This window comes from Bos taurus, chromosome 15 (assembly GCF_002263795.3).
Source record: "Bos taurus isolate L1 Dominette 01449 registration number 42190680 breed Hereford chromosome 15, ARS-UCD2.0, whole genome shotgun sequence".
In the NCBI taxonomy this organism is placed as follows: domain Eukaryota; kingdom Metazoa; phylum Chordata; class Mammalia; order Artiodactyla; family Bovidae; genus Bos; species Bos taurus.
Window position 1 is genome coordinate 61,021,880 of NC_037342.1, and position 72,089 is coordinate 61,093,968.

The 72,089-nt window shown below is 41.5% G+C and overlaps 1 protein-coding gene across 3 annotated transcripts; it reads left to right on the plus strand.

The window, feature by feature from the left end:
* The first annotated feature begins 25,766 nt into the window (after positions 1–25,766).
* ARL14EP (ADP ribosylation factor like GTPase 14 effector protein) lies at positions 25,767–39,624 on the plus strand. Of its 3 annotated transcripts, none has more exons than XM_005216280.5 (4): positions 25,767–25,863; positions 35,706–36,193; positions 37,438–37,565; positions 39,086–39,624. In XM_005216280.5, exons 2-4 carry the CDS (start codon positions 35,768–35,770, stop codon positions 39,312–39,314), a joined length of 783 nt encoding a protein of 260 aa, XP_005216337.1. In that variant the 5' UTR covers positions 25,767–25,863; positions 35,706–35,767; the 3' UTR covers positions 39,315–39,624.
* The last annotated feature ends 32,465 nt before the right edge of the window (positions 39,625–72,089 follow it).

Here is a 72,089-nt window from a genome sequence, read left to right on the forward strand (position 1 = left end):
AGGGATTGGGGGCAGGAGGAGAAGGGGACGACAGAGGATGAGATAGCTGGATGGCATCACTGACTCGATGGACGTGAGTCTGAGTAAACTCCGGGAGTTGGTGATGGACAGGGAGGCCTGGCGTGCTGCGATTCATGGGGTCGCAAAGAGTCGGACATGACTGAGTGACTGATCTGATCTGATTTGATCTGATCAGATCTGATCAGTTGTATCTATTGAGGACTTTGAAATTAAGAAATAAACTTTTCAAAATCACTGAAGTATTTATGAATACTCAACAATGAAATCAACATTTAATTTATTAATGTGGATTTTCTTCATTTTTAAACTTTGGATTTTTTTATTAATTTAAATTTATGAATTCAGATTTTCAGTTTTATTTTCACATTTTGGAACTTTTAGAGACATGATCTAATACCAATATCTAGCCTTCCTTGCCTCCAGGCAAATAGAAAGCTGTATTTCTTAATGACTATAGTTGTGCAAAGCCATGTGATTAGACCTGCCCAATGAAAGGAGAACGATGGACAAAGAAGAGCCTCAGTTCTTTAGACTCACCTTTTCTCTACCTTGGCAATCCGGAAGCCTGGGTTTTCTAGGTAGTGCAGCTAAGGGACTGTGGAGGTTGTATCAGTATGGGTTTTTGAGTGACTGTGTAGAGCCCAGCATGCCCGTTCCCTTACCATTAACCTGTAATGAACATGTAACATAAGCTAGAAATAAAGCTTTTGTATTAAGCTGCTAAAGACCTGGGAAATATCAGTTGTTGCAGTATAGCCTAACCAATGCTGACTAATACAAAGCCCCATTTTTATTTTTTTGGTATTTTTTTTCCAGGTCTCTTACATTTTCAGAGACCCTGCCTAGAGGCCTAAGACACCATGCAAGCTGCTGCTGCTGCTGCTGCTAAGTCGCTTCAGTCATGTCCGACTCTGTGCGACCCCAGAGACGGCAGCCCACCAGGCTCCCCAGTCCCTGGGATTCTCCAGGCAAGAACAATGGAGTGGGTTGCCATTTCCTTCTCCAATGCATGAAAGTGAAAAGTGAAAGTGAAGTCGCTCAGTCGTGTCCGACTCTAGCAACCCCATGGACTGCAGCCCACCAGGCTCCTCCGTCCACGGGATTTTCCAGGCAAAAGTACTGGAGTGGGGTGCCATCGCCTTCTCCGACCATGCCAACACTACCTAGTAAATAACACAGTCTTAAGTCTACTAGGGGAAACAGATGATCAAATGAGAAGTTAAAGTTTAATCAATGCAATTCACTCAACAGAGATTTACTGAGCTCATGCTACATGGAAAGAGGATAAGATCAACTTCCCCTGAGTCACATGGCTGCAGGAAGAGTGTGGTGGATACTGGAACAGATTCAGAGTTCTAAGCAGGAGAAAGAGAGATGAATGCTCTGTAGACAACTATTAGTATCTGCCACTGGGCAACAATTCCAAAATTATAATGGCTTCTCTCACCAATGGCCCCAAATGAAATAACAATAAGATACTCTGGTACTAAAGAAAAGATGATTTCTATGAGAGATAAACAGAGACACTGTTCTGTGTTGTTTTAGTCTACAGGCTATTAAGGGAGGCTAAGGAGGATGGACTCTTATAAGGAAAAAGAGGCCATTCCATTAAACAGAGTGAAAAGCACTTTCTCTTCAAGTGGGGTATGATAGAGAAAGAACCTGGATACCTGAGAGATGGCAGTGGCCAGGAAAATATAAGGGAAAGAACACAAGAAAAAAAATCTGTCAAGAATTCTGACCTAAGAAGATTCTCTATTTTTGGCTGTCAGTAATACTATAGTTAAAATATTATCTTGTACAATGCTCCCCGTAAGGTTGAGAGACTGGGGTTCAGACTTCTTTTTCTGTTGATATTGTACTTTTTAAAATATAGCTTTCTGTATATCACAACAAAATCAACCAATAATCATTCTTAAATTGATTTTATAGAGGCTAATTTAACTACAGTAAAATTCACTAATTTTAGGTTTACAGTTTGATGAGTTTTAAGCTATGTAATAAGCATTACTACCAAAATATAAAACATTTAATTTGTCCAAAAAAGTTCTCTCTTATTCCTTTGATATATATCCTCATTTTGAAATGCGTCCTTAAGAAAGTTTGCCAACCTCATTTCCATGAATGGACTCTCATTCAGTTCAGTCACTCAGTCGTGTCTGACTCTTTGTGACCCCATGGACTGCAGCACACCAGGCTTCCCTGTCCCTCACAACTCCTGAAGCTTGCTCAAACACATGTCTTTTGAGTCAGTGATGCCATCCAACCATCTCATCCTCTGCCATCCCCTTCTACTCCTGCCTTCAATCTTTCCCTGCATCAGGGTCTTTTCCAATGAGTCAGTTCTTCATATCAGGTGGCCAAAGTACTGGAACTTCAGTTTCAGCATCAGTCCTTCCAATGAATATTCAGGACTGATTTCCTCTACGATGGACTGGTTTGAACTCCTTGCAGTCCAAGGGACTCCCAAGAGTCTTCTCCAACACCACAGTTCAAAAGCATCGATTCTTCAGTGTTCAGCTTTCTTTATGGTCCAGTTGTCACATCCATACATGACCACTGGAAAAACCATAGCTTTGACCCTACAGACCTTTGTTGGCAAAGTAATATCTCTGCTTTTTAATATGCTGTCTAGGTTTGTCATAGCTTTTCTTCAAAGGAGCAAGCATCTTTCAGTAGATTCTCAATAGATTGCATCAAAGATGATAATCATAGAACTTCTCTGGTGGCCCAGTGGTTAAGAAATCTACCTGCCCATGCAGGGTATACGAGTTTGATCCCTGGTCCAGGAAGATACCACACGGCCATGGAGCAACTAATCCTGTGTGCCACAACCACTGAGCCTGAGCTTGAGAGCCTGCACTCCACAACAAGAGAAGCCACTTCAATGAGAAGCCCATGCACTGTAACTAGAGAGTAGCCCCTGCTCAGTGTGACTCGAGAAAGCCCACACACTACAGGGAAGACCCAGCACAGCCAAAAATAAAAATAAACAATAAAATTGGTTTTAAAAAGATGATAACCACAAACCCTTGGCTAGTAATTATTTCAGGAATGAATGCGTGCATGCTAAGTTGCTTCAGTGGTGTCCGACTCTTCGCGACCCCACGGACTACAGCCCACCAGGCACCTCTGTCCATGGGATCCTCCAGGCAAGAATACTGGAGCCATTTCCTCCTCCAGGGGATCTTCCCATCCCAGGGATTGAACCTGAGTATGAAAATCTAATCCTGGGCTAGGACTGGATTGCTATAAACTTCCGGGAAAGCATGGTTATCTTCTGCTCCTAACTGATGCTAGACATTTTCGCCATAAACAGAAAACTGGACCAACTTTGTGAAAGAACTGTGTTCAGACGTTATACAACAGGTAGTGAAGGATTCTGACCCCCTTATGTTTACTCCCAATTTCTGCCCAAAAGAAGTGTCCAGCCTGCAAAGAAGGAAGGTATAAGTAGGGCAGAAAAAGGTTCATTTACAAAGCCAGGGAGACAGAGATCAGAATTTAGGAGGCTGAGCAGCAGAAATTTCTATAGCAGAACACCAGAGAGAAGGGAACTAAGCAGAGAAAGAATGCCAGAAACCTGCATCAGGGTCACAAGTACTCACTAAATTCTAAGATGCCACGCAGTTGGTCAAAGAGCAAATATAATGAAAAAGAATAGCAAGTGGTAAAAGCTGAGTATCTTAGAACTTCTCTCATTAGTCATGCCATCCTACTCCCTTTATTCATAATCCCGCAGCACAGGGGCCTCTGTCTCCTCTATGTCATCACTGTCTACTCTCATCTCTGATGCACAGAGGACCTATTCCATAAAAATGCAGTTATGTAAGTGCTCTAAGATTGACTTGTGATTCTAAAGAAGAACTTGCTTGCCTTATGGGTGATCCTTTTAGGAAAATAAGGGTCCACCACTTCCATCCAGAGATAGAGCCTAAGGTTTTCCGGAGCAGCAAAATTTATCAGAACCCAGCAGGGAGTTGGGGAAAGGGAGGAAACCAAGGCAGCACAAGGACAGAGGGCAACAGACTGAAAAACAGGGTACTTATTGGTACCCATTGGATGATTACTCTGTTTGTTCAGCCATAGCACGTGGTTTGTGGGATCTTAGTTTCCTAACTAGGGGTTGAACTTGAACCCTTGGCAGTAGGGTAAACTGGAAACAGTGACAGACTTTATTTTCTTGGGCTCCAAAATCCCTGCAGATAGTGACTGCAATCATGAAATTAAAAGACACTTGCTCCTTGGAAGAAAAGCTATGACAAACCTAGACAGCATATTAAAAAGCAGAGACATCCCATTGCTGACAAAGATCTGGACTGTCAAAGCTATGGTTTTTCCAGTAGTGATGTATGGATGTGAGAATTGCACCATAAAGAAGGCTGAGCACTGAAGAACTGATGCTTTTAAACTGTGATGCTGGAGAAGACTCTTGTGAGTACCTTGGAGCAAGGAGATCCAACCAGTCCATCCTAAAGGAAATCAGTCCTGAATATTCATTGAAAGGACTGATGCTGAAACTGAAGCTCCAATACTTTGGCCATCTGATGTGAAGAACCAATTCATTGGCAAAGACCCTGATGCTAGGAAAGATTGAGGGCAGGAGGAAAAGAGATGACAGAGGATAAGATGGTTGGATGGCATCATTGACTCAAAGGAGATGAGTTAGAGCAAATTCCTGGAGATAGTGAGGGACAGGGAAGCCTGGCATCCTGCAGTCCATGGAGTCACAGACAGGACTTAGCAATCAAACAACAACAACAACCTTGGTAGTAAAAGCACAGAGCCCGAACCACTGGGCTGCTAGGGAATTCCCTGATTACTCTGTTTGGCCCAAAAGGTAATTCAACAGCAATAGGAAAACATGTTAGGTCATTCTCTAAACTATGAATGTGTTTGAAATAAGCCATTCATAAGGTCAGTTTCTTTCTTGTAATACCTGGACTCACCCGTTTCCAAATGTTTTTAGACAGAGTCTCTCAGTCGTGTCAGATTCTTTGTGACCCCGTAGACTGTAGCCCACCAGGCTCCTCCATCCATGGGATTCTCCAGGCAAGAATACTGGAGTGGGTTGCCATTTCCTTCTCCAGAGGATCTTCCCAACCCAGGGATCAAACCCAGGTCTCCTGCATTGCAGGAAGACGCTTTAACCTCTGAGCCACCAGGGAAGCCCACATAGACTAAAACAAACACTCTGGTTCTCAATGACAAAGAATGGCCTCTCAACTATCATTTTGGTAACATGGGAAACTTAGAAGCTACAGAGTATCCACAACCAGGATTTAATTTCCAACATTTTATTTCAGATTAAACATCACAAAGAACGGGATTACCTTGCAGAACACTGAAGAAGTAGGCTGGGAAGTAAGAATCAAACAATGGGAAATTTGAATCTGCTGATAAGCAAGGAAGTGGGAAGAAAAGTTTTCAGGTCACATCTGCTTCTCAAGGGTTGGGGTCATGGAAATTTCTTCCAAGTCAGTAGGTAAAACAAAAGTATTAAGTAACACTAAAAAGAACAAGGATTAAAAAAAAAAAAAAAAAAATCTCTATTTGAAAGCACTAAGAGCTGCTGAGGCAACCAGGACTGAAAGGGCCAAGATCCTAAAGAAAAGTGAAGACAGAAAGGTAAGCCAGTAAATTTCCCCTTGGGGAATTACTTTCCTAATTCTTGAAAGTGAAAGTCACTCAGTCATGTCAGACTCTGTGACCCCATGGAATGTGGGATTCTCCAGGTCAGAATACTGGAGTGGGTAGCCTTTCCCTTCTCCAGGGGATCCTCCCAACCCAGGGATTGAACCCAGGTCTCCCACATTGCAGGTGGATTCTTTACCAGCTGAGCCACCAGGGAAGCCCAAGAATGCTGGAGTAGGTAGCCTGTCCCTTCTCCAGTGGATCTTCCCAACCCAGGAATCAAACAGGGGTCTCCTGCATTGCAGGTGGGTTCTTTATCAACTACACTGCTAGGGAAGCCCTAATAAAAGGCTAAAAGGCTAATTTGTGTTAGTCACTCAGTCAAGTCGGACTCTGCGACCCCATGGACTGTAGCCCACCAGGCTCCTCTGTCCATGGGATTCTCCAGGCAAGAATACTGAAGTGGGTTGCCATTTCCTTCTCCAAAAGCCTAATTTAGCCAGCTAAAAGGCTAATTTGGGTGAAGTGTAGTTCCTAACGGGCTTCCCAGGTAGCGCTAGTGGTAAAGAACTCACCAGCCAATGCAGGAGACCCAAGAGAAAGAGACGTGGGTTCCATCCGGGTGGGGAAGATCTCCTGAAGGAGGGCATGGCAACCCAGTCCAGTATTCATGCCTGGAGAATCCCATGGACACAGGAACCTGGCTAGCTACAGTTCAGAGGGTCTCAGAGAGTCAGACACACCTGAAGTGACTTAGCATGCATGCAGGCAGGTAGTTCCTAATAGGCAAAGCAGCAGGAGTTTCTGGTAATCATACAGGACTGTGCTGTCTCTAAGTTGTGTCCAATTCTTTTGCAACCCTATGGACTGTAGCCCGCCAGGCTCCTCTGTCCAGGGGATTCTTCAGGCAAGAATACTGGAGTGGGTTGCCATTTCCTTCTCCAGGGGATCTTCCTGACCCAGGGATCAAACCCACATATCTTAAGTCTCCTGCATTGGCAGGTGGGTTCTTTACCACTAGCGCCAGGACAGAAAAGACCAAAGTGGATTCCAGAATCACAAAGACAGAAAGGATGGGAAGAGACAAGCCTGACACACAGTTGAATTTTTAAGGTATACAAAGCAAGAGGGTAAGAATCTAAGGAAAATGCCAATGAAAGCACCAGAGTTTACAATGGTCTGACAGTGCCAAGGAAATAACAATATATGACCCAGCAAAAAGAAGAGGCCCTTATAAACACCCACAGCCTCTCAGTTAAGACATCTGGATGGATATGTCCACAAGATGGGGCAAAGAGTTGTATATTTGTCTTAGTAAAAATTGAAACACAGATGATTCACAACTCAGTTGTTGATCAAAGTAAAATGATCTGACTCCCACCCTAGCATTGTGACAGAGAACAAGGTGTATCCTTTCTGAGGGAAGATAAAAGCATGTGGAACCAAGGCAGTTTTTCCATATACAATATCCATTGTTTAATGAAAGGTGACAAGGTCTACCAAGAAATAAGAAAAAGAGAAAATTTAGATGATATACACAGACCTTCAGATTGTCTGGATCACCGCTGTCCAAGAGAAGTTTCTGCAACGATGGAAATGCTTCATGTGTGCCATCCAATGCAGTAGTGACTGCACACACATGGCTACTGAGTACTGATGGGAAGAACTGAATTTATTTTATTTTAAATAATTTACATTCCTGTTTGAATTTAAAGAGCCACATGGACCTGACAACACTTGCATAATTTTCATGCTGATAAAGGGAAATATAATTTAAAAAATTTTTGATTAATCGAACAAAGAAGGGAAGAAAGAACATGAAACAAATGAGACAAAAAGAAAAGAGATAGTATAACGGTCAATATACATCCAATTATGTTAGTAAATGTGTCAAATACAGAAAGGATATATGCTGCAGTAGAAAGACAAAGACTGTCAGGCTACAAAAAGACACGCTGCTTACAACTGTCACACACTCAATTATGGAAATTTCTTTATATACTACCTCTCCTTTCCTCTCTTCTCCTCTAGAACTCTCATCATATTAGACATACGGTCACCAGATGGTCCTCTACGTCTTGCCCTTTTTTCCTATTTTTCATTTCTTTACTTATCTTTGTAGCATTTTGGTTAATTTTCTCAACTCTTCTTTCCACTTCAGGAATTCTCCTTTTCCCTGTGACCTCTCCTCCCTTCTATTGAGTTCTTTTATTTCAATGATTTTATTTTTGATAGTTCTTTTCAACTATTTTTTGAATTCATGTATCCTATTCTAATATTATAATATCTTACTCTTTCCTTTTGGGTTTTACTCCTTTTATCACTTTAATAATATTAAGCACAGTTACTCTATCGTATCTATCAGATTGTTGTACTTTTCCAAGTTCTTAAAGTTCTAATATTCCTCTTTATCATGTCTAATTATTCTCTCTCCTGAATTATTTTCTTCTATGATTCATACATTTTAATCACTAACTCTTCATGGATACTTTTTATTGCCCTGGACTCCTAGAAGTGCTGCTACAAAGAGTTCTGCTTTGGCTAGACACCCAGAGATCCCACTGGTGTGAGAGATTAATGTTCATATTAAAATCCTAGGAAGATTGTCAAATGAGACTTTACATTTGCATATGGCAAAAACTTAAGAGTGTTTATTTCTCAGAAGAATTTTATTTAATTTTTGGTTTTAACATTTAGCTTTTCTAATTACCCTTTTATTGAAAGGCAGCAATCTGAAGGTCCTGCTTTTATTCAGGGACCTGAGTTAAAACTTTCTGCCTGCCTCACACAAGTCAAAGCCAGTCTTTTGTACCCAGGAGAGCTTTGAAACTACAGCTGCCAGCTTCTAGGGGCTATAAGCAGTCAACAGAGCATCTCTGATTCATTTGTACAACTATCCTTCATGTACATCTGATCCAGTGAAAACCAACCTTTGGATTAATGTGATGGTTTTGAGTTCACTGCTCAGTCAACTAGAAAGCTGAAAACTAAGAAGAACATCTCAAAATCATACTAATTGTTAACCTTATCAAATTTAATGTCTCACCTTGGCTGTACCCTCGAGTTTCAAGGTGATCTTTGATCAGTTTGCTCTCCCAAACCACATGATGACAATCTTATAGTAGGGCCTCCGTATCTGAGGGTTCCATATCCTCACTTGGCTGAATCTGAGGATGTGAAACCCACAATAGGAAGGGCTGACTGAACTACACCATTTTATAGAAGGGACTTGTGCATCTGCAGATTTTAGTATCTGTGAAGGTCTTGGGACCAATCTCCCAGATACTGAGGAAGTACTGGTGTCCTGTTACTTCGAGTCAGACCCATCACCAGGATGTCTCTCAGCATTCTGCTTCCATGCAGACATTCACATATGGCTCCACCTACTTTCCTTTAGCTCAGAAGTTTGGTGTCCCAACTGCAAATCAAGGTGCAGTCCTCCACTCCAAGCTTCATCTCATTTCCTCTCTCCTCTGTGAGGCCTTCTCTCCAATATCTTTTCTCAACCAGCTTCTTTCTCACACCTGATAAACATACTTAATTGCCTCTCCCTTTCTAAAAGGCTAAAATTAAAATATATAAAAATAGTGTCTTTTCTCCCAGACTCCTTATTTAACTAATGTTTTGCCTCTTTCTTCTTCTCATTGAAAACACTTGAAAGATTATTTATTCTTCTTGGCTCTACTTTCCAATCATTTTTCTACCACGAGTAGTCTGGCTTCCGTCCAACTACTTTATTGATATTGTCCTTACTTAGGTTGTCAATAAACTTCTGGTTGACAAACCTAATGAACAGTTTTCAATATATGTCCACTGATAAGTCCTCTCCACTGCATATAGCACCATGGATCATTCCCTCCTCCCTATTTCTTCCTTCCCAAATTCTCTATTTCCTTTGCTCCCATGGCACTGTATTCTCTGTCAATCACTTCTGTAATACATAATATTTCCTGAGGCGTTCTCTTTACACAACATACTTTCCTCACGTAATATCTTCATTTTATTGACAACTTAATAGTGGTGACTCAGACAGTAAAGTATCTGCAATGCGGGAGACCTGGGTTCGATCCCTGGGTTGGAAAGATCCCCTGAAGGAGGGCATGGCAACCCATTCCAGTATTCTTGCCTGGAGAATCCCCATGGACAGAGGAGCCTGGCGGGCTACAGTCCATGTGGTCACAAAGAGTGTGACACGACAGAGTGACTAAGCACAACAACCAATGAATCCAATTCTCTAGCAAAGGTGTTTTCAAGCCCATAAATATTAACTTGTATACATCGTCTTATGGTCATCCCACAGGCCTTATCCTCTATATTTGCAGTCCTGAACCTTTTTGGAACCAGAAACTGGTTTCATAGAAGACAATTTTTCCACAAACTGGGGTGGGGGAGATAGTTTCAGCATGATTCAAGTGCCTTACACTTATTGTGCACTTTATTTATATTATTCTCATATCAGCTGTACCTCAGATCATCAGGTATTAGATCCCAGAGGTTGGGGACCCTGCTGTACATGTCCCAAATCGAATTCATCATCTCCATTGGTGGAACATCTCCTGTGTTCTCTTCTTTGGTTGGAGACACCATCATTTACCTATGATAGAAAGCTGAGAGTCATTCTTGACTCCCCCTTTCCCTTACTCTTCACATCTCTTTGCAGTAGTATAGTATGGTGACCCAGAGATTAGCACTGGACAGGCCCCTGCTCCAGATTTATTAACTATAGTTGGATGTTATTAGATGGAATTTCATAAATTCAACCTAGTACTCAGTCTCTTTCAGCTTATTCTTCTCCCACTTGAAAAGCTGGAAAAGGTATGCTACACATCATACAGAAGATTGTTGTGAAGATCAAAGGAGTTAATGTGTACAAAATACTCAGTCTCCTGCTTCATACCTAACAAATCCTCGTCAAACTCATCAAGCCTTGACTGCCAACTTCCAAAATATATCTTGGTGTTATCTCCTCTACCTCATCAGTATTTATTTACCCACTCACTAGCAAATTTTTATTGAATAGTCACATGTTCCAGATACTAAGCTTGGCCTTGGGAATTCATAATAAACAAAGTAAACATTGCCCCTGCTCTAGTGGTACTTTGAGAATGGATAGAAGAACAAACTGTTAAATAACTATTACATGAAGTCATAAAAAGTCATGACCCTAGGGTTTGCTCTGGTTAGTGAGAGTATATTTGCTGGGTCTCATCCCCACCCACTAGGGTCCTGGGCGAGGAAACAGGCAACAGGAGAGAACTGTTGAAGAAACTCCTGCCAGAGTGACCTGTTGTTTAGTCCCTAAGTCATGTCCAACTCTTTGTGATCCTATGGTCTGTAGCCCTCCAGGTTCCTCTGTCCATGGGATTTCCCAAGCAAAGAATTTGGTGGGGGCGGGATGCCATTTCTTTCTCCAAAGGGTCTTCCTGACCCAGGGATTGAACCCATGTTTCCTGCATTGGCAGGTGGATTCTTTACTGCTGAGCCACTAGAGAAGCTGAAGTGATCTGCCTAGACCACAAATCTGACTACGTCACCCATTGTGTAAATCATGCTATGGTTTTTTACTGCCTTCAGAGTAAAATTAGACCCCATAAAATGACAGATAACCCACTTTATCTCTTAAAATGAGAGACAAAGTGCCAAGCTATGTTTCACTAATACTGAACTATTTCTATTTCTGTATACATGCCATTCTTTTTTATGTTTTTATACCTTTATTCCCAAAGCCCCTGAACCATCCTTCACCATCTCTCTGCACTGGTAACTCTTTATACAAGCTGGGATTCTTATGGCTGCAAAGGAAAGTAAACCAACTCAAACTAGCTTGAGAAAAAAGAGAACTGTATCATAAGGAGACTGGGATATCTCATGAAACAGAAGGACAGGGAAGTGACGACATAGCTACTATAAGTAACAACAGAACCAGAGGCATGAATGCTGAGAACATGCATTCTCTTCACAGCTTCTTCTGCGTCTCCCTGTGCATTGTCAGCATTTTAACTCAGATTGTCATTGTTTTTCCTCCACCAAAAGGCAGAAAACAGAGCAGCTGACAGTTCTCAAGCTTCACTCAGACCTATGTTGAAAACTCCTAGGGAGGGACACTGATTAGCCCAGCACATTTCAACTGTGGCCTCATGGACAAAAACTTGTGGCCTTGGGACACAGCATAACAGTGAGTTGAGAGGCTGTTCTTGCCATAAGCACGTGGATGTGGGAGGAAAGCACCTAGAAAAACAGGAAAAAGAACAGGGCAGACTAAGGAATACATTGAATAAAGTACATTCCTACTCATCCATTTTGACAGCTTAGGTGGTCCTCCTCCAGGAAGCACTCCAGATCCCCCTTATCGGGTTGAATGTCTGTATTCTATGCACCCTTACTGCCCTACATATACATTAGACATATGTCTAATTGTCTAATATTGCCATTTCAATGATCTATTTCTGTGTCAGTCTCTCATGAACTCCTTAAAGACAAGTGTGTTTCATATTCAGTTTGATTCCTCAAACTCTGAGGATACAAAAAAAAGCAATAATGAATGTGTAAATTTATGAAATGTTTCTGGAAAAATGAGTAGTTGATTACTTGAACTGACATATGAATTCTATTTCTAAAACTCTAGCAACAAAAAGTCATAATTTCAAACTTTCTTTGAAATCAGTACACATGTATCCTCTGTATAGCAAACTCCAGTGACATAATTCCAAACCTTATTAATTGTTATTTTTCTGAAGTAATTATTAGAAGTCAGAGAATCTATATAATTCATTTGGTTATATACATTTAAAGTCACTTAATTAACCCACTATTCTGAAGGAAAGCCGACACATACACCAAAAAAATATCCTCTCGATATGCTTAAGAACTTTCCAAACCCAGCTCACATGATAGCCAATAAATTAAATAAAAACTCCAGTTTGCTAACAAAGGCATTCTCTGCTCTTCCTAAAAGTACAGGGAAGAGTAGTATTTTGCTCACCACTGTGAAGGAATTTATCAAATATGTGCAAAAAAGAACAAAAGGTAAAACAGTGAGAAGAAACTTGATGAAAATGTCAAAACAATGTTCTGCTCTCCCTCTGCTGGCTCCCAGGTAGTACTGCCCTTCAAAGATCTGCCCAAAAGTCCGAAGGAGGGCTCTCTCATGGAATCCACAAAACATTCAGAATTGTTCCTATTGTTCATCTAAATAAGCCCCTCTCAAGCCAAAGCATCCCCCCCATGCCATCAGTATCTTCTCTCCCTATCATTAATAATGGCTAATTATCTGAAAAAGAATAGATATGTATCTGTATATAACTGAATTACTTTGCTGTACACCTGAAACTAACATTGTAAATCAACTGCACTTCAATGAAAAATTAAATTTAAAACAAAAATAATGCTAATATAGAAGAGAGATGCTAATGGCTTGACTCCTAATTTTTCAAGAGAGTACTTCAAAAGAAGAGAGGTATATGTAATATTTTATTTTCTGGTTTTCTTAGAATATGATCCTCACTAATAGATCAAGACGCAACCTGACAGAATGGGGAGAACACTGCATTTGGAGTTATAAGACCTAAGTATGCTTCTTGGCTTTCCCTATTTCTGCTGGCTGTGTAACCTTAACTAATTGTCACTTTTACAGTGGTTTTTTAACATCACCATTTCTGGAACTCAGTTTCATCAACTTCTAAATGAAGAAGCTGTGCTACAGAACGGTTGGATCTTTGTTTTTCTGAGTTCTGTTGGATTTTTCTTGTTCTAATATCTTATGATTTTAAGTGCTGTTGAATTACAAAATTTTAATGATTTCTGCTTTTTCTTTACACCATTTGAGTCATTCTCAGACATAAGCAAAATGGTTGAAACCTTTCCTGTCACCATCAGCTTCTTTTCTTGATGTAGTGCCAAACACACTGTGGATATCCAAATGAATCTAAATTGATATATTAATGATTATGATGGCAATGAAAAGCCCTAGGGTTTTAATTTGAGGCAAATTCTCTCCTGGTTATATGGCTAGAATTTTGAGTAGCAGCTGTGAACAGATCTGTATTTCCTTCCCCACGCCACCCCCACAACAGTCTGAAATCTTTGCTTGAAATGAGAAAAATCAGAAGCAGCTAAAAATGCACTTTCAATCTGTTCTACTGTCCAGTCATTAGTTGAATTCCCTAAGTCACATTTCTTTATATCAGTTAACTCAAATATTGTTTCAAGGAAGAAGAGTACAAAGTGGTGAGAGGGAAGTCAGGAGACATAATATCAAATAACACCTCTATTTCTCAGTTTAACATTCCATCTTTTAAGACTAAAACATAGCATGTCATGAATGAGAGACATGTGTGGACTGATCACTCCAGTGCTTCCATATACAGCATAATTGGCAGTTCAGAAATAGTAGCAAACATAATTATCCAGTTCAGTTGCTCAGTTGTGTCCAACTCTTCACAATCCCATGGACTGCAGCATGCCAGGTCTCCCTGTCCATCACTAACTCCCAGAGTTTACTCAAACTCATGTCCATTGAGTCAGTGATGCCATCCAACCAACTCATCCTCTGTTGTCCCCTTCTCCTTCTGCCTTCATCTTTCCCTGCATAAGGATCTTTTCAAATGAGTCAGCTCTTTGCATCAGGTAGTCCAAGTATTGGAGTTTTCAGCTTCAGCATTGGTCCTTTCAATGAATATTCAGGACTGATTTCCTTTAGGATGGACTGGTTGGATCTCCCTGCAGTCCAAGGGACTCTCAAGAGTCTTCCCCAACACCACAGTTCAAAAGCATCAATTCTTCGGTGCTCAGCTTCCTTTATGGTCAAACTCTTATATCCATATGTGACTATTGCAAAACCATAGCTTGGACTAGACAGACATTTGTCAGCAAAGTAATGTCTCTGCTTTTTAATATGCTCTCTAGGTTGGTCATAGCTTTTCTTCCAAGTAGCAAGCATCTTTTAATTTCATGGCTGCAGTTACCATCTGCAGTGATTTTGGAGCCCCCAAAAAATAAAGTTTCTCACTGTTTCCATTGTTTTCCCATTTACTTGCCATGAAGTAATGGGACTGAATGCCATGATCTTTGTTTTTTGAATGTTGTGTTAAGCCAGCTTTTTCACTCTCTTCTTCACTTTCATCAAGAGGCTCTTCAGTTCCTCTTCACTTTCTGCCATAAGGGTGGTGTCATCTGCATATCTGAACTTATTGATATTTCTCCCAGGAATCTTGATTCTCTGGCTTGTGCTTCATCCAGCCCAGCTTTCTCATGATGAACAAGCAAACACTCATGGAAACAATGGAATAGTATTTATTAAATAGAAATTAAGTACAAAGCTCTCAAAGGACACGAGTTTGGGTGAACTCAGGGAGTTGGTGATGGACAGGGAGGCTTGGTGTGCTGCGATTCATAGGGTTGCAAAGAGTCGTACACGACTGAGCGACAGAACTGAACTGAACAAAGCTCTCAGCACAGACACTGAGAGGGGGTAAAGAGTCCTCAAAAAGGCAGGGATTGCAGCAGTTCTATATCTTTACCAGTATTCATCTGTACGTTTTTGGTTGGCTCCTGTCCTTAAAAAAAAAGTCACTTTTAATCAATCAGTTTAAAGGTCAAGATGCTTAACCATATCTTTATGGTTAAGCCATATCTTTATGGCTTCAGTTCAGTCGCTAAGTCATGTCCAACTCTTTGCGACCCCATGAATTGAAGCACACCAGGCCTCCCTGTTCATCAACAACTCCCGGAGTTCACTCAAATTCACGTCCATCGAGTCGGTGATGCCATCCAACCATCTCATCCTCTGTCATCCCCTTCTACTCCTGCACCCAATCCCTCCCAGCATCAGAGTCTTTTCCAATGAGTCAACTCTTCGCATGAGGTGGCCAAAGAATTGGAGTTTCTGCTTCAGCATCAGTCCTTCCAATGAACACCCAGGACTGATCTCCTTTAGGATGGACTGGTTGGATCTCCTTGCAGTCCAAGGGACTCTCAAGAGTCTTCTCCAACACCACAGTTCAAAAGCATCAATTCTTCGGCACTCAGCTTTCTTCACAGTCCAACTCTCACATCCATACATGACTATTGGAAAAACCATAGCCTTGACTAGACAGACCTTTGTTGGCAAAGTAATATCTCTGCTTTTCAATATGCTATGTACGTTGGTCATAACTTTCCTTCCAAGGAGTAAGAGTCTTTAAGTTTCCTGGCTGCAATCACAATCTGCAGTGATTTTGGAGCCCAAAAAAATAAAGTCTGACACTGTTTCCACTGTTTCCTCATCGATTTGCATTGAAGTGATGGGACCGAATGCCATAATCTTAGTTTTCTGAATGTTGAGCTTTAAGCCAGCATTAATCGCTGAGGAAGGCTTTCTTATCTCTCTTTGCTATTCTTTGGAACTCTGCATTCAGATGCTTATATCTTTCCTTTTCTCCTTTGCTTTTCGCTTCTCTTCTTTTCACAGCTATTTGAAGCCCTCCTCAGACAGTCATTTTGCTTTTTTGCATTTCTTTTCCATGGGGATGGTCTTGGTCCCTGTCTCCTGTACAGTGTCACGAACCTCCGTCCATAGTTCATCAGGCACTCTATCTATCAGATCTAGTCCCTTAAATCTATTTCTCACTTCCACTGTATAATCATAAGGAATTTGATTTAGGTCATACCTGAATGGTCTAGTGGTTTTCCCCATTTTCTTCAATTTAAGTATGAATTTGGCAATAAGGAGTTCATGATCTGAGCCACAGTCAGCTCCTGGTCTTGTTTTTGCTGACTGTATAGAGCTTCTCCACCTTTGGCTGCAAAGAATATAATCAATCTGATTTTGGTGTTAACGTCCGGTGGTGATGTCCATGTGCAGAGTCTTCTCTTGTGTTGTTGGAAGAGGGTGTTTGCTATGACCAGTGCGTTCTCTTGGCAAAAGTCTATTAGCCTTTGCCCTGCTTTATTCCATACTCCAAGGCCAAATTTGCCTGTTACTCCAGGTGTTTCTTGACTTCCTACTTTTGCATTCCAGTCCCCTATAATGAAAAGGACATCTTTTTTGGGTGTTAGTTCTAAAAGGTCTTGTAGGTCTTCACAGAACTGTTCAACTTCAGCTTCTTCAGCATTACAGGTTGGGGCATAGGCTTGGATTACCGTGATATTGAATGGTTTGCCTTGGAGACAAACAGAGATCATTGTGTCATTTTTGAGATTGCATCCAAGTACTGCATTTTGGACTCTTTTGTTGACCATGATGGCTACTTCATTTCTTCTAAGGGATTCCTGCCCACAGTAGTAGATATAATGGTCATCTGAGTTAAATTCACCCATTCCAGTCCATTTTAGTTCCCTGATTCCTAGAATGCTGACGTTCACTCTTGCCATCTTGTTTGACCACTTCCAATTTGCCTTGATTCATGGACCTGACATTCCAGGTTCCTATGCAATATTGCTCTTTATAGCATCCGACCTTGCTTCTATCACCAGTCACATCCACAACTGGGTATTGTTTTTACTTTGGCTCCATCCCTTCATTCTTTATGGAGTTATTTCTCCACTGATCTCCAGTAGCATATTGGGCACCTACTGACCCAGGGAGTTCCCCTTTCAGTATCCTATCATTTTGCCTTTTCATACTGTTCATGGAGTTCTCAAGGCAAGAATACTGAAGTGGTTTGCCATTCCTTTCTCCAGTGGACCACATTCTGTCAAACTTCTCCACCATGACCTGCCCGTCTTGGGTGGCCCCACACGGCATGGCTTAGTTTCATTGAGTTAGACAAGGCTGTGGTCCGTGTGATTAGATTGACTAGTTTTCTGTGATTATGGTTTCAGTGTGTCTGCCCTCTGATGCCCTCTCGCAACACCTACCGTCTTACTTGGGTTTCTCTTACCTTGGACGTGGGGTATCTCTTCATGGCTGCTCCAGCAAAGAGCAGCCGCTGCTCCTTATCTTGGATGAGGGGTATCTCCTCATGGCCGCCCCTCCTGACCAGCAAGAATACTGGATTGGGTTGCCATTCCCTTCTCCAGATCTTCCCCACCCAGGGATTGAACCCAGGTGTCCCACATTGTAGGCAGACACTTTACCGTCTGAGCCATGAGGGAAGTTATATATATATATTTATTTATTTATTTCCCACAACCATATAAGGCAGATATTATTATCCCTATTTTACAGATGAGAAGTTGAAGCTTAAGTTACTATAGTGACTTCCATAGGTTATCCCACTAATAAGTGGCTGATCTAGGATTTAAACCAGGCATCTAATTCTAGGGTCCATCGAGAGTTGTTTTGACGTACCCAACTGGTACACTGAAACAACTTAGTGTCCCCCACCCCCACACCAGTGCTTGTGCTCAGTCGTGTCTGACTCTTTTCGACCCCATGGACTATAGCCTGCCATGTTCCTCTGTCCATGGGATTTTCCAGGCAAGAATACTGGAATGGATTGCCATTTCCTCCTTCAGGGGATCTCCTGATCCAGGGATTGAACCCACATCCTCTGCATTTCAGGTGGATTCTTTACCCACTGAGCCATCAGGGAAGCACCAACTTAGTATTAAAAAAAAAGTACTTATGCAGCTTCCAGAATAACTAAAATGAAAAACCACAATAACAACTGATAATCCCAAGTGATAGGAACATGTTTATGAGTGTAATATGGAGCTGAAAGGAGTATAAATTGATGCAACCACTTTGGAAACTGAGAGAGTCATTTCCTAGGCAGGTTGATAAGAAGTCTAGGGGTCCCCAAGGAGAGAGGGGTCTGGAATTCTCAAGGAGGAAGAAAGGACAAACTTTTTTCCCTCTACATTCCTTAGGATCATTTAACAATAATGTATCCTGCCTGAGAACAGCCTCTGGATTAAACCTTCTGGCTAATCCTGTTATCTTAAAATGTAAACTATGGGAGTAGGTCTGGCCTTTACATGGATTATATAACAAGAATGTATCTTGCCTGAGGACAGTCTCTGGATTAAATTTTCTGGCTAATCCTGTTATCTTAAAATGTAAATTATGGGAGAAGGTCTGGTGAGGTCTTTACAACGTCCAGACATTCTTTGGATTCATTGGAGAGTATATAACTCCATTGCTAATACTAGCAAGGGGGTACTCTTTCTGCCCCCTTCTGATGCCTATCTCAGAAGCTTTCTCTATCTCCTTTATACTTTAATAAAACTTTATTACACAAAAGCTCTGAGTTATCAAGCCTCGTCTCTGGCCCCAGATTGAATTCTTCTCCTCCGGAGGCCAAGAATCCCAGAGTCTTTGTGTGGTTCAGCAACAACCTTTTAAAACTCTTGGGCAGTATCCACTCAGACTGAACATACACACTGCCTATGATCCAACAATTCCACTTTTCACTATATGTCCACTACACATGTTCATGCAAAGTGCAGAATATGTGCATAACAAAAGACAGAAAGTGCACGGCAGCATCATTTGTAAAAGCCACAGATAAGATCAATCCAATGCACATCCACCATGAAATGGATAAAATAAAAGTTTCTCACCTTCATGTAACAGAAATATGATTCAACAATGACAAACAACTACTGCTACAACAATAGAGATGGATATAATGTTGTATCATGGAAGACAGACACAAAAGCATACATTCAGTACAATTCCAAAAACAGGTAAAACTAGTCTGTGGTAAAAGTTTTGGAATGCTCATTTCCTTTGGCAACATATGACAACAACTAGGGGTGGGGGCTTAAAAAATCTTCTGAGATAGTGGAATTTCCTGACCTGGGTAGTGGTTGTTCAGATATAAAAATTCATCAAGCTATGACTTGTGTATTCCTGTCTGACATGTCAAAATTCAATATGAAAGCTTACAAAAGGAAAAGAGGAGGAGGAGGAAAATAATGACTAAGAATCCATCCTTGTTCATATTCCATAATCTCTTTTGGGGTGCTAGGTCATCTCACCCCAAATTTGGGACCCATTTCATATTAATGCTTCATGTTTTCCCTAATGTGTGGTTCTTTTTGCATACTACCTTCCTCCTCACATATACATACATATCTGTTACAAAACCCAACCAAATCTGCTTGCTTAACTTCTATCCTTTCTACACTTTCTTAATTCCCTTAGTTCAAGGTTTCTCAATCTTGGCAACACTGCAATTTTGAGCCAGATTCTTTGCTGTGATGGGTTTTCTTGTGCACTGTAGGGTGTTTATCAGTTTCCATGTCCTCATCCCACTAGATTATCAATAGCACCCTCTAGTTGGAATAACCAAAAATGTCTCCAGACATTACTAAATGTCTTGAAGGCAAAGGAATCACCTCTCACTCCACAGAGCCATTGCCTTAGTTAAACAATGTCCTTACTATTAATCACCTGTATTAGGGCAAGAGATCCCACCTGAACCTCCCACCCAGGATGGTGAAGTGAAGAAGTGAACGTATTAGTTATTCAGTTGTGCCTGATTCTTTGTGACCCCATGGACTGTAGCCCTCCTCTGTCCATGGAATTCTTTAGGCAAGAAAACTGGAGTGGATAGCAATTTCCTTCTATAGGGAATCTTCCCAACCCAGGGACTGAACCCAGGTCTCCACTGGAGGCAGATTCCTTACTGTCTGAGTCACCAAGGAAGCCCCACCCAGGACAATACCTCTTCCCTATTCTTCACAGTCCTTACAGTTTTAGTTTTCTCCAGTATAAAATCTAGTTATCTCTGCTGCTGCTGCTGCTGCTGCTAAGTCCCTCCAGTCGTGTCCGACTCTGTGTGACCCCAGAGACAGCAGCCCACCAGGCTCCCCTGTCCCTGGGATTCTCCAGGCAAGAACACTGGAGTGGGTTGCCATTTCCTTCTCCAATGCATGAAAGTAAAGAGTGAAAGTGAAGTCGCTCAGTCGTGTCTGACTCTTAGTGACCCCATGGACTGCAGCCACCAGGCTCCTCTGTCCATGGGATTTTCCAGGCAGAAGTACTGGAGTGGGGTGCCACTAGTTATCTCTAATGTAGCTTAAAAATGGTATTATCTTTCCTCTACTTACCTCGCCAGCTTCCTACCCCCAGCTATACTGAATTCCTTGCAGTTGTCTGAAAGATGGATGAAAGTTAGAAAAAGTGTTAGTCAGAAGTGTTAAGTACACTAGCATTTTAAAAGATAAAAGCAAAACTCCTAGAATGTTTTATATATAGAATATGAGTAAGCATGTACTTTGTGAAACATAGACAGAATTGTGTTAAATATACATAGTAAGTTAGTAAACTATAAGGCATACCAAAGTTAAAATAAATAAAAAATATGGAACAGAGCATCACTTACAGTCAAATAGGAATGGAAAAACAAAGATATGAATAATTATGCCATCTCTAGGATGACAGCTATGTCACCCCTAAATCAGTCATCCACAGGCAATACTTAGTATGGTCTCATACATGTGCTATCCAAGAAATGCAAATAAAACACATGTCTGCTCCTCAGGCTAATTAGTAAGCTCTGGTTGTGACCAAGCATGTTTCCCTTTATCTATCCAACAGAGCACACATGGTGGAAGTGGGTTAACCCCAGAGTTACCTGGATGTGATCCACTATGAACCTGAAGCCTAGAGAATGCAAAGCACATGGCAAACCATATGCACAGATAATCTAGCAGCTTAGTTTCTTCCCACTAGTTCTTTTCAGAATTGATAGTAATTAGCAAAATGAACCAACTTAGGTTCTATTTCCATTAATGAAAGTGTCATTAGAGTGGCAGTTTTTTACCATGGTGCACACTGCTATGAATTTTACATTCATGATCTTATGTCATGTTTAGTCACAGCATCCACTGCTACTGGGCTTCCCTGGTCGCTCAGTAGTAAAGATCTGCCTGCCAATGCAGCAGACGCGGGTTTGATCCCTGGGTCAAGAAGCCCCCTGCAGAAAGAAATAACAACCCACAGCAGTATTTTTGCCTGGGAAATCCCATGGACAGAGAGAGGAACCTGGCATGCTACAGTCCATAGGGTTGCAAAGAGTCAGACATGACTAAGCAACTAAACAACAAACAGAGCAGGTGTGTGCCATTACCCCAAAGGACTTTCCACCTGTGGGCCTCCCTGCTGTGACCTTAACCCCAGCCCTCATAAGCATATCATCAGTGGCAAAGGCTGATGTGGCAAACACATGAACACTGTATAACTCATAACTCAGCTGACGCCGCCCTTCCACTTGCCTGCACCATAGTCTAAGCGTGTCAATTTATCCCAAATCTTTCCCCTTGCTTTTTGCTGGATACTTAATTCAGGCTTTAATCTCCTTCCAGAATACTCTTGCTTTAGAACCTCTCATTTTATCCTCTTGATATCCTTTTGTTTCTACAGTTGTGGTTTTAGCTATTTATCCTTCTGTCTCATTAGTGTATGAGCTCTTTGAGAACAGGAATAAAATTTCATCCTTTTTTTCTCATTATAACTTAGCAAAGTGCTAAGTTACTTAGCAAAGTAACTACTAAAAGAACTACTGACCTACAGACACAGTTGAGGAGGTTACCCATTGTTCTTGCCTTTCTCCCATTCTTAGTTTCCAAGATTGGTGTAAATCAGGGAGTGGCAAAATCCTGCTTAGCTTCAAAGCAGTAAGGAGGTGTTCAGTTCAGTTCAGTTCAGTTGCTCAGTCATGTCCAACTCTTTGCAGCCCCATGAATTGTAGCACGCTAGGCCTCCCTGTCCATCACCAACTCCCGGAGCTTACTCAAACTCATGTCCACTGAGTCGGTGATGCCATCTAGCCATCTCATCCTCTGTCGTCCCCTTCTCCTCCTGCCCCCAATCCCTCCCAGCATCAGGGTCTTTTCAAATGAGTCAACTCTTCACATGAGGTGGCCAAAGTATTGGAGTTTCAGATTCAGCATCAGTGCCTCCAATGAACACCCAGGCTTCATCAATACATGAACTATGAACTTCCAGATGTTCAAGCTGGTTTTAGAAAAGGCAGAGGAACCAGAGATCAAATTGCCAACATCCGCTGGATCATCGAAAAAGCAAGACAGTTCCAGAAAAACATTGACTTCTGCTTTATTGACTATGCCAAAGCCTTTGACTGTGTGGATCACAATAAACTGTGGAAAAGTCTGAAAGAGATGGGAATACCAGACCACCTGATCTGCCTCTTGAGAAACTTGTATGCAGGTCAGGAAGCCACAGTTAGAACTGGACATGGAACAACAGACTGGTTCCAAATAGGAAAAGGAGTACGTCAAGGCTGTATATTGTCACCTGCTTATTTAACTTATATGCAGAGTACATCATGAGAAACGCTGGGCTGGAAGAAGCACAAGCTGGAATCAAGATTGCCAGGAGAAATATCAATAACCTCAGATATGTAGATGACACCACCCTTATGGCAGAAAGTGAAGAGGAACTAAAAAGCCTCTTGATGAAAATGAAAGAGGAGAGTGAAAAAGTTGGCTTGAAGCTCAAATTCAGAAAACTAAGGAGGTGTTAGGAAGAACAATAGATTCACTGCAGAAAACAACCGACAGTAGGTGTTCCTTGGTGGCTGAGTAGTAAAAAAAAAAAAATCTGCCTGTAATACAGGACATGTGGCAGGAGCTAAGGGTTTCATCCCTGGATCCAGAAAATCTCCTGGAGAAGGAAATGGCAACCCACTCCAGTATTCTTGCTGGGATAATCCCATGGACAGAGGAGCCTGGTGGGCTAGAGTCCATGGGGTCACCAAAGAGTGGGACAAGACTTAGCAACTAGAACAACAATCAAGAACATTTTGGCTTTGGTGGCTCTTATTTCCCTGACCCAGTTTTTCACTCAGCTGTGTTAGGGTTCACAAGGGGCTCATAGCGAATAGTTAAAATATGGCCCATTGTGGTGACCTGACAAACAAGGAATAAAGTCATAGTGGCCACATTGCCCTGGTGGGCATTCTGTTTCTCCCGTATGGCAATATCCTGTTTTTCCCTGCTGGTACCAGTTTCTCAAGACTACCTGACGACCCCAACAGTGAGACTCCTTCAACTACATGACCACAAGACCCCAGCGGCTGACTAAAGATAAACTGAGGCCCCCTCCCTCTGGGGCACAATTTCCCATCAATAGGGTATAAGAAGCATTGGCTTTAAAAAGAGGGCACTGGTTTTTCTCTAAGGCCAGTCTCTTTCTTCTTTCTTCCTATAATAAATCTTTCTCTGCCTGACTGCCTTGCTTTCTCTCTTTTTCTCCACGTTTGCCTTATAGGCTAGTTAGTGAGGCAGGGCAGGGTGGGACGGGGGTCCTCCTACCCCTACCTGAAAATATTTGAAGGCTTAGCCCCTTAGCTAAGAGATGGAGGGCCCTCAAAAATTCCAGGTGAATAAATCTGCTTTAAAAATTCACTTCAGTTCAGTAGCTCAACTCTCTGAAACCACATGGGCTGCAGCACGCCAGGCTTCCCTGTCCATCACCAACACTCGAGCTTACTCAAACTCATGTCCATCGAGTTGGTGATGCCATCCAACCATCTCATTCTCTGTCGTCTCCTTCTCCTCCCGCCTTCAATCTTTTCCAGCATCATTGTCTCTTCCAGTGAGTCAGTTCTTCCCATCAGGTGGCCAAAGTATTGGAGTTTCAGTTTCAGCATCAGTCTTCAGTGATCAATGCCAAGAAATAGAGGAAAACAATAGAATGGGAAAGACTAGAGATCTCTTCAAGAAAATTAGAAATACCAAGGGAACATTTCATGCAAAGATGGGCTCAATAAAGAACAGAAATGGTATGGACCTAACAGAAGCAGAAGATATGAAGAAGAGATGGCAAGAATACACAGAAGAACTTTACAAAAAAGATCATCATGACCTAGATAACCACAATGCTGTGATCACTCACCTAGAGCCAGACATCCTGGAATGTGAAGTCAAGTGGGCCTTAGAAAGCATCACTACGAACAAAGCTAGTGGAGGTGATGGAATTTCAGTTGAGCTATTTCAAATCCTGAAAGATGATGCTGTGAAAGTGCTGCATTCAATATGCCAGCAAATTTGGAAAACTCAGCAGTGGCCACAGGACTGGAAAAGGTCAGTTTTCATTCCAATCCCAAAGGAAGGCAATGCCAAAGAAATGTTCAAACTACCTCATAATTGCACTCATCTCACACGCTAGCAAAGTAATGCTCAAAATTCTCCAAGCCAGGCTTTAAAAATTAATGAGCTCCTAATTGGTACAGACAATAAGGATACAAGAAAGACAACACTTTTTGTTCTCCTCAGAAAATTTGCAAGTGTCTTCCTGGTTCCTACACGAAGCGTGCATGCTTCATCCCTTCAGTCCTGTCCAACCCTTTCCGACCCAACGGACCGTACCCCACCAGACTCCTCTGTCGATGGGATTCTCCAGGCAAGAACACTCGAGCGGATTGCCATGCCTTTTCCAGGCGATCTTCCTAACTCAGGGATCGAACCCACGTCTTTTATGTCTCCTGCATTAGTAGGCGGGTTCTTTACCATTAGCGCCGCCTGGGAGGCCTCCTATTTCACTCGAAGTAATAAACAGCTATTCTCATAGTTTATAATGGGATTCCCAGGTGGCGCTAGTGGTAAAGAGACAGAAGGAATAAGGGTTCGATCCTTCGTTCAGGAAAAGCCCCTGGAGGAGAAATGGGAACCCACTCCAGTATCCTCGCCTGAAGAATCCCATGGACAGAGGGGCCAGCAGGTTACAGTTCACCGAGTCACAAAGAGTCGGACACGACTGAGCCAGTGAGCACACACATTCTTATAGTTTATAACAAAGGGGATGCATTTTGGAATATATTTCGCTTGAATTAAGTAAATCATAAAATGGGAGACCTCATACAGAGGGCCTTCTTAAGGTGTTTTGAATTCATTCACTTCTTCAGGGATTAGGAGGCTTGAGGTGCAAAGATTCTGCGTCACGCACAGACGTAGAAACTCGCGAACACAACTCAAGTTAGCGGAACTTGCATCTTGGTAAAGTTGACCCTAGGCACAATTCCCTAATGTCAAAGGAAAAAAAAAAAAATTCCGTCAGCATCTGAAGCAACTATTGCCTCACCTTGAATCATTCGCCAATTCATGCCGCCCCGCCCTTTCCGCCCCGGAGGCCGCCAAGCTCTGTTCCCCTCTAGACTTCTTCAGGGCCTCTCTTTATGGTAGCGCTGAGCCTCTCTAGCCTCCCTCGCCGTTCTCTCGGTGGTAAACTCCAGGAAGTGTTGAAAAGCGCGTACCCAGGACATTCTCAGAGGCGGCGGTTATGGTGCGCACTGGGTCGGTGGAGAGCTCGAGCTAAAGGTAAACAGGGGATAGAGGGGAGGGTCTGGGGCGTGGAGACGCGTTCCTGGGTGGGAGCGGGGCTCGGGCCGGCTGAGGGAGGGTCCCAAAGCAGAGGAGGGGGAGCACGTTGGACACGTGAGGGGAATTTTCAGCTGCGTTCTTGGGGCCTTCCGCGGCCTGCGGCCCTCCAGCGACCCCCTCTCCCTCCGGTCGATCTGCGGCCCCTTGTGTCGAAGTCAAGCACGGTTCCTGTCTACTCCGCGGGTTGTCGCCTCTCTTGGGGAGACCTGGAGCCGTCCTAATTTTGACTTAAGGTTTGTCTTATTTAGAGGAGAGCTTTTGTGGCTTAGAACCCCATCCACTGCTCTTTGGGTTTTATTTTTTAAATCAGAACCTTCCTAGTCCTAGCTGTTTGGTTGAGGCTGGAGGTCGAATAGTATTCTTTTCTCCATCCCGGTAGCATGAACATAAATAGGGGCTCATACGCTGGATCTGGTGGCTTACAACATTCTCAAATAGCTGGTGAAAAGTAGGGTAGTTATGCATGCAATGCAGGAGACCCCGGTTCGATTCCTGGGTCGGGAAGATCCCCTGGAGAAGGGATAGGCTACCCTCTCCAGTATTCTTCGGCTTCCCTTGTGGCTCAGCTGGTAAAGAATCCTCCAGCAGTGCGGGAAACCCCGGTTGGATCCCTGGTTGGGAAGATCCCCTGGAAAAGGGAAGGGCTACCCACTCCAATATTCTGGCTTGGAGAATTCTATGGGCTCTATACTCAATGGGGTCGCAGAGAGTCTGACACGACTAAGCGACTTTCACTTTTTAAAACAATACTTTTACCTTTATAGTCTTGTTCTTAGCAAGACTTCCCATACTTTGTCATTCCTAAAATGTTTTAGTTTCCCAGAGGGGAATCATTTATTGAAAAATATAAAAGATGAGACTTTTAAGTTGCGTGATAGTGGAGTAGGTATTCCCAGGCTCAGTTTTTGGAAGGAAGGAAGGTTGGGATTCTAATCAGGCTAAAGAAACTGTTGCTTGGCAGATGGCTCAGTGGTAGAAACCGCCCGCCAATGCAGGAGATGCAGGTTGGTCTCTGGGTTGGAAGGATCCCTTGGAGAAGAAAATGGCAACCCACTCCAGTAGTCTTGCCTGGAAAATTCCAGACAGAGGAGTCTGTTGAGCTACAGTCCACAGGGTCTCAAAAGAGTCTGGATGTGACTAACTCAACAAAGAAAGTGTTAAGGACTTTAAACTACTGCTCCAATGAGAAGAAGCCCCTAGGGAAGGGTGTGTGGGAGGAATGCCATCACTGTGCTTGTGACCACAGGATTGAAATTGGGATAGTTGCAGGATCCTGAGCATCTGGTTATACTGATTTGGGGGCGATTCAGCCTTCTCCGTGTGAGATTCTGGCAGTTTGAGGAACATGGATTCATTCGAAAGAAGCTACAGCTGTAACAGGACCCAGATGATTCCTGGCCCTCATGGAGCTTAGTATGTAATGGAAAAAACTAACAGGAAAGAAGAAAGCCAGTGATGAGTGCTATAAAAAGGGAAGTCCCTGAACTTCCTTCTTCTTTTTACTTAAGTGATATAGAAAATAACACCATATAGCTCCTGTCTTCCAACAGCTGAGAAGTAATAGAGGCAAAGTTTCAAACAGAGGAAAAAGGATCTGTAACAATAGAATTTGGGTAAGGCATGCCAGAAAGATGAATATGGGCACAGTCTTGAAGGATTAATTAGCATTGCCTGGCTTTCCGAGCATAGAGAACAGTGAAAGTGAGAGTCGTGCAATCATGTCCGCCTTCTTCCAGGGATCTTCCCAACCCAGGGATGGAACCCAGGTCTCCTGCATTGCAGGAGGATTCTTTACCAGCTGAGCCACCAGGGAAGCCCCAATATGAAGACTTAAAATGTAACAGAAATTTTCAGGTAGTGTAGTTTGACCTGCAGTGTATGATGTTTGAACAAATAATGCCATGCTAAGTGTCCAGACGTTTGTTTTCTAGGAAGAGGTGAGTGTTTTCCACACATTAGCTTACAATTCAAGGTCACAATCACTTACCCAACATCTATATTGAGTATTAAGTTAATTGTGGTTGTTGTTCAGTCCCTAAGTCTTGTCTGACTCTTACGCAACCCCATGGACTGTAGCCTGCCAGGCTCCTCTGTTCATGGGATTTCCCAGGCAAGAATACTGGAGTAGGTTGCCCTTTCCTTCTCCATAGTATTATAAGTAGTATTAAGTACTGTTAATTAATCTGTTTTAAAAAACTGAAGTACTGTTAAAAAGTTAAAGTATTGTTCATCTCCAGGAGTAGTTAGTAGTGCTTGACAGTTTTGACCACATCCAGAATTCAGGTAAAATAAAGAGAGCTTTACTCATTCGTCTTGGTCTGTAAACCATCCCTCAGTTGTTGAATTCGAAGTATTCTGTTCTCTTTGACCTTTAAGGACCCTAGGAATAGATACAAATCACAAATGGAGTTTAGAGACCTGAAAGGTTTGCTGAGTTGTTCCCAATACGAGCACTGTGCAGTATATCAAAGTCTTAGTCGTTCTTGCAATAAAGTGTTAGTCGTCTCCAACTTTTTGCGACCCCTTGGACTGTAGTCTGCCAGGCTCCTTTGTCCGTGGGATTTCCCAGACAAGAATCCTGGAGTGGGTTGCCATTTCCTTCAGGGGATCTTCCAGACCCATGGGTTGAACCTGGGTCTCTCACATTATAGGCAGAATCTTTACCACCTGAGCCACCAGGGGAACATTATTGTGCAATATATATATAGATGGGACTTATTGTTTTAATCCAGTCACCCCACCCCTATGTGGTTCATTTCATCTCCTTACATTTAAAGTGATTATTGATAGGTATGTGTGTTCAGTGCAGTTAGTTCAGTCACTCATTCGAGTCCAGCGCTTTGTGACCCCATGAACTGCAGCATAGCAGGCCTCCCTGTCCATCACCAACTCCCAGAGTTTACCATACTCATGTCTATTGAGTCAGTGATGCCATCCAACCATCTCATCCTCTGTCATCCCCTTCTCCTCCCTCCTTCAGTCTTTCCCAGCATCAAGGTCTTTTCACATGAGTCAGTTCTTTGAATTAGGTGGCCAAAGTTTTGGAGTTGCAGCTTCAGCATCAGTTCTTCCAATGAACACTCAGGACTGATCTCCTTTAGGATGGACTGGTTGTATCTCTTTGCAGTCCAAGGGAATCTCAAGAATCTTCTCCAACACCACACTTCAAAAGCATCGATTCTTCGGGGCTCAGCTTTATTTGTAGTCCAACTCTCACATCCATACATGACTACTGGAAAAACCATAGCCTTGACTAGACGGACCTTTGTTGACAAAGTAATGTCTCTACTTCTTAATATGCTTTCTAGGTTGGTCATAACTGTCCTTCCAAGGAGGAAGCATCTTTTAATTTCATGGCTGCAGGTTCCATCTGCAGTGATTTTGGAGCCCAAGAAAATAAAGTCTCTCACAGTTTTCCCATCTGTTTGCCATGAAGTGATGGGACCAGATGCCATGATCTTCGTTTTCTGAATGTTGAGCCTTAAGCCAAATTTTTCACTCTTTTCTTTCACTTTCATCAAGAGGCTCTTCAGTTCTTCTTCACTTTCTGCCGTAAGGGTGGTGTCATCTGCATATCTGAGGTTATTGCTATTTCTCTCAGCAGTCTTGATTCCAGCTTGTGCTTCCTCTAGCCCAGCGTTTCTCATGATGTACTGTGCATATAAGTTAAATAAGCAGTGTAGCAATATACAGCCTTGACATACTCCTTTTTCTATTTGGAACCAGTCTGTTATTCCGTGTCCAGTTCTAACTGTTGCTTCCTGACCTGCATACAGATTTCTGAGGAGGCAGGTCATGTGCTCTGGTATTCCCATCTCTTAAAGAATTTTCCACGGTTTATTGTGATCCACACAGTCAGAGGCTTTGGCATAGTCAGTAAAGCAGAAATAGATGTTTTTCGGGAACTCTCTTGCTTTTTCGATGATACAGCAGATGTTGGCAATTTGATCTCTGGTTCCTCTGCCTTTTCTAAAACCAGCTTGAAATCTGGAAGTTCAGGGTTCATGTATTGTTGAATCCTGGCTTGTAGAATTTTGAGCATTACTTTGCTAGCGTGTGAGATGAGTACAATTGTGCGACAGTTTGAACATTCTTTGGCATTGCCTTTTTTAGGGATTGGAATGAAAACTGACCTTTTCCATGTACCTATTGCCGTTCTGTTGATTGTTTCTGGTTGTTTTTGTAGTTCTTCTCTTGGTCTCTCCTCTAGTGGTTTGATGATTTATTTTTTCAGTGTTACTTTTGGATTTCTTTCTGGTTTTTGTGTATCTGTTGTAGGTTTGTGGTTACCATAGGTTCATATATATTGACATATAATAATAACGTGTGTGTGCACATATATATATATATAAATTCCCAAGCATGCGTGCTAAGTCACTTCAGTCGTGTCGGACTCTGTGCAACCCTGTGGACTATAGCCCGCCAGGCTCCTCTGTCCATAGGATACTGCACGCAAAAACACTGGAGTGGGTTGCCATGCCCTCTTCCAGGGGATCTTCCTGACCCAGGGATCAAACCCGCATGTCTCCCTGGTACCTTAGACTGCAGCTACAGTTTCAGAAGTTCTCTGATCATTTGGCAGGCTCTTTAGGGTTAGTAAATGGATTCCCTTCATGATAGTGTAGGTGCCCTTGAAACAGCTGCTTTTTTGCTCTGTCCCAGGATGGGCAAGTCTGTGTACAGGCTCCTCAATGATATTTCTCCCTGCTGAAGACCGTTGTGGGGGATGGGTTTCCCGTCGACACCATGTCTCTGTCTCTTTTACCCATCCTGTGTGATCCCTCTATCACTTGCTCTGCAGCCCTCAGTATTTCTTCAGCAGGAATTGATCTGTATGTAGGTACAAATTCAGCATGTTCATGTGAAGAGATAAGTTCAGGGTCTTCTACACTGTCATCTTTGACTGGATACTGTGGACTGTGTTATTGTCTGAAGTTTACTTTATGGTGCCTGGGTCTTGAGATTTAAGACTATTTCACTTAGCCATTTAACCCTTCTCTTGGTACCCATTCACATGTCCTATAGGTAGTATTTGAGGATAATGGGCACAAAAAGTTGACAGTTGCAAGAGGCATGACGTGTGTGTGCACTCTCCGGTGTGCACGCACCCAGGCCTGAAACTGCTGATTTGCATAGGAGGGGTGAATGGAATTATTATTATTATTTTATTAAATAAAAGATAAATGGGAAAATGCCTTATAAATTGTCCCTATACTGAAAAAAGACATTTTTCATGAAAGGGAAAGATTCTTAAAAGTTGACCTAAAAATACATTTAAGTTTTTTGTTTGGTTAAAGTTCCTCTTAATGTGATTTTTTTCCTACTAACTTCAAGAGTGGTAACAAAGCACAGGCTGTATTAGGGAACTTGGCCCATTGGAACGTATTGTCATATCTCCCCTATAGTTCGGGGAAGAAAACAGTGAGTTCCCTAATTATTTCCCGTGTCCCTCTGCTGTGTTAGTGGTAGTGATGATTGTGATGGTGCTGCTTTAACCCCCGTAGGAGGCCTGTGATCGGGTCCTAGAGCTCACGGGATTAGGAAAACCTGCTAGCATTGTGGCCTTGTTTGAGGCCACTTCTTCAGTGCACCTACCCTACCTACCTTAGAGTTGGGTAATGGATAGCAAGAGAAAATGCTTAAAACTTACTTCAAGGAATCTAGCAAAGATAATTTAAGTTTAAAAACCAAACTGGTAGATTAAAAGAACAGATTGGAAATGGCCATTGCGAAGAGTCAGGGTGGGCAAAGTGGGTGAAAAGGGGGTCAGAGCGTCCAGACTCCAGCTGTAAATAAGTAGTGGGGTGACGTCCAGCTGGATGACTAACTAGTAATTCTGTACTGCATATTTAAAAGCTGCTGAGGGAGTAGACTTTAAAAGTTCTCATCAAAGAGAGAGAAATTTCTAACTGTGGTGACAGATATTAACTAAACTTACTGTGTGGATCATTTTGCAATATGTACAAATACTGCATTGTTTCATCTGAAACTAATATAATGTGTCAATACCTCAGTTTTTTAAAAAGGCGTATTCCCTGAGCTGTCAGTGTTCACATCATATGAGGAGCAAATATCCAGTACTTGTGTTTACTACCTCAGGTATAGAAGAATGAAGTCTAACAAATCTATATTTACTTCTTTCTCTCTCCACTCTTCTGGGAGTGCTATAAAAATATTGAAAGTTAATCTTAGAATCACAAAACATACTCTGTTTAGTTACTCTGTTTAGAAAGTATTGGCAGTTCTAAAGAAAGAGAAAATTGAGAATGCAGAACTTTTTAAAGAAAGGGTCTAAAGGGTCAAATAATAAAATCCGGAGTTAGTAGGGAGAGACTTTATTGAAAGCATTATTGCCAGAGGGGAAAAGAGATTATTGCAGTGGAAAGAATTCTCTGACCAAAAGATTTACCAGCTTCTCAAGGGAGGAGTAAACAGTGCTTGGAACAGAACTGCTTGGTCTGATTGTAGATCCCAGATTGTTTTAGCCTGAGGCCAGCTTTTTCTCTGGAGGGATTCCTTGCTGGCTCTGGCCGAGGTTATACCAAAGTTCAGGGGCCTAGAGGAAGGAGAGAAACTTAAAATATGGTTAGCTATATTTTTCCAATTTTGTTCCAGTTGATTATTTCAGCAAGCAATTCAGCTAATTACTCACAAATTTATAAATGAGACAATGGGGATTTGGAGGTCCTTTGTTCTGGTCATAGGTAAACAGTGGGATGTTCTTGAGTCTTACAGAAGCCATACAGAGAGTAGGAGGGTTTCTTTAGGCAGGCCTGTTCAAGAACCAGTAGTACAGGTCTCAGGTAAAATTTAACTTGTTAAAAGGCATTTTTCTATTTGAAGTGGAAAATGTACAAATAAAGTTCATTGGAACATTTATATAGGAAGGCCTTAGGATACTCATTGACATTCAGGAATTAATAATCCTACATCACTCAGTGTAGTTTGAAAGTACTTACAGACCGATCTCACTTGTACCATAGTGAAATTTTCCTGAAAGAGGGGTAGGGAGGGGAGGGTGGAAAACCAATCTCACTTGTACCATAGTGAAATTTTCCTGAAAGAGGGGTAGGGAGGGGAGGGTGGAAAACCAATCTAAAGTAATCAGGTCTAAATGAACACGTTTAGGGCTTATTTGGTATATGGTTTACATCCAGTCCCATAAGAAGCTGGTTTTTGTTTTTTTTTTCCTTCTGTGAGAAATACTAGATATTGTGCTGGTCTAAGTGACTTGGCTGGAGCAAATTAAACTTTTCTATGTTTAATGTATTTTCCATTAAAAAAAAAAGAGGGAGGAAGTAAAATTGTGACTGTGACACTGGTATAAAATCAGTAGTGCCTGGTTTTTATTTTCCTTATTAACAAGGGGATTGGTAAAATGTTATAACCAGTTCAAGTGATAGAACAGACACATTTATTGATCAGGAATATTGAAATAAATGAGCAAGTAGAGGCAAAACTGTCTTCTTCCACAGTGGGCCAGGGGAGTCAGTTGTACCTCTAACAGAATTTACCAGAATATGGACAAGAATTGTTCTGCATTGCTGTTAGTTACATACAGTTGTCAGGTGTAAAATAGCTCAAAGGCAGCGAAAGATGCAGAGCTCTTATGTAATCAGAATGTGACAACCTGAAGGTTGTACTTTCAACAGTGCAGTTTTCCACTGAAGCCAGGTATTTTTCTCCAAATCTAGTTCATGAAATTTACAGCTCCCTCTCCCCCTCTCAAATAATCTTCCCTTAAGTATCAGACTTCCTAGAAGGCAAGTGCATGTCTGTATGTGTTTCTTACTCTTTTTTGGTGTATTCTGTAAATATAGAAGATGCTTGGTGAATGTTCTGTTAATTGAATTATCTATAGTAGTGCATCTCAAACTGTAATGTGCTTATGTATCATCTGGGGATTTATTTTTTGAATGAGATTCTAATTCACTGAGCCCACTGAGATCTCTCTTTTCTCATAAGTTCCCTGCTGATGCTAGTACTAGTTCATGGACAATAAATAGTAATGTATTTAAGGAAGACATTGTGCTGTGTTGTGCTCATTCACTTCAGTCGTGTCTGACTCTTTGCCACCCTATGGGTGCTAGCCCGACGGGCTCCTCTGTCCACGGTATTCTCCAGGCAAGAATACTGGAGTGGGTTGCCATGCACTCTGCCAGGGGATCGTCCCAACCCAGGGATGGAACCCATTTCTCTTATGTCTACTGTATTGGTGGGCAGGTTCTTTACCACTCGTGTCACTTGGGAAGCCTTGGCAAACATAGCACCATGCTGCAAGTGAGGAGAAGGCAGTGGCGCCCCACTCCAGTACTCTTGCCTGGAAAATCCCATGGGCGGAGGAGCCTGGTGGGCTGCAGTCCTTGGGGTTGCAAAGAGTTGGACACGACTGAGTGACTTCACTTTCACTTTTCACTTTCATGCATTGGAGAAGGAAATGGCAGCCCACTCCAGTGTTCTTGCATGGAGAATCCCAGGGACGGGGGAGCCTGGTGGGCTGCCATCTGTGGGGTCGCACAGAGTTGGACACGGCTGAAGTGACTTAGCAGTAGCAGCAGCAAGTGAAGAGAACAACATGAGGCTACTAGACTACCACTTGAAGGAAAAAAAAAATACTAATTGTGGGTGACATTGCCAGAGCACAGGCCTAAGTGAGCAGAAGAAACAGTTGCTTGGAAACAAATTCTGAGAACTCATATTAGAATCTTAGCCTAAGGGAGGGGAAGAGAAGGGAGAACATTGGGAGTTACTACAGGGGAGGAGTAACCAGAGGGGGTAGGTGTTAGAAAGCAGGCAGCAGCCACTGAAATCAATGCCTGAAATTTTGTGCTTCTTGAGCTAAACTTTTTCTTTTTCATTTTTTAAAGCAGTGTTTGAATGTAAAACTGCTTTGATTCAGGTGTGTACACTTTTATCATGACAGTTTCACTCAAGTGAATGGTTCCAGTATGCCATTGAGCTTTAAGCAGTGTGAAAAATACTTTTTGTACTGCAACTGGTCTTGTCTTCTTTCAGACGGGGCACTTTAATTTTTACCTGAGGAGGTCCTGTAATTTGTTCATCGGTGGTAGTTCAGCTTTCTTTTAACAGCACAGAAGAGGTGGGAGATAATGTGGAACTGGCACCAAAGAAAGATCTCTACGTACTAGAAGATGGGGAGAGGGAAGGCACGGTAAATGAGGCTGCCAAGTTTAGCAAATAAAACATAGGAGGAAACCCAGTTAAATTTTAACTTCAGAGAAGCAACAAATGACTTTTTAGCAATATTTGTGATATAATTTAAATTGTTTATGCATTATCTAAAATTCAAATTTAACTGAGCATCCTGTATTTTATCTAATAGTAAATAATTCTACCCTAACAGTGATACCTGAGAGATCCCACACATTGTTCTAATGATAATAGCTTTATAGTAAATAAATTTCTTATTTTGATTTCCTTCAAGATTATCTTGGCTTTCTTGAACCTTTACACTTCCATAGACCAGCTTCCTAAATTCTGGGTGGTGGGGGATTTGTGGAATACCTGGTGAAATTTGGTTTAGAATCATACTGAATTTATAGATAAATTCCTGTAGAATTGACATATTTACTATAGTCACACTTGCCATGATTGCTTTCTTATGTTTTTGTAGGCTTTTGGTAAATGTCTTTCTATTCCTTGCTTGCTAAGAGTTTTCTTTTTATTATGCAGGCCTTGCATTTTCTCAAATGCTTTTTCAGCTTCTCAGATAAAATTTTTGCAGCACAAATCTGACTGTCTTTAATGTTTTTCTCTAGGGTGATCTGCTAGAGAGTGATCTCTAGGTGAAAATCAGAAAGGAAATTTACTATAATCAAGCATGATGGATCCATGTTCAGTTGGAGTCCAGCTTCGAACCACAAATGAGTGCCATAAAACCTATTATACTCGTCATACAGGTTTCAAGACTTTGCAAGAATTGTCATCAAATGACATGCTTCTACTTCAGTTGAGAACTGGAATGACACTTTCTGGGAACAATACAATCTGCTTCCATCATGCAAAAGTTTACATCGACAGATTTGAGGATTTGCAGAAGTCATGTTGTGACCCATTTAACATACACAAAAAACTAGCCAAAAAAAATTTACATGTAATTGATTTAGATGATGCCACTTTTCTGAGTGCAAAATTTGGAAGACAGCTTGTACCTGGTTGGAAGCTTTGTCCAAAATGTACACAGATAATCAATGGAAGTGTGGATGTTGATTCTGAAGACCGGCAGAAAAGAAAACCTGACTCAGACGTATGTAGAGTCGATTTTTTCTCTGCTACTTCTACAATGTAGGGTTTTATTTAATTATAAAGAAATCATTTATATCACTTTATTACAGTTGGCCCTTAAACAACACAGGTTTGAACTGTGCAGGTCCACTTATATGTGGACTTCTTTCAGTCAGTACAGCACTATTACAATCTGTGGTTGGTTGAATCCAAAGACGCGAGGGCCAACTCTGGGACTGGAGCAGCAGCCTAGCATTTTGGTATCCAGAACTGATAGTGGGACCAATTCCACTAGAATATCAAGGGATGGACTTGAATGCAGTGAATGTAAAGTTGGGGAGGTGAAAATAGATGATGTTTTCTAAATATTTGTGGAAACCCAGATTGTATGGTAAAGAGAGTTGGCTTGGGGAAAGAATAATATAATATTCCCTAGACTTTCAAGCGGCAACTCCTAGTGCTCAGACATTCTGGCATTGCCAGAGCTTAACAATCTTAGCTCTTTTTCTGATACAGAAGTAACTCAGTGGGTTATGCCTGCCAGCAAGAGTTTGAAATACAGCAGAATGAATTCCCTTTTTTATGAAAGACTTGAAAACTGCTGCTCTAAAAGGAACTTTGTGACTTGAAATAATTGTTTCTTATTTCAGCCTTTCTTTTGACTTTGGCACTATCCCATTCTTATCTGGGTTTTTAAGATGTTTGTGAATTTCCTTTGCGTCTAGCTCTGAATTCTTGTTATGGTCAAGGCTAATTTTAGGACTCCCTACTGTCAAAAAGCATACATTTTTACATTGCAAGTATTAAATATCTTATAACTCTCTTCCTTATTCACATGCCTACATTTAGATTATTTAACCATTATCAGAACAGTTTAAGATTTCATAAAGCTTTCTGGTGTAGAACAAGGACTGGTATGTCAAAGGAGGACTTGTCAAATTTTCTATTTATAAGCAATTTATAATTCTTGCTGCTGGCATATTTTTCTCAATTTTCTCCTTTCTATTATATTAATAAACCACATTAAAAGATAATTAAAATTTTAAATTATATGTAGTGCTTTTCCTTTGTTATCCCCTCAAAGGCATAGCTCCAGGACCCAGTATAAATTTTGTTACATTTGGGCACTAAAACTTTTTTCTTTCTTTTTTACAAATTCCAGACTGTCTTCCCGGCTAAGAAATAATCTGGATTAATGTTAAGTGAAATATCTGTGTATGGTTTGATATTAAGATTTGAGTTAATAATTTGTTAACTTTTATTCAGGGAAGAACTGCTAAAGCTTTGAGGTCATTACAATTTGCAAATCCAGGAAAGCAAACTGAATTTGCTCCAGAAACTGGTAAAAGAGAAAAAAGAAGGCTTACCAAAAATGCAACAGCTGGTTCAGACAGGTACACTATGTGTTGTTTAAGTCATATGTTAGCTTGCCTCACATCTGCATTGTTTTCCTATCTTTCTCTTACAAGTTTTGAGTTTTCTGGTTAGATAGTTTAAATTCGATAATCTGGAATTAGTAAGAACCCCCAAGGGTCTCATAGAAAATTAAGGTGTTCCCTTCCACTCTAAAAATTTTTTTGTTTCTAAGAAAGTCTCAATGAAGTGCATTTATATAATCTTTTTGGCACAGTAATTAAAATAATTTAAGCACACTATACTTCTTGTAACTAAAATAATTATTTGAAAAGCATTAATACATCAGTTGTATGTCTCTGCTCTATATGTGGCAACTAAAACAAATTTTGTGAGAATGCAAGGTTGTTTTTTATTTTTTAATGTCTAAAATAGAAATGGGCTTCCCCGGTGGTTCAGTGGTAAAGAATCTGCCTGCAGTGCAGGAACCACAGGAGACATGGGTTTGAGTTGGGGAGATCTGGAGGAGGGCATGGCAACCCACTCCAGTATTCTTGTGTGGAGAATCCCGTGGACAGAGCCTGGCAGACTGTAGTCCATGGGGTGAAAAAGAGCGGGACATGACTGAATGACTTAGGACACATTTTCTAAGAGAAAGAGTCCTTGTATATAGAATGTCCTCAAGCAAGGATTACTTATGCTTCCCTAGTGGCTCAGACGATAAAGAATCTGTCTGCAATGCAGGAGTCCTGGGTTCAATCCCTGGGTTGGGAAGATCCCCTGGAGGAGGGCATGGCAACCCACTCCAGTATTCTTGGCTGGAGAATCCCCATTGACCGAGGAGCCTGGCGGGCTGCAGTCCATGGGGTCACAGAGAGACAGACATGACTGAACTTCTAAGCATAGCAAAATAGAAACAATTTTGGTGTAGTTAATAGAACGAACAAGAAAGCTAAATTGTTTAGAATATGATTTTTTTAATTGAGCATTTCTAAAATACAAATTGACAAAGCAATGTTAGTGTAATCATCCAGAATTATTTTTTATACAGGCCATTATTCCATCTGTGAAGGTTTTCCATTGAGTCATTAGGTGCTTTGAGGCCAGATTTGCTAGTCTGTCAAAGAACAAGAAACAGATTAATTGCAGTATAAAAAACAGCTGGATGGTATACTGTGATAAAAATAAAGCTGTGTTCACAAAGCAATAAAGAGATTGGTTGCTAATAAAATGCACCACTATTACCTAGTCTTTTCTTTTTGGTAAGGGATAAATAGTTTTAGCAGCTATATTATTATTTTTGGACACATTTCGCCTGCATTCCTTTGGATATGTTTCAACCCTTTACAAGAGAGGGCCTTCTTCTCACAAGCAGTTTGTTAACTGTTAATTGTAGAGTAACTTTGAGTCAGGTAACCCAGGTATCAGTTTGGCAAAGTTTCATCTATAATCCGAAACATTTTATCTCCCTTACATTTTTTTTATTACCCTATTGTCAACTAAATATTCAGAAATGAAATATGCATGAAGTGTATAACTTGCCTTGTGTTTTGTATTACAGACAGGTGATCCCGGCAAAGAGTAAGGTCTACGATAGCCAGGGTCTCCTGATTTTCAGTGGAATGGACCTCTGTGACTGCCTCGATGAAGACTGCTTAGGCTGTTTCTATGCTTGTCCTGCCTGCGGTTCTACCAAATGTGGTGCCGAATGCCGCTGTGATCGAAAGTGGCTATATGAGCAAATTGAAATCGAAGGAGGAGAAATAATTCATAACAAACATGCTGGATAATTTGTGGTGTCCGATTGTGACCCTTTCTGTATTTCTAAAGTTCTGTAATTCTAAGATACATGTTAAAGTTGGTTTTGCCAAATCACACATATGTACTCAGTGTGCACTAACACTGCCTTTGGGTACCTTAAGATAAATTATTTGATGTCAATTTAGATGGACTGTTTTATTACTCAGCAGTCATCTCTTTGAGCCTTTCTGGGTTAATGTAAAAAAGTAATGTATAGGCAGTCCTCTGTTTGTACAACTCCCATGTCCATAAATTTCCATGGCACTGATACAGTTAAATAAACCAGTTCCTTAACAGCAACAGTTCAAATTTCAGTTACTGTGGTATGTTAACTGTGAGTAGTTCCATGAGGTACGAACTTCCTGCTAGCTGTTAAGCTCTCAAATCAGTATGTAACACGTGTACTTCAAGGTCAGTGACTGAGTAGTCAGATTACTTCTCAAATCCTGCTAGTGATTCATCGCTGCACGTCTATTACTCAGTTTGTTCAGACAGCAGAGCACGTAGTGGTGGTGTCTCCTTGTCACCCACATGACCTTTCATGTCAGGAGCCACGTTAGGCGTTACTGGCAAAATGGAGGCACGGCCCCAACCCCCTCCTCATCTCGCAGGCACGGCCCCGGGTTGAAGGAGGTAGGCCTTGTGATTCTGACTTGTTCTTTCCCTTCTTCGGTTGAGTTGGCTGGAAAGAATGTTAAGGTGCTTGAGAGAAGCATGAGAAAGCACAAAGCCTTCTACAGTTGTGCCCAGAATATAAAGTAACCATTGACATTTGTTCAAGGATCTTTACAAAGAATGTCCCAGGATGAGCACATAGGCCGCAGCTTGAGGCCAAGGATTGTTGTTTGAGACTTGTTTGTGAGGGAAATATTTATGGCAAAAGAAGTTTGTTGAGTTTAGGGTTTAGAAATAATTAAGAATAGCTAGAAGCCTTTTTCAGAGAAGGCAATGGCACCCCACTCCAGTACTCTTGCCTGGAAAATCCCATGGACAGAGGAGCCTGGTAGGCTGCAGTACATGGGGTTGCTAAAAGTTGGACACGACTGAGCGACTTCACTTTCACTTTTCACTTTCACTTTTCACTTTCATGCATTGGAGAAGGCAATGGCAACCCACTCCAGTGTTCTTGCCTGGAGAATCCCAGGGATGGGGGAGCCTGGTGGGCTGCTGCCTATGGGGTCGCACAGAGCTGGACACGACTGAAGCGACTTAGCAGCAGCAGAAGCCTTTTTAAGAGAGAGTGATCTTAAGGTGCTAGGGGCAAACAGGATTTAGAAAGATAAGAAATAAACAGGAATGTAGCATGAATTACAATGTAATCACAAGTTGAAAGTGAAGTCACTCAGTCGGGTCAGACTCTTTGTGACCCCACGGACTGTAGCCTACCTGGCTTCTCCATCCATGGGATTTTCCAGGCAAGAGTCCTGGAGTGGATGGATTGCCATTTCCTTCTCCAGGGGATCTTCCCTACCCAGGGATTGAACCCGGGTCTACCACATTGTAGGCAGATGCTTTTATCGTCTGAGCCAGGGAAGTTAAATACAGTCAGTTTTGGTGGAGGAAGCTAAAAACTTCAAACCTCTGACCTAATGCTTTTGTCAAAGTATAAAAAAGAACCTGAAGCTTGAAATAAACATGTAGGTCCATACTGTGAGTCAGAGACTACATCATCCCCCACTATTCAGGTAATTCCCTGGCTGCTGAAGCTGGACTCCGGCACTTTTACAAAGTGTGTAATCGGAAATGGCCAACAGAGACAAAATTGCAGTCAAGAAATGAAAATGATAAAGCTAGAGGTAAAACATGAATAGACGGGGTTATAGAAGGAATCACTGATCATGGGAATGTTGCCAGTGTTGCTATGCTAGAGCCTCTAGATGTGCAGCTAGAGGAACTTGGTGCAAGCAGACTCATCATAAATGAGGGTTGTGATGAAAAGGATGAACATGTCCCAGAGGTAACAAACTTCACATTAAAGCAAACTACAGAGATGGTTCCCAACATTGAAAACACAAACAATAACATAGTGGAAGCTAAACTTCCACATGGAAGTATGAAAATTTGCAGTGGTATAGAAAAGATGCTTTCCCAGTGTCATACATTACTTAACAAAAAGGCAAGTGTGAGTATTCATGATTTTTTTTACAATGAAATAGCACTTTAATTCCCAGTGTTTCTGGTATTTTAAATTACAGTATACTAAGTCACATTTTTTTCATTCTTTTACATTTATAACTGACACCTTGTAATATTTTGACATTTTTTTCAAGGTCACACAATGGTAATTCTCTCCATTAATTATTGAGTATTTTGATTGACACTAGCACCCATGCAAAGCAAAGACTGCCTATAGGTGAGAATAGTACATACTTCAGGAAAAATCTGATATATCTGAGTAGTTGAACTATTTTAGAAATAATCTCCATAAACTCCATAAACTCCATAATTCCATAAGTGCTAAAATACATCATTTCTTCTCCCCACTTACTCTTTTTTAAAATGTTTTAATACTGTAAACCTTTCATTACTTAGACTGTGTTCTTGGTGAAAATTTGTCCTTGGTGGCAAAAATCTATTTCTGTATGTAAAGCATGGATATATATGCAACATTTAAACAGATACACCTTACATTAGGCTTCCCAGGTGCCACAATGGTAAAGAATCCGCCTGCCAGTGCAGGAGATGCAAGAGACTCGAGTTCAGTCGCTGGGTTGAAAAGACCCGCTGGAGGAGGAAATGGCAACCCACTCCAGTATTCTTACCTGGAAAATTCCACAGAGGAGCCTGCTGCTGCTGCTGCTAAGTCGCTTCAGTCGTGTCCGACTCTGTGCGATCCCATAGACGGCAGCCCACCAGGCTCCCCCGTCCCTGGGATTCTCCAGGCAAGAATACTGGAGTGGGTTGCCATTGCCTTCTCCAATGCATGATAGTGAAAAGTGAAAGTGAAGTCGCTCAGTCATGTCTGACCCTCAGCGACCCCATGGACTGCAGCCTACCAGGCTCCTCCGTCCATGGGATTTTTCAGGCAAGAGTACTGGAGTGGGGTGCCATTGCCTTCAGAGGAGCCTAGCAGGCTACATTCCATGGGGTCACAAAGAGGCGGACATGACTGAGCATGCGTGCACATGCACGTACATTTTATCTGTGGTGGTTAATAGGGTGTTGACTAGGATTAAAAGGACTAAAAACAGCTCCATGATGGAGTACTAATGAAGAAAGGTGGAGAAACAGTGGTTGAGATAGAGAATAAATTGTAAGACTATTAGATAGACTATAAGACCTATCAATGTGTCTAAAACCTTATTGTCTAGACATGTTTTCTGAACTAGGTTTTTATTTTCCCTAAAGATAGTACTTTAGTTTAATCAAATTAGCCTTTTAGCAATTTGAAATACTTTTTAGCTGTTGAAAGATTTATACAGCCAGTTTGATTGAATTGACCAATAGAGATTTATTTTTACTCCTGTGTACTTTTGGTATCTTTTAAATGACTGATTTTACTTTGATGGAATGCCATTTTCAACCATGGAATTAAATGTCATTTTTAAGTTATAACTGTTCACTGGCCTAGTTATCAGGAATAAACTTTATCAATTCCTTGACCAATATGTTTTTGACAGAGCACTGGCAGAAAGAATATTTTGTCTTCCTAATACTTAAATCCATGGTGGGCTTCCCTGGTGGCTCAGATGGTAAAGATCTGCCTGTAATGCAGGAGGCATGGGTTTGATCCCTGGGATGGGAAGTTCCCCTGGAAAAGGAAATGGCAACCCACTTCAGTATTCTTGCCTGGATAATTTCATGGACAGAGGAGCCTGGCGAGCTTCAGTCTATGGGGTCGAAAAGAGTCTGACATGACTGAGCAACTAACACTTTCACGTACTTAAGTCAGATGCTAGATTCATTTTTTCATTGAAAGATAATTGCTTTACAGAATTTTGTTTTCTGTCAAACCTCAACATGAATCAACCGTAGGTATACATATATCCCCTCCCTTTTGAATCTCCCTCCCCCTCTCACCCCTCTAGGTTGATATAGAGCCCCTGTTTGAGTTTCCTGGGCCGTACAGCAAATTCCTGTTGGCTATTTATTTTACATATGGTAATGTAAGTTTCCATGTTACTCTTTCCATACATCTCACCCTCTCCTCCCCTCTCCCCATGTCCATAGGTCTATTCTCTGTATATTGTTTCTCTGTAAGTAAATTCTTCAGTACCATTTTTCTAGATTTCTTCAGTACCATTTTTCTAGATTGTGCATTAGAATACAGTATCTTATCTTTCTCTTTCTGACTCACTTCACTGTATAATAGATTCTAGGTTCATCCACCTCGTTAAAACTGATTCAAATGTGTCCCTTTTTATGGCTGAGTAATATTCCATTGTGTGTATGTACCACAACTTCTTTTTTTTTTATTTTATTTTTAAACTTTACAATATTGTATTGGTTTTGCCAAACATCAAAATGAATCCACCACAGGCATACATGTGTTCCCCATCCTGAACCCTCCTCCATCTTCCCTCCCCATACCATCCCTCTGGGTCGTCTCAGTGCACCAGCCATCTGTTAATGGACATCTAGGTTGCTTCCGTGTTCTCGCTATTGTAAATAGTGCTGCAGTGAACAATGGGATACATGTCCAGTTTGGGGGTTTTTTTTGATAATTTTTCAGTTTTGGTTTCCTTGGGGTATGCCTAGAAGACGGATTTCTGGATCATATGGTGGTTTTATTCCTAGTTTTTTAAGGAATCTCCATACCATCTTCCATAGTGGCTGTTTCAATTTACATTCCCACCAACAGTGCAAGAGCGTTCCCTTTTCTCCACATCCTCTCCAGCATTTATTGTTTGTGGACTTTTTGATGATGGCTGTTCGGATCAGTGTAGGGTGATATCTCATTGTAGTTTTGATTTGCATTTCTCTAGTAATGAGCGATGTTGAGCATCTTTTAATGTGTTCGTTAGCCATCTGTAGGTCTTCTTTGGAGAAATGTCTGTTTAGGTCTTTCCCACTTTTTGATTGGGTTGTTTGTTTTTCTGGCATTGAGTTGTATGAGCTGCTTGTATATTTTGGAAATTAACCCTTTGTCAGTTGTTTCACTTGCTATTATTTCCTCCCATTCTGAGGGTTGTCTTTTCACCTTGCTTATAGTTTCCTTTGCTATGCAAAAGCTTTTAAGTTTAATCAGGTCCCACTTGTTTTGTTTTTATTTAAATTACTCTAGGAGGTGGGTCATAGAGGATCTTGCTTTGGTTTATGTCATCCAGTGTTCTGCCTATGTTTTCCTCCAAGAGTTTTTATAGTTTCTGGTCTTACATTTAGGTCTTTAATCCATTTTGAATTTATCTTTGTATATGGTGTTAGGAAGTGTTCTAATTTCATTCTTTTACATGTAGCTGTCCACTTTTCCCAGCACCATTTATTGAAAATGAAGTCTTTGCCCCATTGTATATTCTTGCCTCCTTTGTCAAAAATAAGGTACCCATAGGTGCATGGGTTTATTTCTGGGCTTTCTATCTTGTTCCATTGGTCTATATTTCTATTTTTGTTCCAGTACCATACTGTCTTGATGACCGTAGCTTTGTAGTATAATCTGAAGTCAGGAATGTTGATTCCTCCAAGTCCATTCTTCTTTTCTAGACTGCTTTGGCTATTTGGGGTCTTTTGTGTTTCCCTATGAATTGTGAAGTTTTTTATTCTAGTTCTGTGTAAGATGCTGTTGGTAATTTGATAGGGATCACATTAAATCTGTAGATTGCATTTGGTAGTATAGTCATTTTCATAATATTGATTCTTCAAAAAAACAATCTAATATATTGAATATTGAATGTTCCATGTGCACTTGAGAAGAAGGTGTATTCTTCTGCATTTGGATGGAATATCCTAAAGATAGCAATGAGATCCATCTCATCAAATGTATCATTTAAGACTTGTGTTTCTTTATAATTTTCTGTTTTGATGAACTGTCCATTGGTGTGAGTGGGGTGTTAAAGTTTCCTACTATTATTGTGTTACTGTCCATTTCTCCTTTTATGTCTGTTAGTGTTTGTCTTATGTATTGAGGTGCTCCTATGTTGGGTGCCTGCTGCTGCTGCTGCTGCTGCGTCGCTTCAGTCGTGTCCAACTCTGTGCGACCCCAGAGACGGCAGCCCACCAGGCTCCCCCGTCCCTGGGATTCTCCAGGCAAGAATACTGGAGTGGGTTGCCATTTCCTTCTCCAATGCATGAAGGTGAAAAGTGAAAGTGAAGTAGCCTAGTCCTGTCCGACTCTGAGCGACCTCATGGACTGCAGCCTACCAGGCTCCTCTGTCCATGGGATTTTCCAGGCAAGAGTACTGGAGTGGGGTGCCATTGCCTTCTCCAATGTTGGGTGCCTAGATATTTACAATTGTTATGTCTTCCTCTTGGATTGATCCCTTGATCATTATGTACTGTCCTTCCTTTTGTAATCTTAACAATTTTAAGGTCTGTTTTGTCTGATACGAGGATTGCTACTCCAGCTTTCTTTTGCTTCCCATTGTCCATTCAGCCAGTCTGTGTCTTTTGGTTGGTGCATTTAACCCGTTTACATTTAAAGTAGTTATTGATATATATGTTCCTATTGCCATTAATTGTTTGGGGTTGATTTTGTAGATCTTTTTTTCTTTTGTATTTCTTGACTATTTAAGTCTCTTTAACATCTGTTGTAAAGCTGGTTTGGTGGAACCGAATTCTCTTAACTTTTGCTTATCTGAAAAGCATTTTATTTCTCCATTAATTTTGAATGAAATCCTTGCTGGATGAGGTAATCTTGGTTGTAGATTTTTCCCTTTCAATACTTTAAATATATCCTGCCATTCCCTTCTGGCCTGCAGAGTTTCTGCTGAAAGATAAGCTGTTAAGCATATGGGGTTTCCCTTGTATGTTACTTGTTGCTTCTCCCTTGTTGCTTTTAATATTCTTTCTTTGTGTTTAGTCTTTGTTAGTTTGATTAGTATGTGTCTTGGTGTGTTTCTCCTTGGGTTTATGCTGTATGGAACTGTTTGTGCCTCTTGAACTTGATTGACTATTTCCTTTTCCACGTTGGGGAAATTTTCAACTATAATCTCTTCAAATTTTTTCTCATACCCTTTCTTTTTCTCTTCGTCTTCTGGGACCCCTATAATTCAAATGTTGGTGCATTTTCTCTGAGTCTATCCTCAGTTCTTTTCATTCTTACTTTATTCTACTCTTCAGAAATTATTTCTACCACTTTATCTTCCAGCTTACTGATTGGTTCTTCTGCTTCAGATGTTCTGCTATTGATTCCTTCTACAGAATTTTTAATTTCAGTAATTGTGTTGTCTCTGTATGTTTATTCTTTAATTCTTCTAGGTCTCTTTTAATTGATTCTTGAATTTTCTCCATTTTGCTTTCAAGGTTTTTGATCATCATTACTATCATTCTGAATTCTTTTTCAGGTAGTTTGCCTATTTCCTCTTCATTTATTTGGACTTCTGTGTTTCTAGTTTGTTCCTTCATTTGTGTAGTATTTCTCTGCCTTTTCATTATTATTATTTTTTTAACTTATTATGTTTGAGGTCTCCTTTTCCCAGGCTTCAAGGAAAGTTGAATTCTTTCCTTGAAGAAGGTTGAATTCTTTCTTCCTTTTGGTTTCTGCCCTAAGGTTGGTCCAGTGGTTTGTGTAAGCTTCATATAGGGTGAGATTTGTTACGAGTTTTTGTTTATTTGTTTGTTTTTCCTCTGAAGGAAAGACTGAGGTGGTAATCCTATCTGCTGATGATTGGGTTTGTATTTTTGTTTCGTTTATTGTTTAGATGAAGCATCTGCACAGCGCGCGACTGGTGGTCGGGTGATGCCTGGTCTTGTATTCAAATGGTTTCCTTTGTGTGAGTTCTCACTATTTGATACTCCCTAGGGTTAGTTCTTGGAGAAGGAAATGGCAACCCACTCCAGTGTTCTTGCCTGGAGAACCCCAGGGACAGGGGAGCCTGGTGGGCTGCCGTCTCTGGGGTCGCACAGAGTTGGACACGACTGAAGCGACTTAGCAGCAGCAGCAGCAGCAGGGTTAGTTCTCTGGTAGTCTAGGGTCTTGGAGTCAGTGCTCCCACTCCAAAGGCTCAGGGCTCGATCTCTGGTCAGGAACAAAGATTCCACAAGTTGTTTGTTATGACATTAAGTGAGATTAAAACAAATATCCAAAAACTAGAAACCAAAGCTGAACCCCAGACAAATGGCAGTTATGAGATCAGGCAAATAATAATTAAAATAATGGAATATACACATATACACCCATGAGCAAAGTTAAAACAGTGCAACAAAAATAAAGTACAGTAGATTGACCTGGCGAACAAAGGAAATCAAAAATTATATTTACCAGTTAAGAACAAAACTAACTAAAGCACAAAGTGGAAAACAAAACTAAGGCAAGGTACCAAGTGGGGAATAAAGCAATGAAAACAAAACTAACAAATATGTTGAGAGGAAAGTAAAGAAGGAAAACAAAGAATAGATATGCAAAGTTAAATAGAGGTAGATGAAGAAGATTTATATACATTAAAGATTAACTGCAAGGAGAAAAGAACAGTAGGAAAGGCAAACAAAGGAATAAATGTAGAAAAAATATAATAGGTTTAAAAAAATGAAATTACAAAAAAAAAGAGAAAAAAACAGAAGAAGAAAGAAAAAAGGAAAACTCCACAGAACTGCAAAAGGCCAATGTAGAGGCAGAGGTTTATAACAACAATAAAAAGCGTTTCTGAATATAAACATATAAATATACACCTAATACGCAAAATCAAAACAGTTCAACAACAATGAAGTACAATATATTGATCCAGCAAACAAAGGAAACCAAAAGTTATATCTACCAGAACAGAACTAATAAAACACAAACTGGAGAACAAAACTAAAGCAAGGTGCCAATTGGGGAATAAAGCAATGAAAATAAAACTAACAAATAGGTTCAGAGGAAAGGAGAGCAAGAAAAGAAAGAATAGATATGCAAAATTAAATAGAGGTAGATGAAGATTTACATACATTAAAGGTTAACTGCAAGGGGAAAAGAGCAGTAGGAAAAGCAAAGGAATAAATGTAGAAAAAAACAATAGCTTTAAAAAATTAAAATTAAGGGGAAAAAAGGGAAAACTACATAACTACACAAGTCCAATGTAGAAGCAGATGTTTAGAACAATAAAAAATGTGAGGAAAAAAAAGCTCAAAAGCTTAACTGGATTTCATAGTGCCAATAAAATCGGCAACTACAACAGAGTCGGGTGTGGGGAGAAAAAACATCCAAAAGACTCTACAGAATGAATCAAAAAATAAATGTTTTTCTTGAGTCACTGCTGTCAAAGTCCTTTCCCTCGCTGGGAGTCACAGTCCACCATACCTCCCTAGGCTGCCCTCCAACCCTGCTGACCTTTGGACCTGCTGTGGGGACAGCTCAGATTCCAATCTGCTCCTACTCCTGTGTGTTCTTGCCTGCAATGCCCACAGCTAGGGTGTTTTCTTTTGTGGGAACTCCCAATGATCGTTTATATATCCCATAGACACAGAGTCTGCCTAGTTGATTGTGTGGATTTAGTCTGCAGCTTGTACAGCTGGTGGGAAGGTTTTGGGTCTTCTTCCTTAGCCACACTGGCCCTGTGTTTCAATTGTGGTTTTATTTCCACCTCTGCATGTGGGTCATCCACTGGAGTTTGCTCCTGAGGTTGCCCTGGAGGACTTGGGTTTGCCCCTGTGAGGGCCAGGTGTGGAGGTGGCGCAGCTGCTTGGGTTGGAGGGATTCTGGCAGCACCCAGTACTCAGGGAGGTTGGTAGCTAGGCCAGCAGGAAATACAGTGCTCTAGAAGGGTATGGCAACCAGTATGGGCCAATATGCTCCAGTATTCTTGCCTGAACCCCCCCTCCCTGACAGAGAAGCCTGTTAGGCCACAGTCTACACAGTCACAAAGAGTTGGACACTACCAAAGCAACCCTGTGCACATAGACGCAAGACATTTTTTGTCTATGGCAGCTCTGCCCCAGTGAGAGTTGACTGTGAAGGTGGCACAACTGCTTGGCTTACCCCTCCACCACTGGAGTTATAGCCCTATCAGTCTTTTTTTGAGCCTCTTAGAGCTGGTGATCAGAAGGCCTCTTTAGCCAGTCTATCTCTATAGCTCCGCCCAATTCAGGCACTTAGAGGGTTCCCTTGCCTGAGGTCCTTCTCTATTGTTCAGCGCGTTAGGCACATAGAGGGGGTCCCCTGGCTGGGGTCCTACTCTGTAGTTCAATGCCTCGGGCATTTGGTGGGTCTGCCTCTTTATTGTTCAGCTGCCAATGCTGGGGTATGGGGAGAGAGAGGCTACTATGGTGATGGCTCTAACCCCCTACGCATGACTCAGCAGTATCGCCTTGCTTCCATGGCTGCCCAGCTTTCCTCCACAGGCATTTCCCATCACAATCTCCTCCCTCACATCCTCTCAATCCATCTCTCCACAGTCAACAGCAGCCCTTGCCCTGGGATCACTTCACAGTCCCTAAACTCCAGCTCCCAGCCACTGCCCCTTCCATGGGACCTGCATCCCTGTCCAGGGTATGTATGGATGCGGCAAGGACTGTCTGATTCTCACTCCATTTAGGCTGCCACAGATCAGCTGTTTCACTCTCAGCCTTAAATGTTTCTCCTCTGACTCAGACAGTTGCCCCGATGTGGGGATCAGACCCCTGCTTCGGTTCCCCCACCTGCTGAGGGCAGGTCCAGCCCTACTAACACTCCTGTTTTTCCCCCAGTTCCTTCATCCTGTGGAGTTTTGCGTGGTTCTCTATGTTCTTTTCCTCTGGTCAGGTACTCCCGCCTGCTCTCAGCTGGTGTTCTGCATGCACTTCTGTGTCTGAAGTATATTCCTGATGTATCCGTGGATAGAGATGTACTCCACATCCACCTACTCCTCCGCCATCTTGTTCTCCAAAACTCAAATTGTTATATTTCAACATTGTTTAGTAGAACATTTCTGTTATTTTTCAAAGGTAAGTTTTTTAAGGGAAACTTTTTTGAGCAGTTCTACAAATATTTGTTCATTACATGACATCAAAAGTCCACTTATGGTTTTAACATAAAATTACAGAAATACAGAATACAATGAAATCATCATCTAGACCCCTTTTATATTTTGCTTAAATATGGTGGCTACAGTTCATGGGGTCGCAGAGTCTACACGACTGAGCACACACACACACACACACGGTTCAACGTGGTTGTTATTTTAAAGTTTTAAAAACAAAAGTTGCATAAACAGTCATGTGCATAAACACATAACTTTGGCTAAATATGGGTCCTGGTTGAAAAGTTAATGAAAGACTACAAACATTGGTCTTAACACAGTATTGGTCACAAACAGAGTTTAAAAAATGCATGTACATATTTGAATAAAATGATTGACATTCCAGTGATCTTTTTCCCATTTGTCTTTTACAAGTATAAGAAAATAGCTTATCTTTGGAATATTATACATGAGATTCTTCTATTTTTTAAAATATTACATCTATTTCTGTATAACCGTCTGTTCTACAACCTGACAGTCTATTCTAAAACTGCTTTCCTGGCATGGGTTCAGCTAAGTAATTTTTAACAGATGTATTTTGAAATACATATATATATATATATATATACACACACACACATATGGAGAATGATGTATTAATGCAGAGAATATAACTTATAGTAAGTTCTAGCATGGTTCTTAACTTTATGGAGGTCATGGACCCCTGTGAAAAGCTGATGAAAAGTATGAACTCCCCGGAAAAATACATTTGAGTACTCATAAATATTCCACATTCTGAATCCCTGAACATTTATTGAAGTACCTGCGTAATAGGTGTTTTCTGTAAACTACTTGATTTTTTCTTTTGAGAATGTCTGTCTAAAGTGTAATGTGCTTTGTTATGTAGTGTTGTGGATGAGTTTTAGTAAACAAAATCAGAGCAGTTCAGTTCCTTAAAAGAGCTCTTGCTACCTCGAAAAAAGCTGGATACCACTGTGGCCCACCTTCCCCTCCTCCAAAAAGGTTATTTACAAGTCAAAATAGCAACGTAAAAATCCAAGGTGTCTTACATGAATTGAGCTTTCGTAATTAGAGATTTTCTTATGATTATGCTGTTAGAAATCACTTAGCATCTTTGCATAGATTCATGTGACACTGCCTTAGTTTTTGCTGACATCTGCTGGTATTTTCACGAAAATAAACTCTCTGCTACTATATGCTTAATCTCTTTGCGTATAAATTAAAATATGAACACTGGTCATTACACTGATGTGAGATATTTTTGAAAATTGTCAAAGTAGAATGGCTTTTTAGGTCTTGCCCAGCAGTGGTCACCAAATTTTTAAGAATATGAGTGGGGATAGGAAAGTATACATGGACACTTCTGGATTTCTTTTCATTTTATAAAGTTAGAGAAACTTGCGGAGACGGAGACGGCAATGGCACCCCACTCCAGTACTCTTGCCTGGAAAATCCCATGGGCAGAGGAGCCTGGTAGGCTGCCGTCCATGGGGTCGCTAAGAGTCGGACATGACTGAGCGACTTCACTTTCACTTTTCATTTTCATGCATTGGAGAAGGAAATGGCAACCCACTCCAGTGTTCTTGCCTGGAGAATCCCAGGGACAGGGGAGCCTGGTAGGCTGCCGTCTATGGGGTCACACAGAGTCTGCCATGACTGAAGCGGCTTAGCAGCAGCAGCAGCAGAAAAACTTGGGGAAATAATGCTTTTATCTGTTTTTTTAAAAAATCATCAAATACTTCATTGAAAACTTAAAGATGTAATAGACTTCTGTAGAGTATATACCCCAATTTGTAGATTATATATAACTGCATGGTTAGGCAGATTGACTAATCTTACCAAGATAATTTAACTTCTAGAAGACAAAGGAGATTTATTAGATAAAACAGATTGTTAACTCAGTTGGGTTGATAATTTTCCACCTTTAAATGCAATTTGAAAGTATTACAGCCCCATTGAAGTGGCACAACTAAAATTTATTAACTTTTTCCCCCTTGAAACCATGAGGGAATAATTTCTTTGTGAAACAAAGATTGAACTTTCAGTTTTCTCATTTCATATCACTACAACCAAACAAAAGCTTGTTCAAAGTTGCTGTAATCTTCCTAGACTATGGTTTTGGAATAAGTGGACTTATTACAAATGAAATGTTTGCAACTATCACTGAAATAGCCAAAACCTTCCAGTACTCCCAGTTGTAACAGCTAATACATGAAAATACATAAGAAGTTTGGGGTTCATGATTTTTAAACAGGCTGATTTTTTTTAACTCAGTTCTTTGCAAAGGCACATTTTGAGATAAGGGCACATTTTACTTTAATGAAATAAAGTAAAAACCAAACCTCGGCTCAGAGTTGTGGGGTCTTTGTCTTAATGAGAGAACTTATTAATATCTTATTAATATCTAATTATTAGGATTCCCTGGTGGCTCAGACGGTAAAGCATCTGCCTGCAATGCAGGAGACCTGGGTTTGATCCCTGGGTCGGGAAGATCCCCTGGAGAAGGAAATGGCAACCCACTCCAGTACTCTTGCCTAGAAAATTCCATGGATGGAGGAGCCTGGTAGGCTACAGTCCATGGGGTTGCAAAGAGTCGGGCACAACTGAGCAACTTCACTTTCACTTTTTCATTAATATCTAAAACCAAGATTGAAGAATTTGATCTTTTAAAAGGAGACCTAAAACAATTCAAAATGTAAATTTAGCTTTCTAATTATTCCTTTGTTGTCAACATCCAAGCAGTTATATTGAACAATTTGATAAATACAAATTAAATGTTGGTTTTAATTATCCTAAATTCTGGTAGCCCACATTTATGATTTGGGCCTCATGGTAATATCGCAGTTATTTTAAAAATTAAATTTGTGGGCTTCCCTGGTGGTCCAGTAGTTAAGAATCCTTCTTGCAACGCAGGGGACACTGGTTCAATCCCTGGTCCAGGAGGATCCCACGTGCCACTAAGCCTCTGTGCCACAAGTACTGAGCTAGTGCTCTGGAGCCTGTGAGCCACAGCTATGGAGCCCACCCACCAGAACCTGTGCTCCGTAACAAGAGAAGTGAAGTGTGAAGTGTTGGTCATCCAATCATGTCCATCTCAGCAACATCATGGACTGTAGCCCACCAGGCTCCTCTGTCCATTGGATTCTCCAAGCAAGAATACTGGAGTGGGTTGCCATTTCCTTCTCTAGGGGATCTTCCCGACCCAGGGACTGAACCCAAGTCTCCTGCATTTCAGGTAGATTCTTTACCATCTGAGCCACCAGGGAAAACCACAAGAGAAGCCACTGCAATGAGAAGCCCACGTACTGCAACTAGACCGTAGCCCCCGCTCTCCAAAACTAGAGGAAGCCCACATGCAGCAAAGAAGATCCAGCATAGCCAAAAATAATATTTTCTTGAAAAAAATTTGGTATTTGGTGGCATAAGATAAAGTTACCAATAGTGGTAATACTGGTACCATGTAAGTGGTTTCTACGAGGTTCTGTGTAAAGTACAAATTTAATTTTGGCATTAAGAGAGGTAAAATGACTCAGGGATGTTCAGTGAATTGTGGTATCCTTAAGGTTTTTAAGTAACAATCTCATACCTTTCTCAAAGTTTATTTAGCTTTTTGATTTGGATTGGACTTATTTTCCCAGCTCAGCTAGTGTTGTGAAATTACATCAGTTTATTAAGAGTGTCTACAAACAGAAAACAAATTTACTGTTACCAAAGATGGGGAGGGGGACAAAGTAGGATAAATTAGGAGTGTGGGATTAACAGATACACAACACTATATAAAAAATAGGCAAATTAATAACACAGGGAACAGTATTCAATATCTTGTAACAGCCTATGATGGAAAAGAATCTGAAAGAATATACATGAATACCTGAAATGAATACAGTATTGTAAGTCAACCATAGGTTAATTAAAAATTCACCCCCTTAAGAAAAAAAAGTCACCCCAAGGACTTCCCTGGCAGTCCAGTGGTTAGGGCTCCACACTTCCAGGCCAGGAAGCATGGGATTGATCCCTGGTTGAAGAATTAAGATCTCATGCCATGCAGTGCAGCCAAAACAAAAAGTCACCCCAAACCATGCAAGGGAAATTTAAATTGGTATAATTCATAGTAATTCAATCACAAATTATCTGTTGCTATAATATCTTTTCCCTATTGCCCACAATTCAAAATTGTACTAAAAAGAAAAAGATTGGCCTAGAGAGCCAATCTGAAATGATCTGGAGAAAACTATCACATGAGCTTTCTTTTCATTACATGAGGTTTTTTAAAAATACCAGCAAGCTTCTAATCATTTCTGGCTTAAGGAATGAGACTATGCAAAGAGAATTTCTACATAAGATACAGGCCCCACAATCTGGTGCATGCAAATAAGATTCATTTTTTTCCCAAAATATTATGGCTCATGGCGTTCCTAAATTAGGCCACAAGAAGACTCCTATAGGAAATATTGAAAGGGAAACATTTCCAAAGGTTTTTAGTTAACGTTTCCAACTCATTCTCAAAATGTATAGTTGAACAAATATTTAATTTCTCTTTGATGTCTTTTTGTGTCAAAGAACTACGCATAGATTTAGCAGTCAGAGACAACCACACATCCTTAACAGACCAAGCCTTCCACTGTGAGGTACCCACAACGCCTGTTAGTGGCTCAGGCCTTTTAAGGGAAGTGGCCTTAGGAGACGCCGTTTAACACCCTGCATCTTGTTTCACCCGGTCCTGACCCAAGGAAAGCCAGTCTTCATACCGGACAGCAGAGCTTGTAAGTTGGGCAAATGTTACGGAGACACTGCCCAAACAGTGAAAATTATTAACTCAGCCAATCAGTTTCTCTCAGGAGTTTAAACAGAAAATAAAGGAGAAAAATTCAGTTTGTATAAGGAGATATGCAATGACAGAAGAGCTGAGGCACTATAATAGAAGAGGAGGGTTCTACATGTACACACGACACTTTCAACAACTGCTTAAGCCTCATTCAGTCACCAGAGCTGCTGTCAGATGAGTCCATCTATTGTAACTTGAAAATACCCCATCTCAGTGCAGCTTGGCCACATACAGTCAAGACCCTCTTATTCTCATACGTATCCTTGCAACAAACACCATTATTAAGATCCTTAATGAGGAGCTACCTCTTGGCCTGTATTGCTGGAGAACTCCAGACCAGTGGTGCTCAAATGTGAGCATGCATCAGGATCACTTGGAGGGTTTGTTAAAACCATGGACTGCAGGGCCAGGGATAAATCCATCGTCTGTGATTGACTCGGTCTGGAGTAGAGAGTTTGCAGGTGAGGTTGAAGTCACTGGTCCGGAAACCATGCTCAAAGAACAACTGCTGTATCAAAAAATACTTTTACCTAAGCCTCATTTACCGGTAGTACTTGATTTAACTAGTCTGAGGTTTGGCCTGAGCACTGGGGTCCAAGCCTTCTTGCTCAGTGTGAGAATCACTCAGAATTCAAGTGGGCTGATATTATGTATCAACTTGGCTAGGTGATCGCATCCAGTTTTTGGTCAAAGATTATACTCTAGATGCTGCTGTGAAAGTGTTTTTTAGATGGGTTAAACTTTATCTAGAAAAATGATACAGATGAATCTATTTGCAGGGCAGGAATAGAGACACAAACATATAGAACAGACAGGTAGACACAGAGGGGCAGGGATAGGATGAATTGGGAGATTGGGATTGACCTACGTGCACTGCCATGGTGGGAAGGAGGTCCAAGTGAGAGGGGATATATGTATCAGTCACTTCAATCACTCAGTGATGTCCGATTCTTTGATTCAACCCATGAACCGCAGCACGCCAGGCTTCCCGGTCCATCACCAACTCCCGGAGTCCACCCAAACCCATGTCCATTGAGTCAGTGATGCCATTCAACCATCTCATCCTGTCATCCCCTTCTCCTCCTGCCTTCAATCTTTCCCAGCATCAGGGTCTTTTCAAATGAGTCAGCTCTTCATATCAGGCGGCCAAAGTATTGGAGTTTCAGCTTCAGCATCAGTCCTTCCAGTGAATATTCAGGATTGATCTCCTTTAGGATGGACTGGTTGGATGTCCTTGCAGTCCAAGGGACTCTCAAGAGACTTCTCCAACACCACAGTTCAAAAGCATCAATTCTTCTGTGCTCAGCCTTCTTTATAGTCCAACTCTTACATCCATACATGACCACTGGAAAAACCATAGCCTTGACTAGATGTACTTTTGTTGACAAAGTAGTCTCTGCTTTTCAATATGCTGTCTAGGTTGGTCAAAACTATACAGCTGATTCACTTCATTGTACAGCAGAAACTAACACAACATTGTAAACCAACAACACACCAATTAAATATATATATATATATATATATATATATATATATATATATCAATAGACTTTGAACTGAGGCTTCCCAGGTGGCGCTACTGGTAAAGAACCCACCTGCCAATGACATAAAAGATGCGGGTTCGATCCCTGGGTTGGGAAGATCTCCTGGAGAAGGGCATGGCAACCCACTCCAGTATTCTTGCCTGGAAAATTCCATGGACAGAAGAGCCTGGCAGGGTTCATGGGGTTGCAAAGAGTGGGACATGACTGAAGCAACTTGGCTCACACCTCCTATAATGTGAATGGGCTTCATGTAATCAGTTGAAGGCCTTAAAAAGGATCAGTGTACCTCAAGGGAGAAGGAATTCTGCCTCTACTGCCTTCAGACCTGAATTGCAACATCAGATCTCCCCTGGATCCCCAGACTGCCTGCAGATTTTGGACTTGTCAGCCCCCATAATCATGTGAGCCAGTTCCTTAAAATATGTCTCTTTTCCCTGGTGGCTCAGTCGATAAAGAAACTGCCTGCAATGCAAGAGACCTGGGTTTGATCCCTGGGTTGGGAAGATCCCCTGGAGAAGGAAATGGCAACTCACTCCAGTATTCTTGCTGGGAAAATCCCATGGACAGAGGAGCTTGGTGGGCTATAGTCCATAGGATCACAAAAGTTGGAGATGACTTAGTGACTAATCCCCCACCATATGTTTATACACATTCTCTTGTTTCCAGATCTCTGTTAATACAACAGCCTAATTTGTCCCCATTCCAAATTGGCTCCCAGAAAGATACTAGCTCTAAATTAAAGCACATAAAACTTTCACTAATCTTTTTTTTTTTTTATATATATATATATATATATATATATATATATATATATATCTGACCTTAGAAGATTCAGTGACTATAAAGCTAAGTCAGTTTTTACTCCATTCTCCTGTTCATATTATTAAATCCATTTGGTTCCTCCTTGGAATATTCTTCAATCTGCTTTGGCTTTTTTCTTCATTTTTATTTTGTTTCTACTGCTCCAGTTAAAGTTCACATGCTTTGAATCCCAGTATCAGTTCTCCCTTTCAGCGTTTCACTGAAATTTGCCTTTGAGCCATTACCCTTATATTCTCAGCCCATGGAATTCAGGTGGAATAGACCTTGCTCTTTGATTCCAGGAGTGGGTGCATCACCACCTCCGGCCTTTGAGAGAGCTGTGTCTCTGTAGCCTTTGTTGTCTAGTCGCTAAGTCATGTCTGACTCTTTGCAACCCCATGGAATGCAGCGCAACAGGCTTCCCTGTTTTTCACTATCTCCGGAGTTTGCTCAAACTCATGTCCATTGAGTCAGTGGTATCATCCAACCATCTCACCCTCGGTCACCCCCTTCTCCTCCTGCCCTCTGTAGCCTTAATGAATGTTTTAAGTGTGGATCCATGATTAGCAAGGGCTTCCCAGGTGGTGCAGTTGGTAAAGAATACACTTGCCAATGCAGGAGAAGCAAGAGACTCGGGTTCTATCTCTGGGTCAGGAAGATCTCCTGGAGTAGGAAATGGCAACCTACTCCAGTATTCTTGCCTGAAAAATTTCATGGACAGAGTAGCCTGGTGCGCTACAGTCTATGGGGTCACAAAAGAGTCAGACACAACTGAGCGTGCACACGTACGTGATTACCAAGGCCAGTCAAAGCCAATAAACATCAACTTTGCTAGAATTAAAGAAAAAGAGGGTTTTTTGATGAGGGTTGCTCAGCTCGTGGATTTACGACTGGACGTATTGGTAGTTAATCTGGACACCACCTAACTGGAATCTGCCTTAGAACGCAAACAACAAGGGCAAAAGCAGAAGCCAAAGACCAAGACACACAGGATTGGAGCCTTTGGATCCAGCTATGTCTGAAGTCAACCCAGGACTTTTCAGTTTCACGAGGCAACCATTTTGTCTTTTTGCCCGTGATTGGACTTTATTTTTCTGGGCTCCAAAATCACTACAGATGGTGACTGCAGCCATGAAATTAAAAGACGCTTACTCCTTGGAAGGAAAGTTATGACCAACCTAGATAGCATATTCAAAAGCAGAGACATTACTTTGCAAACAAAGTTTCGTCTAGTCAAGGCTATGGTTTTTCCTGTAGTCATGTATGGATGTGAGAGTTGGACTGTGAAGAAGGCTGAGGGCCGAAGAATTGATGCTTTTGAACTGTGGTGTTGGAGAGGACTCTTGAGAGTCCCTTGGACTGCAAGGAGATCCAACCAGTCCATTCTGAAGGAGATCAGCCCTGGGATTTCTTTGGAGGGAATGATGCTAAAGCTGAAACTCCAGTACTCTGGCCACCTCATGTGAAGAGTTGACTCATTGGAAAAGACTCTGATGCTGGGAGGGATTGGGGGCAGGAGGAGTAGGGGACGACAGAGGATGAGATGGCTGGATGGCATCACTGACTCAATGGACATGAGTCTGAGTGAACTCCAGGAGTTGGTGATGGACAGGGAGGCCTGGCGTGCTGCGATTCATGGGGTCGCAAAGAGTCGGACACGACTGAGCGACTGATCTGATCTGATCTGGACATTAAATGAATACAAGGTGGTGACCAGATGGAGAGTTAGCTCTTTTCATCTGAGGATAAAGACCATCAGAGCTCAAGGGTAAAACAGCCTATTTAAAACTCAGGCCCTTGGAACATATATATAATATATATTTAAAAAGGAGAGCAAGCAGCTGTGACCTACAGCCACATCTCTATTTCTCTTCCAAATCCTTGCAGAATCTTCTCACTCTATAGTTCTCATGGACTCAGCCACCTTTAAAAGACAAATGTAGCATCAACTATGGTAATTTGCCAGTAGGGTCTGAAATTCTATAGTAAAAATAAGAGACATAGTTAAGATAACTGGTATTTTAGTTGGTATTACTTGCTTTTAAGGCTCTTAAGTGTTTGAAAATTACATGGAAACATTCTCTCTGGAATACCATGCTTCATAGTTGGAATTCGATTCTAAGTTAAATGATAGAATATTTTAATAGCTGGGTCTGAATTAATTAACTTGCCAGGCAATTAAAGGTATATCATTGCCTCAAATTTGTGATTTATAATACACTGCTAGCAAAGGTAGATCTAAGTGTTAACAGCTCCAGTTCTTCCTCCCTTGTACCCTTATACGCCATTTAATTCTCTGTGGTTGAAGGAAGACAGAATGTGAGGCAGAGGTTCCACCAGACAAAAGGGAACTTGGTATAGTTTAGTGTCATCTATATGTCACTTCCAATGATAATAGTGCCAAATAATTAAATGTATAGTGACTTTCTGATATTTGATAGTATTTTAGATAATTGGGTATTCTTAATCACTTATGATAGCAATATTTAGATGCCTTCCTCTTTCATATTCTACTGTATTGATGTATTTTTTAACATATATTTTGGTTTTGAAATTAGGTAAAAACAAAGTATAGATTGTCTTTGCAATGAATTTCAGAGGTTCACATATTTCTGAGGCTTCTGTTCCAAAACATCTTTGTCTGAATATCCTTGAAAAAGTACACAGCTCTAAAATTTGGATAATTGAGAGAAATACCTGGTGTATTAATTCTTTGCTATTAGCCAAAGCTTCGGTATTTAAAAATAAAAATACTTAAAAAAAAACTGGTTTTATTCTTTTACATTGCTGGCTTTTTCTCCTTCAAAACTTAAAACAGCTGATTCTATACAATTAATAACTGGGGCAGTAATCATAAAATATCAGTTCATATGTAAGAGTCTGATTCTTAGCAGTAAGCTACCTCTGTTAGGTATTATTTCATCTTTCCACCTGGCCTACTTAGCTGCTGTGTTTTTTTTTTTCAACTATACAATATAGTGTTATTAACAATGGTCACCATTTACGTTAGATCCTCAGAACTTATTCATCTTATAGCTGAAAGTTGGTACCTTTTCACCCACCTCTCCTTCTGTCCCCCCGTCGTCCTCTACCCTGGCCCCTGACAACCACTTTTCCACATCTGTTTGACTTTTTTTAATTCCACATATAAGTGATACTGTGCAGTATTTATTTTTCTCTGATTTATTTCACTTAAGTTGCTTCTCTTATAACTATGATTTTAACAGATGAAGAAACTGAGGCTTAAAAAATTTAATAAGTTGTCTAAAGTCACATAGCTTATAAATGGAAGAGAGGGAATCTAATGCAGTCTGCTGCTGCTGCTGCTGCTGCTAAGTCACTTTAGCCGTGTCTGACTCTGTGCGACCCCATGGAGGGCAGCCCACCAGGCTCCCCTGTCCCTGGGATTCTCCAGGCAAGAACGCTGGAGTGGGTTGCCATTTCCTTCTCCACTAATGCAGTCTATTTGACACCAAAGTGCAAATGCCAACCTGTATTCACTGCATTCTTTTTCCACACATTTTATGCTTGTGAAGTTCTGACTATTCAGGATGTATTGGAACTTTTGCTTCGACAGTTTAAGTATTATCATGATTATTACTATAGTTAGATGTTTTTATAGGGTATTTAAGATGTGTCCTGAAATTAAAGATTTTACCTATTTCTTTGCCGAGCAGTCGGAGAAGGCAATGGCACCCCACTCCAGTATTCTTGCCTGGAAAATCCCATGGACAGAGGAGCCTGGTAGGCTGCAGTCCATGGGGTCGCTGAGAGTCGGACACGACGGAGCGACTTCACTTTCACTTTTCACTTTCATGCATTGGAGAAGGAAATGGCAACCCACTCCGGTGTTCTTGCCTGGAGAATCCCAGGGACGGAGGAGCCTCGTGGGCTGCGGTCGGTCGGACGGAGTCGGACTCGACTGAAGTGACTTAGCAGCAGCATGCCGAGCACTCAGCCACCTTCATAAAAATGGGTAGAAAACTATTACCTGGCCAGTTCCAAAATGTCTTTCTGCTTCAGTTCTGAGGAGTCTTTTTGAAGAGTAAGATATACACCTGATAAGTGATAACAACAGCTTTTCATTGTGTAGTTGGACACATAATTGAACCATCTGTTTCAACTTTTAAAAATCCTTTCTATCAGTCTCTGTTGCATGGTGTCTGAATGTCCAGAAGAGGGCGATGTTTTACTACAAACTTACAGTGACGAGTTCACTTGCTTTGGATAAGGTCTACATTTAAAAACAATTTAAGGTAGCCTTGAGGTACCATTTGCTTAAGTGGTTTAGGGCAAAAATGTTTCTTCTGGTTTAGGGCAAAAATGTTTCTTCATATATAAAATATTATGTGGAGAAGAGAAAATTTTCCACCTCATTTTTATATAAATTGTTCTTTCAACTGGAAATTGAACATTCTTTTGAAATACAGATTGTAATGGAACATTCCAGGCCCAGTCCATATTTAAATTATAGATAATCCAGAGAAAGAAATCCAAAAGGAAAAGGGGGCGGCAGAGGATGAGATGGTTAAATAGCTTCACGGACTCACTGGACATGAAGTTGAGCAAACTCCAGGAGATGATAGAGGACAGGGAAGCCTGGCATGCTGCAGTCCCTGAGGTTGCAGAGTCTGACACGGCTTTGAGACTGAACAACAGCAATCCAGAGAAAAGAACATGAGCTGTGGTGTCAGACAAGCCTGTCTGAATGCTGACTTTACTATTGGCACTTTCTGGTGTTGTAACTTCAGACAAGTTACTTGTTCCTAGAGGCCTCAATTTCCTTGCTTGTGAAATGTGAACAGTGGTAAGCACATGACAGAGATGTCGTGAGAATGAACTGTGCCAAGTTAATACAAACACACAAAAAATGACAATTTCTTATTCAATAGAAATAGAGGTGCCTGATAGAATACAGGAAGCCCCAGTAATTTGAACTTTAGATAAGCAACAAATCACTTCTTAGTATAAGTATGCTTCATGCAATATTTGGGAGATACCTAGAGCTACTGCATAAAATGTGCTAAAAGATATTGGTTATCTGAAATTCAAATTTAATGGGGTGTTCTGTGTTTTTATTTGTTAAATTTGGCAATCAGAAACAGAAAACTCGGGCACAAAGGGGAAAAAAATAAAATAAAAATGGCTAGAGACTTTTTCTAAGACTTTTAGAACTCTATTAGTAAGTGACTTGACATTTCTAGTATCTAGGAAAATTAATAAAGGCAATAATCTAAATTTTTGAATAAGTAGCCAATCTGAGCAAAGTTTTATGACTTTTTTTTTTAAGATGAGACTTGGTCATTTCCATTCTCTATTGCATTAAGTACAGTGCTTGGCACATCCTACACAATCCATAAATCTTTTCGAGTAAAATATTTTAAAATATAAAAAAAGTTAGACTAAAAAAAGCATGAAGCCAGAGATAAAGCTAGTAACGTGGTCTAATAGCTGTGTTTCTACCTTCTCCCCTTTCTTTTCTTCTTCCTGCTTTCAGTGAAAGAAGTCAGCCCCCTCCTTTCTTCTCTGAGTGAGGAAAGGGAGTTTGACCATGTAAGGATCGGTTTGGGGAATGAAGGAAGGGGAAAAGAAATAAAAAGAGGTCTATTGCTCACTGTCCTCTGTTTTCTCTTTGGTGGGTAAGAAGTCTGCTGCAGAAGAAGGAAGGCAAAGGCCTGGGGGCTGCAGGAAGTGCATGTCCAGAACCAGGACCCCCCCAGGGGGAGTGGGATAGCCGTGGGTGCCAAGGTGAGCTGACTCCGTGGGGGCAGCAGTGAGCTCTCAGAGGGGCGGGAGGCACCCACAGTCTCCCTGCTCTGTCCACTCTGCTTCTCCCGGCTTCCCCTAGAAATCTGCACCAGGCTGAGCCCAGAGCAGCACCAAGCAGGCAGTGGTGGCAGGTCCAGCCACTTCGCCTGCTGTTGGCCTCTGCTGTAGGCCCTCACACCCCAAGGGGCTTTCCAGGAGTCACTAGTGGTAAAGAATCCGCCTGCAAGAGACGAAAGAGACAGCAGTTTCGAGCCTTGGGTAGGGATGGGTAGGGAAGATCTCCTAGAGAAGGGCTTGGCCACCCCCTTCAGTATTCTTGCCTGAAGAATCTCCATGGACGGAGGAGCCTGGCCAGCTATGGTCCGTAGGGCACGACTGAAGCGCAATCACACCCCAGGCAGAGCCATGTCAGCTCCCAACAGGTACCATTTATCTGTTACATCAACCTATGGAGGGCATCATGACTAAACAACCAGAAAATGTAAATGATGACACTTGTCAAAGGGAAATCACCTCTAAATGACAGACATGGCTGCTACCGGGGCCTAAAAATAGAAATGTTGTACAAAGATCTTTGTCACACGACAACAAAATCTGTGAACTGATTTTCTAATAAGGAGAAAACAGTTGAACAACTAGTGATGTAATATTTATGTCAATATAATGCAACCAAGTAAGTTTTTTTGGAGAATTTTTAATGATTTGGGGCAATACTCATGACACTGTGTTAATTACCTTTTAGGCAGGGTACAAAACAAGATAAGAAGGACAACTCCAAATTTGTTAAAAAGCAGAATAGAGCAGAAAAACAGGATTAAAGAGACTCCAAAAATTTTTTTTTTAATCATATGTTGTACAATTCTCAGATTTCCTGTATTGGATATTATTACTCTTACAATGATGACAAAAAGATGGTCAAAGTCATTGAGGCTAATGATTTTTAACCCACCCGTGTCACATAAAAGATACAATATCTAGTTCATGGCTTTTGTGATCGGAGGAGAAGGACTTTGGGCAAGTCTCTTGAGAATTCTGACCCTCGGTTTTTGCATACTTAGAATGGAAATAATTGAATGGGGTGGGAGTTGGGTGAGACTTTTTGCAGTTATTATGATGACTGAACGAGATAATGTATGTAAAACTTTGCTTAGCCTAGTGCTTGGTGAAGAGGAAGCAGTCCATCAACTATAAAAATTATTATTAGGTGGCAGAATAGATGAGTAGTTACCTAATTCTAGCCCTGACTTTTTTAAGCTTTCTTTCTCCTTCTTTCTTTCCTTCTTTCCTTCCTTCCCTCTCTCCTTCCTTCCTTCCTTTAGGTCAAATAATAGTTGATATTGACAATCTCATAAGATTTGATTTTGCTTCGTGTTTCACCCCATGTCAAAATTTGGGGCAAGAAAATGGACCCCAGACCATACTGAGAAATGGGTTCCCACTGATAAAAAGACAAAGGAAGAAAATGTGATTCTTTGTGAGTGGGAGAAAAAGACAGCCCATTTGGCTGTCAGGGACACAGTGATTCTGAGCCTGTGTCTATCACTAGGGAGGGATGGGCCAGCACATGGTCTTTGGGTTCTGGTACATCACAGAGAGGCCCAAGGAAGAGCACAGGTTCCAGACGCAGGCAGGAGTGAGGATCTCTTGGTTGGGCCATCCGACTCAACCCTTGCCAGAGAAAAGGAAATGAATGTGAGCCACAACATCAGGGATTTAGGTAAATGCTTCATTTGACACTTTTAAACTATGCTTGAGGCAGAGAGAAACTCCAGACATAAAAATAGCATCTGCAGAAACACTTCCAAATGAAACTGGAAATGAAGAGCCCCTAAGAATATCTATATCAAAGACCATGCATAGACTTTCCTGGTAGCTCAGACGGTAAAGAATCCACCTGCAATGTGGGATCAACCTGGGTTCAATCCCCAGGTTGGGAAGATCCCCTGGAGGAGGGCATGGCAACCCACTCAAGTATTCTTGCCTGGAGAATCCCCATGGACAGAGGAGCCTGACAGGCTACAGACCATGAGGTTCCAAAGAGTCAGACACAACTGAATGACTAAGCACAGCACAAGAATATCTATGCAAAGGCCACTGAGCAAGTTCTGACCATGGCTGGGTTTACCAAGTGTGCTTAACCCTCCTGTTGCCTCATAGTTCCGACCCATATGGCCCAAAGCTCTTCTTTTTGGCCACACTCCATGACTTGTGGGATCTTAGTTCCCTGTGTGTGTGTGTTAATTGCTCAGTCCTGTCCCACTCTGTGCGACCCCATGGACTGTAGCCCACCAGGCTCCTCTGTCCATTGGATTCTCCAGGCAAGAATACTTGGAGTGGATTGCCATTCCCTTCTCCAGGGGATCTTCCCAACCCAGGGATTGAACCCAGGTCTCCCTCACTGCAGGCAGATTCCTCACTGTCTGAGCCACCAGGGAAGCTGCAAAGGCATATTAGAATACACCAAATACATCTCCTGAATCATCTGACTCATTGCCAAAAATACTTAGTTAACAGTGATTCAAGTCCAATCCTAACTCAGGGAGAAAGGAAAAAGAAGCAAGACATGATTAAAAATCTTGGGATAAATAATATATGAATATTTGCCTTGTATAGACGGAGATTTAATTGACTATTTTCTTCACCAATATTAGTTCCCTGACCAGGATCAAACTCAGATCCTAGGCAGTGAAAGTTATAACCACTGGACCATCAGGGAATTCCTGTCTCAAGGCTCTAGAAACTCTTTCTCCTACATTCCCCATTAAGGGAAATCCCTTGAAAATTTTCTGAAAAAGCAGGGTTTGGAGTGGCTCAAAATATAAACAAACAATCCTGAATGTTTTAAAAGTCTAGAATCAAGGTTAAAGACTGTTTTATAGTTTTTTAAATAGAGTAAGTCTGAGCCGGCCCCAGGCTGACTTATCATCCCTAACCAGCCTTGTGAGCTAGGTGCTTCAGTTATTTCTATTTTGCAAATGGAAACTCCAGCTCCCTGAGATAGTTTCGTTCATTCCATTGTCTCAGTATGTATAGCACTCACTGTCATTTAGTAGTTGTTGAATCAATGAACGAAATAAAGCAGTGTGCATAGGCTACCCAGCTGGTAAGAGGTGGAGCTGGGGGAGAGCGGTCACACCCAGGCGGGCCTAACTCCAGAGACTGAGTTCTCTGCTTCTGCCTGTGTTTATCTCTTTTCCACTGACTGCTTAAGTCTGGAGAAGAAGACATGGGCCTGCAGGTGAAGACACTTCCCTGTATGATAGAGCTTCCCAGGTGGCGCTAGCAGTAAAGAACCCTCCTGCCAATACAGGAGACACAAGAGACATGGGTTCAGTCCCTGGGTGAGGAAGATCCCCTGGAGGAGGGCATGGCAGCCTACTCCAGTACTCTTGCCTGAAGAATCCCCATGGACAGAGGAATGTGGCGGGCTATATAGTCTATGGGGTCACAAAGAGTCAGACGCAACTGAAGCGACTTAGCATGCATGCATGTGTGATATTTAGAGCCGCCACGTCCTTGGGAACAACTGAACATACAGTGATGATATCTCTAGGGTCAGTGTTTAGCCATTACAAATGATCCAGGGCACCTCTAGTTTGGGAATATGTTTACATATCAGCTGTGAAAGCTGAAGGCTTCAGCATAATATAGAAGGCTTTCTCCAGGCTCTCTGTAATACAGTGATAAATTATAGGCTACTTATCAAAAATCTCTAGCTACAGGCAAATGTATTTCTAGGATCACTTAGCAATTGCTTGAGAGCTTTAAAAGTCTCTTGAAGACAGGCAGTTGAAGAAGTTTCCCTAAAGAAATTATCAAGATTAGGGCTTGGAAGGTAAATGCAATTTCTGTACCTTTTAGGCTCTATCTATTTGAAGGTGTATGGATCAAGTTTGCATTTCTCTGTGTGATTAACATCAAGCACCCTATTGGTTGAAAAGGTTCATTATCTGGAGAAGAATTTAAAAGGCAGGATGGACAACTTCAATTTAGATAATTGTTGGATGTGATGGAGTGCTCTTCAAATGGGTGTGTGTGGGGCGGGGGGCGGGAGGACCACCATCCGCTAAGTGATTGAAAGGCTCTCAGAACCCACAGGCAGCAAAGACCTAAATGAAGGAATCTTGACAGATGGGATCAGAAGCCTTGAGCTTCAGCTCTGGCTCCATCATTTATAGCTGGGTGGCTTTAGACAAAATTACTTAGTGTCTCTGAGGTCAGTTTTCTCATCTGTTTACCAAGTTTCAATGGCCACACCTAATTTTTAGGTTTTTGTAAGGATCCAGTGAGATGGCTGAAAATGCCTTGTAAATGCTCCATGTGAGGCTTGGAACCATCATCACTATGATGATGTGACAATCACCATTACTAAACAAGATTTAAGAGAATTTCAAATGAACAAGGCATTGTATTTGCATCCAGTTTTATAGAACTTGAAGTTAATACAATCTTGAGGGTCTCTTTAAGGGAAAAAATCACAAAATTATAAATTGAGTACATTCCCTAGGAAAGGAATTTGTTGGCTTCAGAGTAAATGTGTCTCTGCCTCCACAAGCAGTGGTGGCATAGTTACCAGGAGCGTGTGCTCAGGCAGGCACACTACGTGGGTTTGAATCCCGGTTTGGCTGTGGGACCTTGGGCAAGTTAAAAGAGTTGTTTTAAGGATTAAATAACATTAAATACAGAGCAGTACCTGCACATAGTAAGAAATTTATGTATTTATCTTTTTTTTTTCACCTCCTTTCAAGGATCTTTTCACCTGAAAAAATGCAACATAACAAGTGCAAATATCACTTGAGATGGAGTGTGGTGAGTGCTGTAAGGGAATACAAACCATGAGTTCATATCTACTTGGGGTTGTGGGGAAAGGCTTCATAAAGGACAAATCTGGAAGGTTTGAAAAGGCAGCGGAAATAGCCCATGTGCAGGCTTGGAGGTGAGACTTGGTTGGACATATCTGGGAGCAACAAAGGCCTGTGTTTCTAGTCTAGAGGGGAAATAGGCGGTGAACCTGGAAAGGGGCTGGGGCCACAGGCTGGGAGGTCTTGGGTGCCCAGATGAGGAGCGGCAGGCAGTGGAGAGGAGTCTAGAGCATGTGGGTTTGAGAAAGGTTAACCCAGCAGCCTTCAGCAGGAGGGATGGAGTGGATTCAGTGCCAGCTAAACATCTGGGCAATAGGTCATGACAGCGACTGGAGTCCTTCTACATTCACAGTCCAGTTTGAAATATGCCCCTGACAACATTGGGAAGGACAATTAATTCTTCACAGTCTAAAGAGAGAACTCCTAGTCTGTGGCTTCTGCATTTTTCCTGTTCATATGAGTTGAGTTTCCCATTCCATCCCATCAACACTAAAGGAGGAGGGGTTTCTGCCTGCAAGAGGATGGAATGGTCACCCTTCCCAGGGCAGGGCCGTGCCCTCAGAGGCTCTGACTGGAAGGCTTCTCTGGTATGGACAGAGCCTTTCTCCCAGTGGAAACCTCTCCCATTCCCTCTCATTAGGACGGCGTTTCCTTTAGAACGGAAGTGCTCCATGCAGTTGCCTGGCATTTAGTTTTCTCCCCAGGCACTGGGGCTACTGTCCACAGCACACTGCACTCCCTAAAAAAGTGTGCGCGGCAGCCCAGCCACTCGGTCAGGGCCTAATCACAGAGAGCATTTGGAGGGCCACTTCCAGGTGTTTCCACACCTCTGGGCAAGGTCGTTGGGATGTGTCCCCTGGGGATTCTGCCTCCCTGGCCTCAGTTGGTCCAGGGGTGGGCCTCTGACATCAGCCAAGACAATCAGCAACCTTCCCTGGAATGTGTAGAAACCAAAACTAAGGAGTGGATCAGCCTCTTCTGGTGGGAGCGACGGGATTTGAATCCTGGGAGCATCGGTCAGCCAGGATCCCAGGATATGGAGGAGACACTCACAGTCTACAGGGGAAGGAAGGATGCTCCCTGGGAGAAGATGAGGTCCTGGTTGAATTTGAATCCCTTTTCCAACTTTCCCAGAGTATCAACTCCACCCTTATTCTACTCTAGGTTGAGTGTTATGCCCTTTCAGAAAGTTCCTTTGTCTTTTTCCTAAACTATTTTGAGTTAGATTTCTTTCACTTTTGATCAAAGAGTCCTGATACATAAACCCATGCTCTCACACTGGTGCTCATCAATGTGAGCTTACTCTGTTTCCCTTCTTCTCAATGGCCTAAGGGTTGAACAGATAACATCATTACTGCTGAAGAGAGAACTGTGTATTAACCCTTAATAACCAGTCAGCCTCTGCCTCTTGGGAAATTTGTATGCAGGTCAGGAAGCAACAGTTAGAACTGGACATGGAACAACAGACTGGTTCCAAATAGGAAAAGGAGTACGTCAAGGCTATATATTGTCACCCTGCTTATTTAACTTATATGCAGAGTACATCATGAGAAATGCTGGACTGGAAGAAACACAAGCTGGAATTAAGATTGCTGGGAGAAGTATCAATAACCTCAGATATGCAGATGACACCACCCTTATGGCAGAAAGTGAAGAGGAACTCAAAAGCCTCTTGATGAAAGTGAAAGTGGAGAGTGAAAAAGTTGGCTTAAAGCTCAACATTCAGAAAACGAAGATCATGGCATCTGGTCCCATCACTTCATGGCAAATAGATGGGGAAACAGTGGAAACAATATCAGACTTTATTTTTCTGAGCTCCAAAATTACTACAGATGGTGACTGCAGCCATGAAATTAAAAGACGCTTACTCCTTGGAAGGAAAGTTATGACCTAGATAGTACATTCAAAAGCAGAGACATTACTTTACCAACAAAGGTCCATCTAGTCAAGGCTATGGTTTTTCCAGTGGTCATGTATGGATGTGAGAGTTGGACTGTGAAGAAGGCTGAGCGCCAAAGAATTGATGCTTTTGAACTGTGGTGTTGGAGAAGACTCTTGAGAGTCCCTTGGACTGCAAGGAGATCCAACCAGTCCATTCTGAAGGAGATCAGCCCTGGGATTTCTTTGGAAGGAATGATGCTAAAGCTGAAACTCCAGTACTTTGGCCACCTCATGCGAAGAGTTGACTCATTGGAAAAGACTCTGATGCTGGGAGGGATTGGGGGCAAGAGGAGAAGGGGAGGACAGAGGATGAGATGGCTGGATGGCATCACTGACTCAATGGACGTGAGTCTGAGTGAACTCCGGGAGTTGGTGATGGACAGGGAGGCCTGGCGTGCTGCGATTCATGGGGTCGCAAAGAGTCAGACACGACTGAGCGACTGATCTGAACCAGTCAGCACTAACATACTGCTTTTCAGATTTCAAAACAATTTTTCCATCAGTATTTTACTTGACCCACAAACATATGCAGAAAGACAGGGCACACTTGTCTTCCTCATTTGTGAGGAAGACAGTGTAGTCCAAGGGAAATTCATAGGATTCTTATAATTCTCAGGTGATGCAGCTCTCTGTTCTGCCTGCAAGGAAGACTGTGGTGCTACTGATTCAGTTGATGGGACCAAAGGAAAAGACACAGGGCCACTACGAGGGTGAGGCAAGTCAGGTGCCAAAAGAAACAATTTAAGGAGATGACTACTTAGAGTCATGCAAAGCCTTGACCTCCTGTAACATCATTAAGGTCATAGCTGCAAAATTCAGACTACAGAGATATGTGAGACACCACCTGAAATTTTAAAAATAACAAAAACAAAAACAAAAAAAAAACTCCTCTAGACACTTAGAACAGAAGATGAAGACTTGCAATCTGTTAAGCAGGACTCAGAGGAGTCAGCTGATTTTTTTTTTCCCACTTACCCTGATACACAAATGCCCTTAAAAGTAGACTCTTTGGTGAAGCAAAATTATAATCACATTCTGTTGGAAACCTAGTAAAAGCCAAACCAAACTAAAGATCAATCTTGTAAGCCTAAATTTGATCCTCAGTTCAGTTCAATTCGGTCACTCAGTTGTGTCTGACTCTTAGCCACTCCATGGACTGCAGCACGCCAGGCTTCCCTGTCCATCACCAACTCCTGGAGCTTACTCAAACATGTCCATCGAGTCAGTGATGCCATCCAACCATCTCATCCTCTGTCATCCTGTTCTCCTCCTGCCTTCAATCTTTCCCAGCATCAGGGTCTTTTCAAATGAATCAGTTCTTCACATCAGGTGGCCAAAGTATTGGAGTTTCAGCTTTAGCATCAGTCCTTCCAATGAATATTGAGGACTGATTTCCTTTAGGATGGACTGGTTGGATCTCCTTGCAGTCCAAGGGACTCTCAAGAGTCTTCTCCAACACCACAGTTCAAAAGCATCAATTCTTTGGCGCTCAGCCTTCTTCACAGTCCAACTCTCACATCCATACATGACCACTGGAAAAACCATAGCTTTGACTAGATGGACCTTTGTCGGCAAAGTAATGTCTGTACTTTTTACTATGTTGTCTAGGTTGGTCATAGCTTTTCTTCCAAGGAGCAAGCGTCTTAATTTCATGGCTGCAATCACCATCTGCGGTGATTCTGGAGCCCAAGAAAATAAAGTCAGCCACTGTTTCCACTGTTTCCCCATCTATTTGCCATAAAGTGATGGGACCAGATGCCATGATCTTCGTTTTCTGAATGTTGAGCTTTAAGCCAACTTTTTCACTCTCCTCTTTCACTTTCATCAAGAAGTTCTTTAGTTCTTCTTCACTTTCTGCCATAAGGGTGGTGTCATCTGCATATCTGAGGTTATTGATACTTCTCCCAGCAATCTTGATTCCAGCTTGTGCTTCATCCAGCCCGGCATTTTGCATGATGTACCCTGCATATAAGTTAAATAAGCAGGGTGAAAATAT

Excerpts from the sequence above, each read along its gene's own strand:
- ARL14EP (XM_005216280.5), top strand. The coding sequence starts at position 35,768 with ATGATGGATCCATGTTCAGTTGGAGTCCAGCTTCGAACCACAAATGAG. Across the intron at positions 36,194-37,437 it reads AAAGAAAACCTGACTCAGAC|GGAAGAACTGCTAAAGCTTT; the intron begins GTATGTAGAGTC and ends ACTTTTATTCAG. Across the intron at positions 37,566-39,085 it reads GCAACAGCTGGTTCAGACAG|ACAGGTGATCCCGGCAAAGA; the intron begins GTACACTATGTG and ends TTTGTATTACAG.